Source organism: Hoplias malabaricus, chromosome 5 (genome assembly GCF_029633855.1).
Source record: "Hoplias malabaricus isolate fHopMal1 chromosome 5, fHopMal1.hap1, whole genome shotgun sequence".
Classification (NCBI taxonomy): domain Eukaryota; kingdom Metazoa; phylum Chordata; class Actinopteri; order Characiformes; family Erythrinidae; genus Hoplias; species Hoplias malabaricus.
In genome coordinates, this window is record NC_089804.1 from 41767747 (window position 1) to 41839835 (window position 72089).

General features: G+C 41.2%; 1 protein-coding gene across 1 annotated transcript; it reads right to left on the minus strand.

Moving 5' to 3' along the window:
- Positions 1-238: 238 nt before the first annotated feature.
- Positions 239-42220, minus strand: mapkapk2a (MAPK activated protein kinase 2a). The gene is made up of 10 exons (XM_066672573.1): positions 41518-42220; positions 15300-15439; positions 6069-6133; positions 5902-5981; positions 3815-3941; positions 3600-3675; positions 3372-3496; positions 3094-3179; positions 2920-3000; positions 239-2719 (listed from the first exon to the last, which is right to left on the minus strand). Exons 1-10 carry the CDS (start codon positions 41731-41733, stop codon positions 2573-2575), a joined length of 1143 nt encoding a protein of 380 aa, XP_066528670.1. The 5' UTR covers positions 41734-42220; the 3' UTR covers positions 239-2572.
- Between the last annotated feature and the right edge of the window lie 29869 nt (positions 42221-72089).

The following is a 72089-nucleotide window of genomic DNA, read 5'->3' on the forward strand; positions in this document are numbered from 1 at the left end:
CACAGGGCAAGTGTCGAGCACAGTTTGGTAAATCCCCCGTTTTAATACACCAGCTAAACCAGACTAGTTTTTGAATTTAGTAGTTTGAGTAGATACATATTGTACATATGGCGCTTTATGACGGCCATCACCTAGAGTATTCCCCTTAAAATCGGAGAGCGCCTATAAATAATGCAATAAAATCAACAAGTGGCTGTTTTATAAGTAGCCAAGGCTCCTACAAAATGAGTGTTTTAACCTGTAACGCCTTTCATGTGCATTTAACTACCTCATCAAATCAAAACCGTGACACACACTGACAAACTGCCAATGTCTCAGGTTGAGTTGCAAAAATGCCAAACCCAAAACCCTCGCCTCTGTTTACTCCTCAACCACAACACAAGCTGATTTTCTCTCGTCATTGCCAGACAGCGAGCAGCAGGATATATATGGAGAATGGCTCGCACCAACCTTCCGAAAACACAGAACATTTTCTTGTACGCTTGCGTTTGAAGGTACACTTCAAACAAAACAAGTCTCTCACATGAACACAGCACAAAAGACAAATTTGATTTCATGTTTGTTTTTTTTTTTTTGTTTTTTTTTTAATTCAAAGTTGAAGCAGACCAAGACTTACAGCAGCTGAACACTGAAAATGCGTTTCCAAGACACCCCTGCAGCTCACCCTGGGGCTCAGGCAACAATCTCTACATCCTACTTGCCATAACTGTGCCAGGAAATAAAAAAAAAAAAGGAAAATAAAAAGTAAAAGATTTTGTGCAGAATAAACCAAAAGATAAAAAAATGGCTTATAAATGAACAAGTGAATATCAAAGAACATTCTTTTAAATTTATAGACAGAGGAAAACGTAAGTAACATCCTTAGTATAATCTCGGTTTAACAACGCGCTGCTCGCGCTCAAATTGAATTCTTTACAAATGTGGATGCATGGATTTAGCGAATACCACCACATTTACCAATGCTACGGACTGCAGCAGCGTTAGTCTGCCGGACTTCCTGTACACACCTTTCATAAAAGCAAGCTGTGACTTCCATCAAACCAGCTGACATTCTGCAGTGTGGGTTTTTTTTTATTTTTTTTAATTTTTTTTTTTTAATATTCAAACCTGACCTCAACCACATAAAACACAACTAAAATAACATGGGGGCCTGAGTTCAATGGATGCGCTTCTCTGATTATCTTCTGACTGTTTTTACACAATCATTCTCCTTGTGTTCGTTCAGACACGGATACTGCATGTAATTCTTGACATAAAAACTGTTTTACCACAGTAAATAAAATTATACTCCAACAGAAGATGCCCAACCATCAGAATCCACGCACACTCAGACATTCAGTCACACCGATCCTGTGGCAGGTCAACTCCCGTTCTTATAAAATGGCTTCGCAATTCAGTATTAAGGAGGAGGGAGTCAAAAAATCTGCAGCCCATGTACTGCATCCTCTTTTTAAACAAACACTGACCGACATTCTTTAAAATACTTTAAGGAGGGGGTGTATTAGGGAAGCGATATGCATAGCGTTTTATAATGGACAAAGCAAATCAACGAACACCCAAAAAGGGTGTGTATAAAGCAGAGAAACAACTTTGATGAAACAGAGAACAACAAAAACGTTGCAGCGGGGTTTCCTTTTAAAACCAGACTGGGCAAGATTCTGTGTGATATTCTAAAAGACAACAAACAAGTTTTTACCGCAGTCAGATCAGGAAAAAGACCCCAACACAGGCCACTAATAATGAAATTAGAAGCTCTGAATTATCCAAACACCGTGTGACTGGACAGCGAGCGTCAGTGTGAGACGTTCAAAGGGCTTCACAGTAAGTAGCAGTTTGTCTACATTCGACAAGTCATTTGAGAAATAAGTTGCTCTATCTGCATGGTGGTGACGACATGGTGGTTACGTTTTTGGAACTAGCCTTTTAAACAAACGTACAAGTGCAGGGGTGTTTCTGAGAAGTAGGGGGGAGGGTGCATTTTATGTGAAAACTTGCATAAGTCTAAGGTTCCTCTTGTTTTTCCATTACAAGAACCTAAGACATACCTATGCAAGTTGGATAACCCACGTCAATACAGTGCAAATCTGTATGCAAGTCCATCCAATAACAAAAACGAGTAGCTTGAAATTAAACTGCAGTGATTAGGTGTCTGTGACCAATGAATTTGATTGGGGGGGGGGGATACTCCTTCTCTTTAACGTTCAAATAAAACAAAAAAGTGAGAAAAGTAATTTCCATGACATCACAAATAAGCCACTACAGATTTGTGCCTTAGAATTCATAATCTCTTTGCTCTCCAAATTTCTTCCACATTTAAGGATACAGAGTGGTGATTAGTAAAAAAAAAATAATAATTTCTTTAAAAACAAAGAGTAAAACAGATAAAATTTAGAATCAAAGCAAACTGTTTTAAGAAAACTCCATTCACACTCACTTTCCCATATTCACAAATTATTGCTTCCTTTTAACCTTCTGAATGTGTGCATTCGTCTTTTTGGGTGTGGGGGAATTGTGTGTGTGTGTGAGAGAGAGAGAGAGAGAGAGAGAAGGAAAGGTGGGAGAAACACTGTCCTCAGCAGGCAGGTGTTTGATTTCCAGCAGCCACATTAGCCTTCTTCCTCCTCTTTATCAGCAATGGATTGGAGGAGTCCTCAATGGTCTTGATCTTGATCTGCTCGTAGTCTACTCTCATTGTGGCCAAGGCACTAGTCATTTCCTCCTGATGTGCACAGAAATGTGGATAGGAACTTATCAGTAGTCAAGCAACCAGACGTAGACATGCAAATGACATGGTGGTGACAGAAAAGGTAAAACACCCAGCGCATACGTTTCAAAGCCTTGTTTCTCACAGTTAATACAGCCCTTACACACCTGACATACATAGTTCAAAACAGTACATTTTAGACAAAAGAAGCTCACCTTGACATCCTCCCACACATCCTTCTCCTCTTTGAGTACACGACTTGTGTGTAGAGGGGTCTGTGGCACTTCCATTGACTGCTGCGTGACCACAGGCATATATCATGAGTTAGAAACACTCGTTTATTTAGAACAACCTTTACACAACACTAATATGCAAGTGTAGTCTCTTACATTTATCCACGGATGATTCATGAACTCTGTGATGGTCATCCTCTGTGTTGGTTCTGTCTTAAGCAATGTTCTAATAAGCTGCTTTGCTGCAAAATAAAACAAATATTAGCTGTGTTTCTTCATCCATTCATTCATCCAGATTAAAGAGAGAAACAAGGGCAAAGGTTTTCACAGTCTTAAAAATAAGTAATTAATAAAATTAATTAAATAAGTAACACAGAAAATAAGTAATAATAAAACTAACTCATACAGATACGACCACCTATACACACACCCACCTTCTTCAGAAACTTCAGACCATTCAGGATTGGGAAACTCATACTGTCCCATCCGGATCCTTGACTTCATCCCTGGAGATATGGCCAGCCCATGGTTGGAATAGAAAGGTGGGTAACCGCAGAGCCTGGTATAAACCATTAAATGAAGTTAGAAAATGGCCGCTGCAAACTAAAGAAATAATCCTCTGGAAAAAAACTAGAGACAGATCATGAGAGAGATTAACTTACAGAATATACATGATGACACCCAAAGACCACATGTCACAGGATTTATCATACTTTTCTGGACCGAGAACTTCAGGGGCTAAACATGGAGGGGGGTGGAGAATAGCAATGAGGCTTAAAACATGAGAGAATCAAAGAAGAAAACTCACAAATACCAACATCAATGCAAAAAAAAAAAAAAAAAAAAAACCAGAGCTCTTAGAGACAATGACCCTTACCGACATAATAAGGAGTGTAGCATGGAGTGGCCAGTGAGTTGTGTGTAGTTGTCTCTTTGGCAAAACCAAAATCTGTGAGTTTGAGAGTGGCATTGGGCCTTTTTGAGGTAAATAAAAGGTTCTCTGGCTGAAAAACAATCAAACGAGACAAGAACATTAAATCTCTATCAGTGCACATAGAACGATATCCCTTCGTTAGATAGACCCTTATCTAATTGCTAATAAAGATATTTAAATGATATTTTAACAGATTACATTTCAATATATCATGCATTAAACATTCATTTATTTTTTTATTTTATTTGTTTTAGGACTGGGACGGTGGTGCAGCAGGTAGGTGTCGCAGTCACACAGCTCCAGGGACCTGGAGGTTGTGGGTTCGATTCCTGCTCCGGGTGACTGTCTGTGAGGAGTGTGGTGTGTTCTCCCTGTGTCTGCATGGGTTTCCTCCGGATGACTGTCTGTGAGGAGTGTGGTGTGTTCTCCCTGTGTCTGCGTGGGTTTCCTCTGGGTGCTCCGGTTTCCTCCCACAGTCCAAAAACACACATTGGTAGGTGGATTGGTGGCTCAAAAGTGTCTGTAGGTGTGAGTGTGTGAGTGAACGTGTGTGTGTGTCTGTGTTGCCCTGTGAAGGATTGGCGCCCCCTCCAGGGTGTATTCCCGCCTTGTGCCCAATGATTCCAGGTAGGCTCTGGACCCACCGCGACCCTGAACTGGATAAGGGTTACAGATAATGAATGAATGAATGTTTTTTTGGACTGTTACTTGTTTATTCATCTCACTATTTCACAGCGCACTAGACAACGTAGTACACGCATACAGCGCGTAGAAGGGGTGTACATAGCTGGAGCAGGAGTGGGGTTTTTAGCTTGAGATCCAGTAGGAAACTAGACATTTTACAACTGATATGGACCACTGAAATCCAGACAAAAACCTGACAAACCAGAATACAGACACAGACACAGACACACACACACACACACACAGAGACAGACAGTGCCATGTGCCGCATGAGATTAACGAGTGTTAATCAAAAATTGGGAAAGAGCACACTGCCCTGTATAGACTTTACTCCATTTTGGATTTTGATCTGTCTTTGATCTGTGCCACCCATCATCGTTTATATATTGGTCAACATGCCTCCACGTCAGAGTCCGTTGCCGCAGAAGTTGATATGAATTTAACTGTTTTGCCGCTTGACGGAGCACTGTTAACTACATACAGGCACATTTGTAGTCCGTCAGAGTCCTCACTGAAACATACGCTCTGTTAACCTCTTAGCTCACAGTCTCTTCCACTGTGAATTAGTAGTTGACTGGACTGGTTTACTGATACATTCAGTTGGCTGTTCATTCATTATATACCTGTGGTCCTCAGGATCTGGAGACTGTTTGCACCATACCTTCTTTTTTTGTATATCCTTTGTCTCAAACTCAAAATATTCTTATATCACGGACGTGTGTCTTTTCTTGAGGGCTAAATTTCTCTGTGTTACTCCGGCTCAGCTGAGGACATTGGTCACAATGCTTTCCTTCTGTCTAGCATGCATCTTGTTGATGGGTGCATACACAGAGGCCTTGAGGCCACTTCTAATTGGTGGACGTGTCCGGAGCATGGCACTTCTGATTGGTCTGCATGTTTATTCTTGGCAGGTCACGTTTGTTACTAAACTTAATGCTTCGTCTCTCCTGTCCAAAGGCATTGTGCGAGTGTATGCATGTATATTCCACTTATCATAAGTTAGTTAAGTTCATGGCTGTCCATTTGGTCTTTTCAAACAGGGGAGTTCAAGCCAAGGTTAGCCTCAGAGTTTTGTCGCTGAGGTTCCTGCCGACACTACGGCTCCACTATTGAAGCTGAACTGTTTACACTGCCGTGGAAATCTCACTGTCAATCAGTTATTCGGCAATTTAAGTGCAGAGTGAACTGCAGCAGGGGATTTTGGGAGTTTAAGGTAAGTACTATTAAACTGCATTAATGTTTTAATAAATTATGAATACATATAGTTTACAGAAATAAAAACGTGTGGACAGTGGCTTTAAATCATAACGTGTTCCCTGCCGTTCAATCAAGGTTAGGCCTCTCACCTTTACATCTCTGTGTGCAATGTTTATGCCATGAAGGAACTGGATGGCTTCGCCTATGCTCTTCATTATATCTGAGGCCTCTAGAGTGGTCAGGGAGAGAGAATGAGGGATTAGCAACAACATTTTTTGACAGTAGCTGAGGTATTTTATAACAGATTAATGCTTACCTCTTTCAGTGAATGCCTGGTCCCCTCTGTCCTGAATTCGACTAAACAGCTCCCCTCCGGCCATGCTGCAACAAACCAACACACAAGTCAGCATACACTTAGTACACACACACACACAATAAATGTATTAATAAAGGATATTTAAATGTGGTATAAAATAATCAATCTAAGATCAACACAGTGGATTTATATAAATCAATAGTCAATAGATTTAATCAATTATTTTGGTTAGCTACAACAATATTCTGTGATTAATCATGATTAGTTGAGTAAAAGTGCTAGTAGTAGGGGTTGCAGTGTTTTTTTTCAGTTTATTTTTTTTAATTATAATTGTTTCCTGTTGCGATATTGTTGCTTGCTTTCTAACAGAACTGGCTCTACACAGTCTGCTTTACGTTATCGTACCTGAGCAACATGGCTGTTTAAGTTCATCTTTGTCTCCCACTGCTCCACTGGTGAAAACCGAGTGAGGCTGGGGTTGAGCAGATGACCTCTTAAGGTCCGAAAGCAATGTAGATTGTGTGAAAAAAATCTGATGTTTTTGACTTCTCCATTTTCTACACACCACTGCTCAGTGCTAATGCTTAGCTACTGCTTTGGTTTTCGGTCAAAATCCTGCGAGCATTCAGGCGTTTTCTGACAGCCGGACATGTCCGTATTATTGGATGCTTCACGTCAGGGTTTGTCATTTACCTTCTAAGGTAAAAATGATAACAAAAACTAACAATCCAAAAGTTGCCACCTGACACCACTTAATTTACTCGCAAATTAATATTCGTGGTCACAACTGTGACCATTTTAGTCGCAGTCTAGAGCCCTAAATATGAATAATATTAATAACAGTAATCATTACTATTATTAAAAACATTTTATAAAAATGTGTGTAATTTTCTTGATTTCTGAATTTAAATCTCTGGGAAAACTCAGCAATGATCATGAAGAAGCTTTGACACAGAGGCTTTAATGGACAAAAATAACCATTTCTGCAGTGGAGTACATAAGAAACGTTAGAAATAATAATAATAACAACAACAATAATGCAAAGGTTCCTACGAAAAGTCTCCTCTTCTTCGGTGGAGTAATCTAAAATCTAAAGCTACCGTGGGTCATTTCTGCACTTGTCAGCATATCGTCTTTAAACTACAAGGAACACTCACTCTTCAGAGAAAAAGACACTCTTAACTTCTGAGAGTGTTTATAAGAATTTAAAGGGATGTGCGCTACATGTAAAGACAGTAATTCTGGCATCCACAACTTAGTCTACATATTACCACAATAGGCCTGCCTATTACTGTTAAAGGGTAAAGAAAAAATGTTGCTGAACTCTAACCTTATCCTATGTTTAAAGGGCTGCTTACAAAACATGAGAATATTTCACTCAGCTACAACAGATAAAATGCTAACCACATGAAGGAGGAGGAGGAGGGGGGGTGTCTTCATAAGTAATACAACCACCCACTGACACTGTGGTTCATCTTCATAAAACCACCCCTATGTGTGAACCAAGGATTGCCTGGGTGGGCTGTCCTTCTTGGAAGCCTGCCAGTTGAGAAGAATTCAACTGGGTCATCAAGATCTATATTATATTATAATAAAACATTTGAGTCATTTATTGATTTCATTTTCTTTGACTGTGAAACAACATCTGTGTTTAATCTCTGATTTACAGAGCAGTTTAATCTAAGTGCTGAATTCAACCTATTAACAATTAGATACTGGGACATCTCTAATGACTTTTATTTGTTTAGAAATAATATGTATTAAAGTGTTATTAAAATACAACTGGGAACTAACAGAACAACAGCTTAGATCCTTTTAATTATTTAAATACTTTAAAAGACTAGTCTTAAATTACCCATCATGGTTTATGGCCTCAAACCTGAAATAAAGAACAACGTGTCTTTCTTTGCCTAATTTTCTCGAGACACATTATCTTCACTGTTTTTACTTGAACTGCTGCTGTCTTCCCGTGAAATCAGGCAGCTGACACAAAGAGAAAATGTAACAGGTAAGTGAATACAGAAATGCTCTGACACGAGTAAGAGTCTTATTTTAAAAAACCACAACACGTTTTGGCACTTTCAGTATCACTCAAAAGCATGGTCTCGTTAGTCAGCTTCTCAAGCCAGACAAGAAAAGGAAACCTTTGTTTCAGCGAACATTTAAATGGCTATGGTTCCATTACCTGTGCATCACACCTGGGGATATTACCCTGCTACACCCTGAGAGTATATTGCACTATAATTGCACTCTGATCAAAGCTCTTCAGGTGTTACTCTGTTGTAAGTCACCTAACAAAAGTTCCCCTTCATGCACCTGATTTTATAAAACAGTTTGGTACATTTCCACAAACATTACCCAACGTGTTCATTCCCAGCTGGAACCAAAGACTAGTGTGAACCTAAACAGACAAACTCTGTATAAATTACCCAAATGTATCATATCATTATGATCTAAACCCACTGAAAATACTTGGTTAAAACTAGAATGTACCAAAGAAATGGTATTATTTTAAACTGCTTGATCCACAAAATATGGCAAACAAAAACTTTAATGACTACTGAATCTGTACGTACCAATAAAAAAAAAAAAAAAAAAAAAAATGGTCAAAAGGTTTGGCCCAACCCCACCTTGAAGGCTTTTCCTTCACCGGTTTGCTGCAGTTTGGGCACCATCCAAAAATTTAACCCTGCACTTCATGCTACAGCATCTCGACAGTCAAGGAGCCTAGCCGCAGACTTTGGCTCAGCTCTTAAAAGCAAAGTGCTGCTGCAGGTCCAGCTTTTAATAGCAGATCTTATCCTCCACCATGAACAGACTATGATTTCCTGCAAACAGGAGACAGCCAAATGCATCTAGTGCCCCATTTCACACATATGCTCTAATCCAGTGTGGATTGAAATAGGACATTTCAGACACTGGGACACTACAAGATTTCCACAAGTGTGTGTGTGCTCTTGGCCCTTTGCTTTATCCTCTATTGCAGAGCTGACATACCTGTGCCTGTACTTCAAAAGCATTAGATGCAGTGCTTCAATACATGAAAGTGCAATGATATCAATCTTTAAATCTAGATTAAAAACCTACCCTTTCAAACAAGCTTTTGGTTAATCACTCACTTTCAGGTTACTCCTACTCTATTAGTGTTTTCGAGCTGGTTTTCATATTATCACTGTTCTGTATTAACCCTGTCATATGACCATAGCTACAGCTCTCTAATAACTGCCAACACGCTGTCTGTCGCTGGGTTCTCTTGCCTGACCTATGAAGCTTTTCTCGCAGAACAATTTTGCCCGTTCTTTACAAACACCCTGTTCCCTTTGTCTGGTTTTCTTTCTCCTGTCTCTCTCATGCTTTGAGATGTCCTGCTGCTCTCCTGGTGTCGCCCTGATCCAGCCCCTGACCCAGTGTGTCCTGTACAAGATCCTGGCCTTGTCTCATCTACACTCTCATGCTTGGCCATTCTGTTTTATCTCAAATTAACTCTGCACCTACATTTAACTCACACAGAATCCCTGATCACCTCCTCCTTCCTCAGACTCATACATCACTAATATACTACACTCACATTACTATAACCCCTTCATCTGTCATCAGTTCACTTTTACTTCTGTTCTGTTCTCTTATGTGTCTCCGGTGTCGACCCGAGGAGGATGGGTTCACCGCATGAGTCTTGGTTCCTTCCAAGGTTTCTTCCTCGTGTGCTGAGGGAGTTTTTCCTTGCCACTGTTGCCCCTGGCTCGCTCATAGGAGGCTTGGACCCGGATCTCTGCTTTGTGACAACTTTTTGTTTTGAAAAGCTCTATATAAATAAAAATTTATTTGATTTGATATAGCAGATTTTTCTTAACCTGGTCCAAGGGTCACTTCGACTCTCCACTTCCCTCTAAAAGAAGCTTCAGAATCATAAAAACTAACACAATCAGAACTTTAAGAAGAATTGTAAACACAACCCACTCTTGCTAGGGCCCACAACTCCAACAAAACGAAAACACTGACAGCGTAAATGTCCATAACGTTCAAATGTGTTGTACTATACCTTACAGTCAACAGTTTACCTTCTGTTCTACAATGGTACAAATTCTAGTTCTATACACTCAGACCTTACCCAGTAATTAACCTCGTTGGGCCCCTGTCGAGACCTTTTGTGCATCATTGTTCAAACTTGTTCCAGTTTGTTTTTCTATTTTTCTTTAGGTGATAACTTACATTTACTTTACTGTCACATTAAGGTAAAATGTTGGAAGACACTTTTAAAACAGCATCTTATATCTATAATAATCATATTTTTAAGCAGTGATGATAATTTCACTTTAAGGTGCTTTCATTAAGCAGTGATTCACACAGAACAGAGTGACATTCTACAGGGAAAAAAAGCACTTAAACAAATGTAAAAATTCAAATGTTTGCAGTTTCCACATTTACCTGCACTGTGTTCAGTTCGTATGGCCTCCACATTCTGTTTCCTGTCACAACTCATGTGCTGAATACTTGATCTGATTTCTTGTAATCCCTTTGAACCTATAGCAGAAGGCCTCATGGAAGCCTGTGAGGCATTAACCGTTAACCACTGATAAACTGTTAAATTACTCAAGCTCTAATTTATATTTTGCCATGACAGCTGAAACTGAGGAATTTTAAACACTTTATGATTATTTTGTAACGGGTGCCTACAAGCCACAAGCACCACTTCCGCCACATATACGTTGTTAGACAAGAAAAAAAAAGAAAGAAAAAAAAAAAAAAGAAAAAAAAAATTATTTTTCCTCATTGCACTTGGTTCAATGGTTGCTGAAAACCACAGGGGCTTTGATATCACACTTCCTTTTATCTTAAAGCTATATTAGCAATCTAATCTCCCATAACTCAAGATACCCAGGAGAAATCACTGATAAATCAAGTGTTACTTAAAAGAATAAGCCATATATATTTTAAGTTAATTTCCCTGATCTAATGCCTACCTTCTGATAATAATAATAATAATAACCCACTAATAGAGTCACACTGAATATTAAACCAAGATATCCATAAGCTTTTGATCAATTTTAAGTTACATAATTTTATTTAAAACATTCTCCCGTTTTACCCACCAGTCTAACGCAAGACTGCAATTCACTATGAGTTCAAATGTTGGCTGCCTGTGCAGAGGAGGACTCAAGTAGATTAATGCATTTCTAATTTGCAAGATAATCACAATGTCCGAAGGGGAAGTTAATTTGCATATTTTCAGTTTAGGGCTTTTCCGATTTGCCCTGTTCTCGTTTATCAGCAAACTTAAGATGACTCAGATTATAGCATGCGCTTCTAATGCAGGCAGTGCTCCAATCCCACATGGGGGAGGACCTCCGCTGTTCTCCTAGTATCGATTCACTGTCATTTCCCGCCCTCCCCCCCCACCTCACGCGAGTATGTCAGATGTGCAAATGAGGATGTGTCATCTGCTATGGGATTCCTCAAAGAAACTGCACTGCAATTAAAGTTGTGAAAGGAAAAGATTATTCTTGTGTACTTTCTCCAAAAGTAAACATGACTGACCAAACAAATAAATCACACTGCATTCATTGTGAAGGGTTATATGTAAGGACTGAGAATTTACGACCAGAAACATCTACTTTTGCTTCAGATGCTCATTAATGGGGTCATTTATATTTGCTTTTCATTAATCTATGAATCTTGCTGTACTCTAGATTAAATGTCTGAAGTATGCAACATTTAAACATACAGTTGAAATGAAAATGATTCTACCCCCAGAGCAAATCAGCACAATTCAGAGTCCTGAGGAATCTTGGTCCATGGAAAATGGCCTCCAGTTTACTCATATTCTTGGGTTTCCGTGCTGCAACTGCTTTCTTCAAACCTCACCAAGATTTTCTAAAGGGGTTCAAATCAGCTGACTGTGACGGCCCCTTCTGAATCATTCAGGATTTTTTTCTAATTCGGTGTACTTTAAGAGGCATGTTTGGTATTACTGTCCTATGGGAAAATCCAATGACAGCCAAGCTTCAGCTTCCTCACAGAAGGCATTTTATTTACGTGGCGGCACGGCGGCTTAGTGGTTAGCGCTGTGGTTCAGCCCTTTAATGTGTGCAATTATTTGTCATTGTGCAACATACAATGAAATGTGTCTTCTACATGTAACCCATCATCAGTGACCAAACACACACACACACACACTAATGCACTAGTGGTTGTCATCCCCGGTGCCCGTTGTGGGTTGAACAGCCGTGGATTGAGGGAGGAGGATAGTGCCGTCCCCAACCTTTCAGTCCTAAGCCCTCTTCTCTAACCATTAGAGGCCATGCTTCCCCACTTTTAAATGGTTCTTGTTTGACTGCTTTATTGGAAACAGCAGAAAGCTTGTCAATTAATAAACCTTATTTGCAATGGGTGTTGAAATGTATTTATTCCAAGCGTATTGTTATTGAAATTATTGTCCGTGTGTCTCTGTAAACTGTGTAATAGAAGGCACCGCAGCCACATTTTAAACCTGCAACCTCCAGGTCCGTAAGCTCCAGACAAGCACCAGCAAGGACGGTAAAACACGTTCAAACAAGTGCCAAAAATTCAACTTCTCCACAAGAAGCTGCGCTCTGTCAGTGCTTGGTCATAGAACCAAGTTACATGTACGTTTAAAACAAACCAGTAGCAAATGCTAGAAGCAGACAGAGTCAGAATACTTGGTCTGACCTTTGAGGTCTTGGTCCACATCATGATTTATTTGCAAGGCACTGTCCGCACTTACTGTAATGAAATGTATTAACCGAACTAACACATCAGAGATCATTTTAAAATGTCACCAGACCTGGACGATACGGCCAAAATTTATATCACAGTATAATTTCGATATCAATATGAACAAATTAAAATCCACTGAAAAACTTCCAGAAGAAACTAGAAACATGACATCACCATCAAACATAAACCTAGTGGCTTTGTCAATATTAATTTTAAAGTAAATTTTTACACTGAGTGCTGAACTGATGGCAGTGACAGATGATGTAATAAATAATGTTGCTAATGCTGTAAATGGTGTCTATTGAAATACTGAAAATGTGTTTAAAAATCATTGTTATTGAAAAACTTTATATTGTGATATATATTGATATTTAATTATTGTCCAGCCCTAAAATTCACCTTAAACCTCTCTCTTTGTGCTAAAAGAGAGATGAACTTTGACATTCTTCAAATACATGTGTGTACAACAAGCAAAGGTGTGTGTCATGGGTCCTCAAACTACTTCATTTGCCACTTTCATCGGCCACTTCAACTACAGCAACAAAGCATTTTTTGGCCCTTTTTATACATGTGGTCTGGAAACTGTACATGTTCTCTTTGTACAGGTTCATAGAGGAAATAAAAAACAGGAAAAACAAACATTGGACACTGGGTATGAGAGCGTTTTAAGAGCCACTCGAATCTAACGCTGTTGGAAATTAAATATCAGCGCCTTCCTCCAGCGACTCCTGCTGTAAAACAATGGAACAAGATGCTATCAGGTATCATACAGGAAATTATTAATAACGAATTACATCATATCCGCATTATCACCAAACCGCGTACACATTCACTTTAATTTCCATGACAGCAAGAGCCGGTCCATCTTTGTGTTAACTTCTGATGAGGCAGTAGAGCCTTTGATATTGATAACATCCAGAGTGATACTGAACACAAAGTTTTCTTTGAACTTCAGCGAGTGCTAAAAGTTCAAAGAGTGCAGCAGTGATGTGTTTGGGGGAGTAAATGTCTCCATTTCAGACGGAGAGAAAACCCAGGAGTCCCTGCTGTTTTCACCGATGGAGGTACTGCAAAATTAGCTCATTACTCGCTTCATCTGAATTTTCACCTTAACACTAGAAACACTTTCTTGATCCGCTGGGACCGGAGCACAGAGAGCCCTTGACTACTGTGACTTCCCTCCCACACCAAAACCAACAAGGTGCTGGGAGTAAAGTCGGTCACAGCGCTCAGATACACACACAGCTCTCTGCGCTTCTAGTGTTAGATGTGACACTAGTCAAAGGCTGATGTAACACCAATGATGACACAGTACACAGTCTATTTCTATATAGTTTATTTTTCAGCTGACCTCCTGCCCCTTGAAAGACTGAAAAACAATGAGCCGGCTCTTAGGTTACAAAGTCTGAGGACCCCTTGTGTATGTGTGATGGGGCTAGTTTATTTAATATTGAGCAAGGTTTGAATAAACTGCCGTGCCAGACCCTGAACTTAACTACGTTTGCTTTCAGCGGCATCGCAATTTCATCTTCAACTTTAAACGTTTGCAGTACTGACATTGTGCCATTGACACTCTGAAAACGGCAGCAAATGCCTCCTTCAGACAAACAGTTTGCTCTTTCAGAAAAAAGATGTTATCATTACTAGAGATCAGTAGTCGTGAGGATACACCTGCTTTACAGAAATGAATGGAGGTGTGACATTTTCACCTCCCTTCACTGTGTTGATAAGAATATGTGTGAAGACACGTCAGGTAAATACTGAAAAAGTAAAACAGGCCCGTGAATAAGAGAGTGTGAAACACCTGAAGCCACCAGAGCCGTGGTGTAAATATAATGTCAAAAATATGTAGGAGACGAGGTGTTGGGGCTCGTGTGCGATTTTTACGCTGTTGGATCAATGAATAAGGCCTGTCTTAACATATTCATCAATATTATGCATCCTGCGCATTAAAGACAGAGAAATAAAGACAGGGGCGCCAACATGTGAAAAAGACACACATGACTAAGAAAAAACTTGCTCATTATGTGTATTATATAAGGAAGAGGTCACAGTCTCAGTGCTTTTATACGTGTTTTTTTCCGATCACTCAAGCTATAGACTAGCTGTCCAATAACCATGATGTAAAATGTTCCAGACACCTGCTAGTTTTTGTTTTACACACAAGGCAGAATGAAACCTCCTGACTGCATCACAATACCGAAAATGACTCGGATTGGGAATGACAATAAGGTACGTAAATGATTCAGTATTTCAACAATTATATTGTGTGTTTTTATTATTAGGGACACAACAAGCTATAATTTTACACAGACACTAAAAGTAGAAGTGCACCGACAGGTCACACTCAGTGAAAATCAGAGATTAAGCCAGTCAGGACTCTATGTGGTTCAAGGGTCATCATCTGGGGATGCACGCTTAGTACATTCACTCATTGCGATAAATGCGCAGCCATACGGTGACTAGATCAAGCAGAAGGGTACATAAGTGACTCACCACTCCATGACGATGAGTAAGCATTTGCGGCTCTGATAGAGGTTCTCGTACACATCAATGATTCGGACAATGTGAGTACAGGGGGAAGCTCGCCAGTGGAGCTCTACCTCTCGTCTGGCTTTGGGACAGTCTTGTAACATCTGTGGAAGGAGGACATCAAATTATTTTAAATTAAACACTGTGTAAAATAACAATTAATCTAAAGAAATGCAGATACAAACATGTAAACAATTAAGGAAATCACAGTAGGTTTCTCAAGACACTTGTCGAAGCTACATTTAAGAATGTTGTCGGTCTGTAGTGCAACTAACAATGTGCTGAGCTTTGGCAACAGGAGCACGTAGAATACTCATTTATTATTAAATTGGGGTGGGGGGGTGTTAGTTTACAATGCATCATTAAACCATGTTTTTTAAATGTATAAAACGTAAACAAACAGATACATAAAGTGGATCTCAGTCAGCTGTGGAAGTGATGAACATCTGGTAAAAATCCCCATAAATACATCACTGAATGTCTTTACAGCACTGTTTTAGTTTTGTGACAACCCTGTCATCAGCTTTAATGAAGTGTTTTGGTTATAAAGTTGACTCATGAACAATGTTGACTTTCACACAGAAAAAGCACCCGCTGCTTCAAAGCTCACAAGCTGAAGCTTTGGCTCCCTCTGTGGGAAGTTTAGCTTCTTTACACTTCCCCTCAATAACAGTCTTGGTAACAAAATGCTCACCCCTCTACAAGTGCCATTTTCCTATAAAGTGCTGCATTGTAATTAAAGCAGGCATGAGAGGTAAGCCCATGAAGAGAGGGTTTATTTTCAAAGGCTACCCACAGCAAACAAATACGACGTCCATTTGCAAAGAATACCCTGTAAAATATGCTTTAAATAAAATAATAACAACAACAAAATAGACTCCATCTGTAGTACAGACAGTCCTTAAACATGTTAAATATCAAGTCTATTTAATTTAATGAGCTATTTCTCAGCAATTCATTGGTCTTTGGTCAAGTACTTTCCAGGAGTTTCATTACAAAAGGTAATAGCATGAGGAACTCATCCCAGACATCTGCCTTAACTTACTAAAATAAAAGTGCAAGGGAAATCAATATATTCAGCACAAAATCTACTTTTTTACTTGGTCTAATGCTAATCAGTGTCTCTAGAGAAAATGGGAATGTAATGCAGTAATACACACAGTCAAATCTCTGCAATAAAAGACATGGATGAAACTATGCAATTAAGAAAATCTGCTAAAAACAGAACCATGTTTCAATTTTGGACATAAACTGCATAATATTTTGAAAAAACTAAGTGTAGAGGTCAGTGTGGGACAGATTTTTTAATACCACTCCCTTCAAACTGTGCCCTGCAGGTGTCAGAAGTATTTGTGCCGCTCTCACCCACAACATAGACTTTTAAGCCTGAAGTCCAGCATACTTTATAATACAGTACAGCTGCCTTAAATAGACTGTGGGGGGAAAAAAAACATTAACACTACATAAATAAATAAATACATATATAAAACTTTGTATTCCCCTGCAAAGGGAGCATAGGTACACACTTTATTTCCGCTTATTTCTTGATCATTTAGCTATTTTTGTATATTGATTGCGCATGGCAATTACTGGTTCATTGTCTTTTTGATCATTGTCATTTTATTTATTGATCTTTCTACATGTTTATGCGGTTTCTCTCCCACGATGACTGGATTAGTTAACTGCACGCACCCATGCATACGTAGTGATACGTAGTCTCCCTGCAAGATATGGTGAAGGGACCCAGACCCTTGGTGCCAAAACATATATTTGTGCTTTACGCATACATTAATTATCCCAGGGTGCGCATGGCTGAAGTGAGAGGCTACACTGATTACCAAAGCATGCTGCAACCCGCCACGAGGCACGATTGTTGTCTCTGGTGTGAAACAGACTTTAGAGGGCAGATAAGAATAGCAGGTGGCATTTGCGGGGATACCAGGCTAGAGATAAAGTGATGGCAGTGGAATCGTGGAAATCAAACAGCCATTATTGTGTTATTATGATTATCAGGTCTGGCCTATTATTAATGTCGTGCTCCTTCCATCTCGTGCTCTCGTTCTCGCACGTGTACATCATTTTCTTTAACGCCTAACTATTTCATAGGTTGCTCTTTTGGCAGGGTACACACCAATCAGCCGTAACATAACTAATACCTCCTTGTTCTGACAGACACTGTCCACCGACTGTATACATGCACTTTGTAATTTTACAGATAAAAACTGTAGACCATCTATTGCTCCAGACCCTGTTCTTCAATGGTCAGGACCCCCACAGGGCCACCAATATACCAGTCGATATCTTTGGTTGGTCGACTATTCTCGGTCCAGTAGTGACCATGAGGGTTTAAAACCTCCTGCAGCACTTGTGTATGATTTACTCGTACCACCACCACCAGCACCACAGTGGTGTCACTGCAGCGCTGAGAATGATCAACCACTCAAATCATACCTGCTCTGTGGGGGTTCTGGCCACTGAAGGAACTGAAGACCGTCAACAACCAGTGGATAAATTATGTCATAGCAGTGCCTTTATCAAATCTGCCCAAATTTGATGAAAATACAAGTAGAAAACCGGTCCGGGAGGTTGTAGAGTTGTGTTTAATCGTCTGAGGAGGCCAAGCTTGAACAACACTGCATATCACTACAAGAACACCACCACACCCACACTGAAGCATGGTAGTGGCAGTATTGTAGATTGTGGCCGTCTTTCTTGGTGCTTTAGTCAAGGTGAAGGGGGTTATGGACAGCTCCTTATATCAGTCAATTTCAGCACAACATTTTCAGACCTCAGCTAAAAGAAAAAGCTGAAGCTGAAGACGTATTTCACATTTCAGCACGACATCGGCCCATATTTTCACATCAACAAAAAGTCTGGCTTCACCAAAAGTAGTTTTGGAATGGCCCAGACAGAGCCCCGACCTGAGGCGTGAGGATGGCTGTACGCAGAGAACATCACGACGACTCAAATGAAAAAGGTAAACCTGCGGTGAAGAAAAAGAAGCACAGGTACAACGTCTGGGCCAGTTAGACCTTTACAACACTGAAGGCACAAACGAAAAAGGACAAAGACTAAGTTATTTACATCAACTGTCTTAAAATAATGTGAACAGGCCACAGAACTTATTTGCTTCCTGGCAGTTTATAGCCATTTTACACTGGAATGAAGACCCACTCAGACACGGAGAAGTTGCAGTCACGGTGTGTGTTAGAGGTATGAACCAAGCTATGCACTTGTCTCCGTTGTATGTTGTCTCAGACTGGTCGACAGATTCTGTGAAACGGACACTTATAAACACATACATATCCTGTTATTTGCCTATTTAGGAATATTTTACCTTCAGTTACACAGATATCGCCATGTATGAAAGAGGATTGTCTTGCAATACACTGAGTATGACTAAAATCGCAGTAAACGTCGTCTTGGGCAATATATTGTGATAGTATTGTTTCGTGAGATTCTTCTAGATTCCCAACTTAGAGGAGAAGCCCTCACAATTGAACAGATACAGAGCGCTTTTGCAAGGAAGCGTGGGCAAAGACTGCTGCATCAGGATGTGTCACGTACTGACAGACTCCTACCCAAAATCTGAATGCTGTCATGAAACAAAAAGGTGCTTCAACAGAATATTAGTTTAAGGGTGTACATATTTCCATCACGTTATGGTACATTTGTCAGTTTTTATCCCTCGCCCCAACAATTATTTTCCAGCTGAATCGAACAGATAATGTTATATTAAAGGAACACTAGGTAATAGTTGCTTTTTCTGCTCCTGGGGCTCCCCCTAGTGTATTTGATTTTTTACAGCACTCTACTGAAATCAATGTGGAGGGGATGTGCTTCCCTGCCCCGTTACCAGTGCTACAGGTTCTGCAGTGCTGAGCCCAGATTAGCAATGACAGAGCCTCTGTTCTCTTTATTACAGGTCAGTGAAACATCACAATGATTTTGAAGCTGTAATATTATAGTAAAAATATAACATTGTTCCTTTAAAAAGGCGGGAAAATTATTAATCTTTACAAAATCCTGACATTTTAACAGGAGTAAGCAGAGTGTTTAAATGCACAGTTCACCAACCAGCCATAACTTTACTACCACCTAGGACTGGACGATACATACAAAATTTATATCACAACATATTTCTAAATTACAGTCGATACGATATAATTCATAAAAATATATTATCGATATAAACAACATAAAAGTCAAAGAACAAACCAAGAAAGAACCATGAAATCATCATCAATCATAAACCTCTTGGTTTTGTCAACATTGTAATTTTTAAAATAACTTTAAAATTGAGTATCGACAGCGCCCTCTAATGACCGTCAGTCAGATGCTACAAATAATTTATATTATTTATATTATTTAAAAACCATATTAATGGTATTGAAATATTTTATATATTGTGATATATATTAATACTGAAGTATTGTCCAGCCCTACTACCACCACCTTATTTACACACACTCACTGTCCACTGACTGCATTCATTCACTTCACAGTTCTAGTTACAGACGGCAGTCCATCTGTTCTTCAACTCCCTGTTCTTCAAAAGGTCAGGACCTCCACAGGACAACCACAGAGGAGGTAATATTTGGGTAATGGATATTTTTAGTTGGGGGACTCCTCTCTGTGCAGCAGGTACCCTGAGGTCGTAATGAAAGAAAATACATGAAAGTTGTAAAAATAAATAAAGCACTTTGGGGGGTGCTATATGTATAAATCCAGCTCTGTAATAATAGTTATTATTTGAATATTTACAGTGATGCTTGTGGATGAGTATACATACAGCCTCAGAGAATAAAACCATTCTCCAGCACAAAGATCAAAATTCATAAGGTTCAAAATATAAAACGGATTGTTTTCTACAGTAAAACTCAAGTATAAACATAAACCTCAGTGCAGTACGATTTGGAGGCATGTCCTCACCCACTGACGCACACAAACACACACAAAGGCATGGTATACTGCACCACACAGTTATGCATGACACCGTGTGGAAAGAATCTTATGACGGTGGCCTTTGCAAAGATTCTCTCTCTCTCTCGCGGCCTCGGAGTTCCTCTCCCAGTTAGAAGCCCCTAGGCTCCCCCTCTAATTGTGATTCACTTTTACAGCACTGTGGTGAAACCAAGTCTCTACACTCAACAAAACACTTGGCTCACTCTAAAGAGTAAAAGCCAGTCCAATATTTATTAATAATAACAATAATTAGGGGTGCGCTGATTGTTAACACTTGGCTCACTCTAAAGAGTAAAAGCCAGTCCAATATTTATTAATAATAACAATAATTAGGGGCGCGCTGATCGTTAATTTCTTGGGCCGATAAAATAACCGATTATTAGTACCTTGGAGTAGCCGATAACTGATAATTTTATCGTTTTGTTTTTAAAGCAGTTTCACATTGGACTAATCAAGTAATCACAGGTCTTTTCTTCTGTATTTGTACATTTCTGTATTTTTATATTTTAGGTTTATTTGTTTTTCATTTATATTTTTATAAAATTTAACTGTTGGTTCCATATGAATGGTTTCTGGAGGGGCGCTAATTAGTGCAGCACCAGGTTTGTTTTGGAGAGTGAGGGAGAGAAGGAGAGAGAGAGAGATAGAGAGAGAGAGAGAGAGAGAGAGAGAACCAAGTGGAACCAAGTGCGGAAGAGTGATTTTTTTCATCGTGTTTCAGTAATAAATTCAGACGCCAAATGACTATATATCTATTTTTCATGTGTTTTATATGAGGGCTTCTGCACTGTGGTGGTTGTGGGTATCTGTCAATTAACCTGCTGTGTGTGTGCGTGTGTGCTTTACACCTGTGTGTGTGTGTGTATACTGAGCGCTGCTGATATTTAAAATTAGTTTTCAACCGTAAAAACGATATAATATATAAACCGATATAAACCGAATAAAATGGAAATTCCTCATAGTGATGGTGAAATTTAATCCCAGAGACAGTTCTCTGCTGAAACTGTGAAAAATGTCTATGCAGCAGACGTAGTTGTGCATTTACAGGTGTCAGTGCATCACAAAAAAGGCACAGAGTTATTGGTATAATATTGACTAAAACTGCAATATTGGACCGAAAACAATAACTAAAAAAAATCTATAAGTACAGTGGATCCTCTACCCACGAAAATGATCCGTTCCGTGACCCGGTTCCTAAGTGGAAAAGTTCGTTTCTCGAGTCAGTTTTCCCCATTTAAAATAATGGAAAAGCAATTAATGCGTTCCAGCCCCCACCCCGAAAGTCACCCTTTTGCACTGATATATGTTTACAACACTCTCAAATTAGTAAAAAAAATACAGTGGAAACAGTAATAAAAAAGAAATAATAAAGTTGTAAGTGGTTACACATCACTACCTTGAAGACGTGACGACTGGCTGGAGGAGTAACACAGGCACTGGCTCTATGACGGGAGGTGGGGGGTGGGGGGAATAACGGAGAGTAGGCGGTGAATGTGGGGAGACGAAGCGTAGATACGGTTTAACTTAGCACGAATTTCGATGTCTGCTATTTACACTAATGCTAAATTGCTAAAGCTACAATGCTACTCTTAAAAGCTCACTCCAGTCTGGGCACTGGGAGACTCGCCTATTGGGGTCAGTGGCCATTTCCAGCCGCCGGCTCGGGGGAGGCTCGGGTTCGTTTCTAGAGTCATGGTTCGTTGGTGGAGGAAAAATATATTCAAATGCCCGGTTCGTATCTTGGAAAGTTCGTTAGTAGAGGTTCCACTGTATATTGGTTGCTGATAATATCGTGCGTCAATAATAATGCATTACATCGGCCTTTACTTTACTTCCTCATTGTCCTCTTTCATCATGAATTCCAACATTTCTGCATTTATTTTTGTTATGGGCACAATATGGATTGGACTAATACACTATAACAATATACACTCATATTGATTATCCTCACGGAGTCTAATAAAATCATTCAATAATATCAACAGCTACGTAAAACAAGTCTTGACAAGGCATGTTAATAGAAAGGAATGAAATAAAGAGCAAGACAGCAAAGGCTGTGTGCTGTTCCAACAATAGGATCTGAGGAAAATCTTACACCATTGTTTAACATGTTAAAAGGTTGCAAGACGTCCAGTAAGGTTATATGCCCTATTGTTTAAGCCGGTCACATAATTACATGATTCGTCTACAAATGAAAAGCAGGTTGCCAAGCCAACAAAGCTCTGTGAGACACCAGATCCTGTGGACACCTGTCCTGTACCTGCATTTTCTAAAGAGTACAAAGGGACTAAGCCCCTTGTAGCAGTTCTGCTTGGAAATAAGCTACAGCCTTTTTCTTGTTTTGTTTTGACAAAAGGGGAGACATTTTGTCATGTGTCATGTTTGCATTTCCCTACTGTAAAACCACAAAGACGATGTTAAACTGTGGCACTAACCTAAAGCTTAAAACACTTCACTGGAAGATAAACTGGACAACCAAGCTGTACAAACAACTATGTAAAAAAGATGCTATGCCTTTGTTAAAGCACAAAAGGAAATATTGTCTGTTAAAGTGTTAGGATTTGCACTTTCACTGAATTATTTTGGCTTTATCTGTAAAAACGTAACTGGTGTAGTGGATTATTAATTGACCTGTATTCGTATATTTGTGAATAAGGAGGTTTGCTGCCAATGTTTGCCAACACCACAGTTGAGCCATTCCAATAAAAAACTGTAAGTACTTCAGAAAGAAAGCAGTGCCCCAGATGTATAATAATGCTCAAGATGAAGCTGAGTGGTTAATCAAGGGAGTGAGTTTCCCTCGTCTACAACTGACATGTGATCATGTACTAACATGACTATGTCATTGAGGGCAACCTTTATTTTGCCTCAGTGGAAGCTTGAACACAAATGTTTGTGAAGAGTGTACTCTCCAGACTGCTGTTTGCAATTATACAGCAGAAGGTCTTCGATCGGCACTCCTGGACTGCAAACTGAATGAGGAAAAAAAATAACCTGAATTACAATGGACATGGCTGCAAATATAAAGTCAGCCACAAGAGACCAACTGGAATGACATTGATTAAATTGCTTTGTACATTAGGTCCAACTGGGTACGGCGAATTCAGTTAAAAGGAATGGCACTGCACAGAATGTGCTCTCTGTGAAATCATAAAAAGTGAAACTGCCCTCTGTTCCGGTTCACGAACCTAATTTTGAACCGTTCTGTGCATTTCCAGCAATACGAAACCGTGAGGACGTCTGTGGGCGTGGCTAGTTACAGGAGCAAGGTGCACTGGCGACACCCACGACGAGCGCAGAGTGTAGTCTTCTACGTCTTATCGCCAAAAGTTAATCCATGTTTAATTCTGGAGAAAAACTAACATCTCTAACAGCAGCACAAACGCTCGCAGGTCGTCTACACGCTCCGCCGTCTTCTCACTTCTGTTTACTGCCGCTGTGCAGCGCCCCCTGCTGATGACGTATTATGTGATGTATCCTCAGTTCCACTAAAACTGGTGGAAACCTGTCTGGTTCGCAAAAAAAGGACCAAAGTTCTTATAAACCCGAACTGAACCAGATCACAAACCAGAACTTTTGGTCGAAAGGCGCCATCAGTCACTTGGTGTTTTGCAGGATAAATATACAGTGGAACCTTGGTTAACGACCACAATCCGTTCCAGAAAGTTGGTTGTAATCCGAAATGTTCGCTATCTGAAATTATTTTTCCCATAAGAATTAAAGAATATAGAAATAATTGGTTCCCAGCCCCTGTAGACCCGCTAATATATAAGTGTTATAAGGTTATATAGGTATGTTTTATTTTAATGAGAACAGTTATAATACACTTCATAAAGAGTTAAATAAACATACTAACATTAAAGAAAGCATTTAAACATAAGAAAATTTACCTTTTTGACTGCAATGTGGTGGTGACAGTAGATGGAGGTGTGGGGAGGAAGGGTGGAATTACTGCTGGGAAGGGGAATCCCCCTCCATGAGAACAACTGGCATTGCGAATTCCAGGGTCACTTCCCTTTTCTGCCGAAATTTTGTTCGCTAATCGGTACAAATTTTTGGTCGTGACCCGATTTGTTCACTAACCTAGGCATTCGCTAACCGTGGTTCCACTGTATTGCACATCTGATTTAATAGATTTTCTAAAATGACAATAAAAACTACATGAAAAGGGGCCTCAGCCCCTTGCTGTTTTTGGTGTCCTCTCAGAGTAGGGCTCTTCTATTGGCTATATGAGCCGCCAGTCCCAACCTCTGCAACTAAAGTCCTGTTAAAAATCACCTACCAGACACTATATTAGCACTGAGCAAGCAACGGAAGCAGAGGAAATTTGGAAAATAATTCATAAGTCTCGTTTTCAACATAATTTTTTCAGTTCACATTGCCCCATGCTCCATATTTGTTCAAATTAAACTTCTGTGAACACACGTGTATTTCAATAGTACGCAGGGTTCTTTATTCTGTCCCCCTCACTCTGTATAAAACATGTAAAAAAAATTACACAACCGATGTAAACAAAAACAACGCAAAACATCTGTGAGTCTATGAAGGTGAAAACAGTTTACAAAAAAAAAAAAAAATCTATTAACTACTCCTTGCCTTAAATGGCAGCAGATCTGCAGGCAATCACTGCCCCATCTGCCCAAGTCTTTCAGGCAGGGCCGTCATCCACTCAGTGGGAGGATGGCAGATGTGGCCCATGCACTCTCCAGAGGCCCAACACAAAGGAAGCCCTCAGGACAGCACAAAGGAATAGGGTGAGGGGCAGCAGTAGGAAGGAGAGGAGGGAAAGGCAGCATCTCCCACCTGCTTCTGTTTAGAGAGCCTGGAGACAACAGGCTGGGATGGGTGAGCAAAGCCTCAGATTCTATAGAGCCAAGTGTTTGAAAACAACCCTCCCTTACAGGATGTATGTGTGTATACAAATGTATGCATACTTTACTGTTTGAGACTTCTGTTCAGAATGTTGTGCATCGGACTGGTTGAGATTATATTAGGCCAGCGTCTGCTAACCCTTGCTTAACCCACACCTGGCTACAACAGGGGGTCATTACCCATGAAGCCTAATCACAACGAGTGACATGCATTCGTTTCTTCCTCTCAATGGAGACAAAAAATAAAAGTGTGATGAAAAAGCATTTTTCTGGCTACTGAAATAAACTGTAAAACCGACCAGAAGCACAAACCCACCACAAGCAACACCAGGGCCATAAAACATAATCAGGAACATTCCTCTAACTTCCTCCTCTTTGCAGTAGGCTTATTTGGTATGATGACTCAGCCTTTCACATCCCACTTCATTAACAGAAAGAACGAACAGATTCACTGAACAGTGTCGGACTGTACTGTACCAGAGAGCTCTAGACAGAATGTATTATCCTCCATAGGAGTGCAGACAGCACTGATCCTCACTGGGAATGTATTAGTCTTACTCTTGTTGCAACCCACAGTCACCTCAGGAGGTAAGGACATAGGGGAAGAGAAGTGTTAAAGGCTAAGGAACTGATCAGAAAGTGGTTTGACCATTTAAAACGTAGGGTTTTTAAAACAAGGGATTGCCATGGCTCCTTTGTGTCATTAGAAAATTTGCTTGACAATACACATTCAGTCTGAACTTCCTCCATTTGTGTTTAAATCAAATTACACGGTAAAGCAATAAAGGAGGTACTTATTTTACGCTAAAAAGAAACACATAGGAAAGACATGAGAAAAGGCTACATTCATAGTACAAGCCTTGTTAAGAAGGTACACATACGGTCTGTCCCTAAACCTAGTGAGTTGTCTAACCAGAGAGCATTTTACATCATAGTGTGCGCGCTCCCTACACGTAAGCTGTCCCAGTTCTCAGACACCTCATTATGCTGCCTGCTAAGATTTCTTAATTTGACTGAATTTTAAGGCAGCATTTACCCCTCAGCCACGAAGCAATCCAAAAACTGGTTAAAAAACACAGGTTGCGTGCAGTGGGCGGGAAAAAGCCATGACACACTCGCTCTCCTAATACATCGCCTCAATAACCTGCCTCATGTGGACAGTGCCTACCGAGGCAGCTCACTAGGATTTGGGACAGACCCATACATAATGCAAGAGACCAATATCTGAACAAATCTGCCCCTGATGTGGCACGCATTGATGCATGTTGCTGCCGTAACAAAACAAAAAAAACAAATAAACTACTCAATTACTACTCAATTTTTTTGTTGCTGTTTAATAGAGCTGCCCTAGGTGCAGCTCTATTAGGAATAAAATCTCATATGACCATTCACATTCATGTCGCATCTCCACGAATCAGATACGTATCTAGGACCACATATGTAAGTGACACACATCTGATTTGTTTAAAAAAAAAATAATAATAAAAAAAGTGAGGAACCCTTGTAATGTCTGTCTGATGTTTGTCAAACTAAAGCAAAACAAATCAGATTTGAGCCACTTCTGCCTGGTAATGTGAATACAGCCAAAGACACACAGAACAGTTTTAATGTTCTGTAATCAGCCTTTCTTTAAACAAAACTGATGTCTAACAGAACAATTTCAGAACTTAACAAGTGCACCATTTATAGTGGGTTGTTAAATTCAAAATGGTTTAAAAAAAAACAACAACACTTGAGTGCATTAGCACAGTAATTTGGGGATCTGGAAATCCCATTAACTCTCAAACAGTGGAACACTGCCTGGTGCATCTTACTGAAGCTGTGGCTCTCCAATCACAGCCCTGGACCAGCAATAAGATCTGTCACAATAGCCATTTCTTTATGCCATTGTTATAAAGTTAACAGCATAATGATGCAATTACATTAAAGAGCAGTTAATTTAAGCAAAAATAAGAACATTCAGATATTAGAAAATAAAATAGTCTAAATATCCGAAATAAAAATAAATAAAATAAATTCGGTTTTTCAGTTCACTATTCAAACAAAAACACAAAACTGCTCCAGAAAGGAGTGTTTCGCAGAGTGGACAGAGAGTGGACACAGGGTTTAAAAACTCCAGCAGCACTGCTGTGTCTGATCCACTCTACACCAGCACAACACACACTAACACACCACCACCACCACGTCAGTGTCGCTGCAGCGCTGAGAATGATCCACCACCACGTCACACCTGCTCTGTGGGGGTCCTGAGCGCTAAGGAACAGGGGGAAATGAAGTATACAGAGCAAGAGACTGATTACAGTCTGTAATCGCAGAACTACAAAGTGCTCCTATCTAGTCAGTGGAGCTGAGAAAATGGACAGTCAGTGTAGAGAAAAAGGTGGTGGTCATAATTTTATGGTTGATTGGTGCATACATTAAATATAATATGCTTAATAAATATAAATGCTTATCCTGTGGTATATGCCCAAGATTAACATGTTTAAATACTTAAAAATGAATGGACGCCTTTTTTTTAAAACTGCAGTTTCCTTGTCAATGCATAAAATATTTAAATTACATTTGTGCGTATTCACATTTAAAGTTTACGTTTGCATATCTGAGCCAGTGTAAACACAACTCTTAATTATTAAAGCACTAACTTATTTGCAGGCCATATAAGGAAATATAAAGCCAACCACCAGATGTCCTTCTGTACAGAGGGAATATAAGCACAGAAGTTAAAGATAGTTCATCAAAGGTTTCACTTTGACTAATTAACCACAAATAGTACTCCACAAAGACAGGGCTGCACCCATTTTTTTTTTTACTTTTTCCATAACTCTTTAACAACCAAAACGACACTTTGCTTAATGCATGCTGAATATCAAATGCTGTATTTCCCCAAAGATGCCACTACACTGCAGAACAGAACTGAGTCACAGATGACCATTACTACCATTGCTCATTGGCTGAGTCATATCATTTCCCTAGGGTACTTCCACCTGCCTTCGTGGTCAAGAAATGGAAATTCCTCAAAAGATAGAGACAAAGAGCCAAAAGGTGGATGAGCTACACACAATCGCTACGCATGCGATTTTATTGATCTTATTTTAATATTTAATACAATGTGCACTGGAAGAGTAATCTAGACTGATATGAATCAGAAAACACAAAGGTAGACAAAGAGATGAAGTAGATTTGTTTGAGAGAGACTTCGCTTTCTCAAAATTGGACAAAGTTGTTCTAAGGCACTTTCGACACTGAACAAAAACTTCACCTTTCGTGCTCAACGTCAGCTTTGAGGATCCCATTTTAACAACGGGGGCGTTAAGGATTTGCATTTAACAGCAAACTGAGTCATTGAATGACAGAAACATCCAAACATGTTGTGGACTGAAAAGCAGAACTCATTACCTCACTGGTTACCCTTCTTTTGTTGTTGTTGTTCAAATACAAATCTATAGTTTTAACGAAGCTAATCAAATTACAGCGGAACTGTGACTTACTGCTGTTACGTACAAATTCTGTTCAATTCTATATTTAAATAAGTAAACCTCAATCTCTTTTTGGGGCGATTTCTTGTGTTCGTCATAGTAACTGGAATTCACCAATGATTTGGATTAATTTGTTCCTAGTTTCAGAATGACGGTTACTGATCCATGAGTAGAATCTTTCATTATCATCATTGTTTAGGTTTTTACAAAATTATTTAAAGGGGGACCAGATTTTTATTATTATTATTCCCCATTCCTACAACATACACAAATAAACAGCCACGCTACTATAGAGAGTCATGCATTCTTCATTTTATCAATACATCAACCAAATACACCGACTAACTGCTTGTAACATAGCTACATATCTGTCAAAACAAAAAACACTGTATAATACAAGGCTGCAACAAAGCACTATTTTTATGATCAATAAATCTGACTATTAACTTAGAAAATGTGTATCAAGACAATAGTTAAACCTAATATTTTTTGCAGCATTTCAGTGAAATGTAATGAAGAATGCCCTATTTTTAAATAATAAATCAAAATGACAAAAAGCCCACTGCGAGGTGTGTTGCTGCCTTGCGCCCAGTGATTCCAGGTGGGCTCCGGACCCACCGCGCCCCTGAACTAGATATGGGTTACAGACAATGAATGAAATGGAAAATGACAGAGATAAAAATAAAATACAAAATGTCTCTCACCCACCCCTTCCTCTTTCTAAAAGAGATTTTCATTACAAATGTTACATGTCACATGCTCCGAGCTAAGGCTGACTCTCTTTGGAAGCTATATTACCTGCTGTAGAAACGAAGTGCTCAAACGGTGTTGAGGCATCAAGGGGATGGAGCAGGATGTAGGCGTACACATTATGTCAAAGAATATATAATATAAAAGATATAATATTAAAAAAATATAAAAGCGCTAGTAGGGCAAGGCCTAAGATTCACTCAGATCCAGCTGCTTTACAGTATCACTGTTACACATGTAAACCACACCAAGCTTCATTTCTCTATTTGATAGTCGTTCGTGGTTAAAACAAGTACAGAAACTCTGTGTATACTTTTCTGTTAATTCAAGTAATAACTGCCATTTTTACTAACTCTTTTTACTCTTCAGAATATAAAGCAGCAGCTCGTTTGAAAGTTGAGTGAAGCATTAGTAGTGCAATCAGATTGTTGACTGTTAGCACTACTCTGCAGCTCTCTCATGATCTGGAGACAAATCAATATAAAAAAATAATAAAATAAAGTGAGTAGACTATAATTGTTAAGGGCGGATGCCTGTCTTTCCCCCACCCCACAAATGTTGCTGGGAGCCCACAGTGTTATTGTTAATACCAGCCATAACCGCTGTCTGTTCAGACCCAAACGGATTGTTAATTTATTTGGGTTACAACAAATCAAATAATTGGCCAAATAGCCGACATGAAATTTGAAGAAAAATATTTTTATAATCAATTATTAGTGATCAGATGTTGCACCAAAAGCATAATATTTAAAAGCAACATTTATGATTGTGGGGAACTACAGTTCTATTTCGTTTTTTTTTTTACGTTCAGAAGCTCCACATCTTTTAAGGTGGAACAGCATGTTTGTGAGAAAAAAATGTATAAATAAGCCTTATTTTAGCTTAACGTTTTTATTCATTGTTTGTTTTACCACGGAAACTTGTTTTAACTCAAGTTGTTTAATTTTGTATCCCTTTCTGTCTGTGTTTACTTTAATGCAGTTACCAGCCTCCCAAAGTTAGAGTGGGTTCTACCCTAAATAATCTGAAACAGCCAAAACCAATATTATCCACCTATTGAGCGAGAATAAAAACATTCTCATCTCTTTTCATGATTTTCAACATTTGGGAGTCTCTTTGCCATTTCTCTGCTGTGAGCAGAGCGAGGAAAGCCTAGCCTGTCTGACCAAGCCACTTTGATTTTTATTTAGTTGTTTACTTATTGCATGCAAACGGACTGGAGCTAGAAATGGTGAGGAAACAACATGTGAATTTTGTAAAAAGTGTTTGTTGATTCACAATTGTGAACGTTGATTTTCAGAAAGCCACCAATTCACAAAAGTGTCTGTGACAAAAAGTTTGGTCAAAGCAAGGAGGAAATAAACCCATGCGTTTAAATTCAAATTTAAACCATGAGTAAGAGGAAGTTTTGTCTGGGCACATTTGCCCCAAAGACAAGAATAACTAAAAAGGTATTTGGTTTCTATTTCCAGTGGAATGTATAGTGCAGCACAGTCAAAAAGAACAAAAAAATAAATTTGACAGTTACATTAGCGCTTAATAACATTGTGTTTATGGCACTGAATGTTTTGTTTCTTTTTACTGCAATTGATGCACTATGATAAATAAACAAAAACTCTAGCAGGACGACCATTCTCTGGAAGGAGCTATCTGCACTAGCAGCTTTTGTGTGCATAATCCAAAGAGAAGACACCATGTAGAATTCACAAATTTCCTAATACAGTGTCTTATAGATAATTATGTTTTGACATCTGTATATGTATGGTGATATGAAACACCTGTACTGGCCCCCTATTAGTGCATTCCCACACACTTTAAAAACCCTGCTTTGTAAAATGTTACCGTTTTGGGGTGGTCATTCTGGATAGTACAATGTATGTAAACAGATGAAAGACCAAAGCATTAACAGCACAGTGCATATTAATTCTGAGGTTATAAATCAGATGAACGTAATGCTGCTGTCTGGGTTACATGAACATAGCCTAGTTAGTGATAGAAAAAGGAGGGCATTTTCTAATCTGCAGTCACAAACACATCCTGGACACTGCCCTAAATAGGGACTTTCCACCCAGACCCTCTAAAGAGGAAGAATGGTTGAGGAGCAAAAATGTCAAAGATAGGAGAGCAATATTTTGTGGGGAGTAGAGGGACCTCTTTTTTAATTATTATTATTATTATTAGGAAGGGGTAAAGTATGATGTTGTGCTTCTTTTATTAGTGTATACGGTTCCCTCAACTAAGAATGTCATATTATGCAAAAACATGGGTTTTGTTTACACCGCTTGAGCCTGTCTCAGAGCCTGTTATTGGCATGTAATAAAAATAAATCCTGATTATTTTTATTTTATAGAATGAAACTAGAAATGCACGGGCTGCAAATGTATTGGCCGATTCTGATTTCCAATTTTTTATTAGCATATGTCTGGCCGATCCCAGTTCTTTCTAAGATACTTTCTAAGAATTATTAATGACAACATACAGACACATTTTGTCCAACATTGTCAAAATAATGATTATATGCACTAGTTTACAGGGCTAAGGCTTTCTTTTCACAAGACTCCAGATACAATAAAAAGCAATATTTAAATAAAGTGCAGCCCCACTGATTACATTCACTTTGCATGTGTTCACTTCATTCCATAAAGACCACTTTTTTGAGAGTTTGTTTCTTCTGCCTTTAAGTTAAGCGTTATCTGTTACTTGGTAAAGGACAGACACACGTGAGGTTTAAAAGGTGTAGACCAAATGTTAAAAGGTGTAGGCCCCCATTGTGTGTGGTTTTATTTGTGCTGCTGTCGCCCTTGTGCCGTGAACAAGTGTAAATTTGACCGGCACATGATCAAATATATGAAATTAATCAGCTGGTCATTGGTGCATTTCTAATTAAAATAGGTTAATGCATTACAGCGGCACCTGCTGAGGGCTGGGATATGTTAGACATCGAGTGCACCGTTAGTTAATGAATTTGATGTAATGGAACCAGTCAAATCTACTAACTGTACTTAACACAGGACAAATTTTTAGGTAGGTTGTTTTAATTTTACAGCTGATCTGGGTAAATTTTAATTGTTCAGAGTGAACAAACATACTGTACCCTCTCCTTCTGATGCAGGTCTAAACAAGAACTTGGGATGGCCTCAGAGTACGATCCAGTCAAGCTGGAATCAGGATCATTAAACGCACATTAATCTGAGAATCTTCCTTCTTCATTAATATGGGAACTGACTAATTACAAATGAAAATCAAGATGAATTTGGGTTAAGTAAATAAACAAATCCACACAACCGAGTAGTCTCGAATAGCTTACCACACAATGTATCTTTCCATTTTAATTGACTGATCAGAGTCTGTCAATAAAAGCATCTACATACAATTACAAAGTGTTTAAAGGAAAACTGCAGTATTTCTACCTTAAAATAACAGCTTTTAAACGATTGTGATGTTGTAAAAGGGAGAATAGAGCCTCTGTGGCTGGGTCCACTGCAAGTTTACTGGAATAAGCAACTTCTGAATCATGGGGTGGGCAACTCGTGAGAAATGTGTAACGCTTTACGGCACAAATCTCACAGGTGTTTACCTTGCTACATGAAGAATCTAGCTCTGTATTCCCAGTATGGACATTATAAGAGGGAGGGAGGGACGGGGAGGGAGAGGGAGAGAGATGCGTTTACTGTAAACATGCATTACACTCAGCAGCATGTAGGGGGAGCTCAAGAGACAAAAAAGCCTATTCTTACATTGTATTCGTTTAAGTAACACATCAGTTTATATTTATCCCAGCTGGTACAAAGACGCAGCCTTCTGACGACTCTGACTGACAGTAAATAACAACCTGAACACCACATGTCAAGCATTCTAGTAATTAATCCTAGACAGGTGAGATGTGCCTGGCTGCTAATTACTTTAAACTGTTATAACACATTTAATCAGCCTCAGATTTAACAGATTAATGAAATGAACGTTTACAGACAGTACTTAGAGTACCACCACAGAGAAAAACCTTAAGGCATTAGTGTACTGTGCTTATTAATTTATCAACATGTCTTATGAGCACTCTTTAGTATAAACTGCTAAAAGGTATTGCTCTAAAAATGACTTCTGAATAAAAAGCCCAGGCTTACGTGCGTCAAACAACCTATTTCACCACCCTGCTATAAAACCAAAACACACACCTGTGTACAGAACAGCTGTTTGAGTGAGTGAGTGTGTGAGAGAGTAACTACAAAAGGCTGTTCACTGAATGCTGACTCCAAGTTATCTGAGAACGTTTTAGAGTAATGTATGCTATAGACCACACAGTGAGATAATTAACTTGAATCCAAACCATTAAGAGATAGACATACACTGGGCCTACTGGAAAATTAACGGTACTTAACTTTCTTTTTTTCTTCTTGTAGTTAATAAAGTAAGCAGCTAGTTATTTAACAGAGTCTTGAGAGTCTTTGCAGAAAAATAGACAGTAGGGCTGATCAAATCTAGGGAAATATTTAATTGTGATGAGTCATGATCTCAATAAGAAACCTGTCTGCCCTTCTGCTAGCTCATACATATCTCAGTACAAAAGAAGTGCCTATGCCACAGACACTCAACAACAAGTTGATGAAGTCTGATACGTTCAGTGCATTAAGCTGGCCTCACTATCAGGAATCCGCCAGTTGCTTTCTGATTGGCTATCTGCCTCCTTCTTTAAAGGCCTATTCACACACAGAGTAAGATGTTTTCACACGATAAAAACTGATGCGATTTTTAACGCAGTGGAACCTTCACACCAAGTCCCACACGTTTTCTGTCTCAGCGCTCTGAAATCACAGGAAGACACTGGACGAGAGAGAAATTGGTTCATTGAGTAGAAGCAATGATGAATTTATAATTTTTCCTTTAAACACTGAAACTAAACGCCACACTGAATCCTCCCCAGTCTCCAGAACCACACGGGAGTTCAGCGGTGTTTCTGAAGCTCACTGAGGGAGTTTGAGGCTCTGCTTCTGCGTGTTGCTCCTCCCATTAAAGAGATTATATTTTCTTTAACCTCGGCCATTTTATAGTCAGCGTGTCGCTTGTTCTTTAAGCTTTTGAGTTCCACTAGGAAAAATGAGCTGCTCCTTCACTGTCTCCCTGTTCATTTATTTGATCTGTAACCATGACAATGGTGTTCTGATTGGTGCAGAAAACAGAACAGCCTCTAATTCAAAATCGGACGCAGTGTCAGAGTCCATCAGTCTCGCACTCGGTGTGAAGGACACCGTTAACATAAGTGTGTTTGTTTTCAAAACTTCATGTGCATATTTTTTTGTTGCGAACATAATCATAAAGGCCAAAGTTGCAGACTTGTTATTGGTCCTATTGAATGCCATGTTAAGTGGCAAAAGGTACCAGACTCTCCTATCATGCTTTTCGACCAAAAGAACTCTTGGACTTGTTCCGTTCTGGCTCATAAGAACCTTGGTGCTTTAACAACTAGACACACCCACAAATGTCATCACAGTTTGTGCTGAAAAACATAATATTCTTTGGTTCCTGCTGCGAACGAACTGTTTTTTTGTTGGTGGAATTGTGATGAACTGTTCAAAATTAAGTTCACAAACCAGAACGGATCCCATTCCACGTTGGTGGAAAAGTGCTAGAGTTTATGCCAACGAGAAACTAGACGCAGCCCAACCTCTCTGACCATGGAAATGAATACTCCATTAAGATAAAGTCACCTCACCAAGCTGTTACTTGCATGGCTCCTTTTCTAACATTCAGTTCATTACTTTGGTGCAGAAGCCCTGGTTTCATCCCACACACACTGCACCTAAAGAGAGGTCTAAAAAGCTCTGAGCCATTTGTGACACTGCCTACGTGTCACTGTCAGTCCAGGCTGATGGCGACAGCATAAGCACGTGTGTACAGGCAAAAAAACACACATTAAATCCAATCTGAGAGTTCACATTCATGTCACATTTCCCACAAATTGGATACATATTCTCTATAGGACCAGTTAAATTAAAATTTCTTATTTGACATGTCCACACTGCCTTAAAAACATCAGATCTGTGTGGTGTTAAGCTGCCACTTTCAACAGACTTTCAGTTAATATTCTTTAGGATCTTTTACAGGACAAGCTATCACAAGGCACCTTCGCAGATGCTGTACTTACAGGATACATCACACATCAGGAACCTATTAGGAAGTATTTCACAATTTCAGGACATTATACAGGTGGGTACTCTTATTTTAGGCAAAACATATACCATAATAAACAACAGTGCTAATGAAAAAAGCAGTCCATCTGAAGCAGACTAGATAAACCACCCTGAGCTGCAGAAATCAGTAAAACCAAGACTACAACTGTTTGAATAGAAGTATAGCAAGGAGCCAACAGACACTATGGGGCAATTAAAATTAGATTTCCCTGACCTGCAAGCTACCATGGGCTGATTAAAACTGCGGGGCTTGCTCCAGAAGCGGTTAAAACCCAGGTTCATGACCTGTCCTGGCACGATTAAACCTCATTTACTATGTAAACCTGTTACCTCCCCCCAAGACCAACCATGGCCTATATCCATCTGCACATTCTAAAAAACAGCAATACACATTGATTTTAAACATATCAGTTTTTTTTATATAATAACTACTTACATAAAAGAGCCATAAAAAGGTGAACAGTTGTCCTCCCTGTCATGGGAATGTCTCAAGCAAGGACAAATAAACAAGCACGATTAACAAGAGCCGAACAAAAATAGCCTCCCATCTCAGTGCAATGCATGTGAAATGCAGAGCAATGACACAGATCCACTGCACCTTTTTAGAAGATGCTGTGCACATCCAAAGCAACAAAAAAAATTCACAAAAGCAGGACATGACTTATCACAATTTAGCCAACTAGTGTATAGTGGATTTTATGTGGAAAGCTATTACACAGGGGGCATGTTCTTAAAATTAAACATACAACTGGAGCTGCAATGATTCCCACACCGGCACTAAAGCCAATTTCACACCTGAAACGGCACGGCGTGCATGATGCCTCAGAGCCATTCCACAAGGCTTGTTATTTCACACTGGACACCACACAAACACATTGCAAGGCGATGTTTCTTTACTCCCACTGCCGCTCGTGGGAATGGAACCAATAACCTTTCAGTCCTAAGCCCTAGCTTGTTTATATGGTGTGTGGCCTAGATCGTACATACAGCAAGTCTACATGATTCTGTAATGTTTCTGAATACAAAATGCTTTAGTGCCATGCGCATCATCAAAAACAAACACAAAACACACTTTTACATTTCATGTGCATGTTCCTACCACGGTGTCACATGACGCACACCATCAATGTGAAAAGTTACACTGATTTATATAGGAACTTATTGCATATATCAGTGAGTCGTGTTGTGCAGCACAATTTCCACATCTGGTGTGAAATCGGCTCAAGACAGCTTGGAATTTGTGGTAGCTGCCACATCACTGTTCCAACTGCATATATTTATGCCAACTATTTATTCATTTTTTTCAGTTTCAGTTTTATTCAGTTTTGGGGTTCCATGAGAGTACAACAAATTAAATTGCATTTTTTAAACATACATAGGTATAACCTTAAATATACTGATGCATAGATATTGAATTTTTGGGCTGAAACAGTAAAAATATTTAGCATACAACAGTCTTAAAGTTTAGTACAAATAAGCAGGCTGACAATCAGCATAACCACTATCAAACAGCCATATAGAATTCAAACCAAAATTCCCACTGTATCAATGAAGCCATTTACCCAAGCTGCGAGTGTTAATGCACTGATTTGAATGGACACATCCAGTTTCACATCAAATTCTGTACTTAACACAATGCCTTTCATTAAAACACCCTTAATCTAGCTGAAAATGAATTAGAGGAAAACTGATTTATGGTACTTGGCTCACTGTACAGAACTTCCCTTATACATTGTGTAGCTAATGCTCACTACCAAATTCAAAATGATCTTTGGAATTTACATCAACATGACATTTGTCTGTCGAGAGATATAAGAATTGGTTTCCTGTGGCCAGTGGCCAAGGCAGCTGCACCTAAGATCACAATGTGTCTTGGCAGGCATTAGCTGGGATTGATGTAAAGCAGCAGTAAAATGTGCTATCTAGGGTGATGAATCATGTCCCACCATCTGGCAGGTCTGAGGGACCAGTCTGGGCTTGGATGCCAGTTTTCAGGTATCTGAGGAATACATTTATTTGTCAATATTTAACTTAAGTTTTCCTATAAACTATTCTATGCAAAACATGGGAAAATGTATTTTAGAACAAGTACTTATTCAACCTTATGACTGTCTCTGCACCAGATCGTCTTCGTTTATAGGTTTTAAAAACACACCTCATTATTTTCATGAGTGTATGAACTCCAATTTGGCAAGTCTGGAAACCAATTAATATCAATATGGGTCGCAATCAATAATTTTTACTCCTCTATTACCATCTCATTAAACCAGAGAAAGCATCAAGGCTGAGATCGTAGAAAAAAGCCAAGCAACAGCACACATCCCCTTATAACAGATAACTACTAATTGTTCTGACGCTTACACAGAGGCAGACGGTGTTGTTAAACAGACACCACATGGCTTTTAATCCCTTGCTTAATCAGCTCAATAGATCACAGGCTGGAGTCACACTTTAGTTCTGAGGAGTAAACAGAAGCTTAGATGACACGATCCCTACAACACGAGGGGTGGTGCTATATATGTTTTCACATATGAACTCCGGAAAACGTCTGGTGAAATCAGGTCAGAAAGAGCTGCCGGAGATTTTCCGTGTCAGACATGTTCTTACTAAAGGAGGAGTCTCACTTGGCTTGCATGCAGGAGGCATGGCATGAACTCATGAACTGCTCTGTTTTAATTAATTAATTTTAATTCAATTTGATGTTACATAAATGACCCAAATTTGATTTCTCCAGAACACATGTAGCAATGCAACCAGTCCATCTGGTTTCCCAGATTACTGAATAACAACAAATAAAAGCATTCAGCTTGGTGTAAAATCTTCAGGATGGGTGTGTACAAGTCAGGGCAAAGCTTGCCAACTGAAGGGCACAAGCCCTGACACTGTACACCCTAACAACAGGGATGTCCAAGTACAGGGGCTTAATGCGTCCCTTCTGCTTTGTGGTTTCCTGTAAGGCAGGTCCTGGTTTCCGTGTAAGAGGCTTTCATCTATGTACATAACTGTCTACACAAGTCTAAACAAGGCAGCATATGGATACACAACTAAATGCACGACAGTTCCACTGTAAAGTCTCCTGAGCAAAAGCAATGTCCCGCTAAACCTCCACAATTCAAGAACAAGGAAATCTGCCCACGGCTGGAATATTACACTGAGTTCCCATAAATGTCCCATAAATAACATTTTATTATTTTATGTTGTCAAAGAAGGGAGGTGGGGGGGGTATTTTTGGATACTAAACATTGGGAACTGATCTTAAAAGGAACCTCTATGATTGTAATCTTAAAAACTCTCTGGTCAGTTCGCATTCTGGAAACTGGTGTAAACAGAGCCTGAGTGTCAATAAACGACTTAAAAAAACATTGAAAATCATGTAAAAAGATGAGGATGTTGCTCTATTCCTGCTCCATAGGTGGGTAATATAAACATATTTTTGGCTGTTTCAGATTACTTAGGTAGGAACCCATTCTAAATTCGGCAGAGTGCCAACTTGCATGAAAGTAAACACAGACTGAACGTGCTACACAACTGAACAACTCGAGTTACAAATGAGTTTCCGTGGGAATTCAAACAGTGAATAAACTTAGACAAGTTACACTTCAACGAAAAGTATTTTTTTCTTCAAACACACCGTTGCACAGGAGCTTCTGAACTTAAACAAACCAGAGAGGACTGCAGTTCCCCACAATCATAGACATACCCTGTAAATCATTATTTCTACAAAAGACACCAAAGAGCAAGAAGAAGCTACTCAACATTAATGTTTTGGCCCACATTTCTACTCAGTGTTTTTTAAGAGTGCAAAATAACTCAACCCCCTAAAGAAAGAAAAGTTCTGGTTATCCCCAGAAAAAGGACAAAGGCCCTTTGCCTTTTCTTTAAAGGTCTAAAGGGAAGTAATCTGATCTATTTCCAGTAAAATATTAAGTAACATTAAGCTGATTAAAACATAATTAAAATTGAAAAATATAGTATATAAACTGCACAAACTCACCAACTCATTTTACTCTGAACTGGCTTAAACACTTATCTCAAAAACACAGATAGCACTGTATTTCAAAGTACATTTTCTTAATGTATTATGGTACACGCTGTAATTTATATCACCCCTAACACGGTTTGGCTGAACCTTCCTTCTCCACTCAGTGATCATTCATGTGGTCGCTAAGAGCTTCACTATCTACATCTCTCTCTCTTTCCATTATCCGTCTAATCTCTCCCTCTCTCAGACACACACAGAGTGGTATGTGGTGCTCCTCTGCAGCTAAAAACAGCCAAGCTGGGAGGAGGTGATGAATGTGGTGAGGAGCCAGATCTGACATCGGAGAGCAGTGAGCTCCCACACCATGACAGATACGGAGCCAGGGCACTGACATCATCACTGTCACCGTTAAAGCAACAGGGTTTCCCTTTAGAGGCGACTCAAGGTACCCAGTCAAACAACAGCAAAGGCAGGCTTCCTTTTATTTCCAGTCAATTTGCGGATGATTGCTGTTGGCTTCTTTGTTTAACATAAAACTGAATTCATTAATCCGCCATCTGCTGTTGACGCACACTTTCCTCCAGTCCCGTCCTAGGCGTCATGTTATAAAGACAAGGTACCCATAAATGTCATCATCTTGGCTCTAATAAACCAGTGCCTCGACTGAAACACCAGACATCAGCTGGCTGCCAACACCATGTTTCGTTTAAAAGCGAAAGGAGTGAATGAACGCCTCTGCTTTTCTCACTCTGCGTCTGGGAGCAGGCAGCCAGTGGGAGGAGGCTGGCCACAGGAGTGCAAGTGCTTTGACCTTTGAGACAAATAAACAAATTGTGTCCTCAATCCTGCTGACTGACCTTTGATTACTCTAAAACACCCACCGGTGGAGGCACCTGACTCATATTTCAATGGAGTGTTATTATATTAATAGGAGAAGAGATTAGAGCAGCTCTACTCCGTAAATGGCTGAAAGACAAACATAATCCACGATGCAAATGCTGACTCCATGCAAAGGAACCCAGCTGCATTTGTTCATGTCATTCATGTAAAGTGCAAATCTGCAGTGTTCTGTAGGTTTCCCTCGGTTAGTGTTCTAAGAAACAGGATTATTTTCCAAGTTGCGCAACTACGAACAGACCTGCGTCATGTTAAAACAAATAAACGTCTATTCCAGGGCTGCAATCTGTTACGTTCTCTGACTGCCTGTCAAACCTATGCAGCGTTAGCCGCACGTAGGGTCTGGAGGTAGAACTGAACTGCGATCCTGAACTGAATGATTAAAAGTGGATAAGTCAACTTCAGAGGTTGAGCATCATGAAGACCACCAGTGCTCTAGCGCAAGGAAACAACGCAAAACCACCGTGTCACTGGACAGTTTTTCTAAACAGGTGTTCTCAGACCTAGAAAAACGTGCGCTGATGACACTAATATAACCATATCATGTTTTCCCCCTCAGAGATAGAAGGGGGTAAACAACCTAGTGCACCTATGGGTTACTTCCCTCCACTGCCTAAACAAAAGAAAAACAAAAGATGAAGGCAGTCTAACAGCATTCTTCCCCAAGAGAACAAACTTTCACTTGGCAAACGATATTAATGAGGGGAAAGACAAGTCCTCTAGTATTTCCTTTTCAACAGTAAGACTAGCATCTGACAAGTGCTTCCTCTAAAGGCAGATGTAGGAGGATGTAGAGGTTGAAAGCTCTTATAATACGGAATACTCACGATAAAAAAAAACATATCACAAAGAGCTAGAACAGATTGAACACTGTCCTGTAGTTTTACACTTTATTGCTTTCCTAATCTTGCACATATACGTTCGGAGAAGGAAAACAATAAAGATTCAGCAAATCTCATGTCTGCTTTTTCGAAGACAACCCAGAACTGTAAAACTGCATGTGTTTGTCAAAATTTCCAGCTTCTCTTTGTACAGAAGTGAAGTTCCTCATCTCACCTTCAGCGCGTACTTGGCGAGGGTCTTCTTTTGAAGGACTTCCAGAACCTTGCCGTTGATTCCCAGACCGAGAACCTGGCTGGTGACCTTGTAGTCGTCCGTTATGGCGTTTTTCTTTATCTGCATGGGCTTGCCGTGAAACTGTAGAAACTGAGTGGGGTTTTGCTGCTGCTGCTGCTGGATGGGGAAAGGCGGCTGGTTCTGGGAGTTGGACATTGTGGCCGGCGAGAGTGGAGGAGGAGGCGCTCCTTCCCCACTTCACTCTACACTTTCGGCACAGAGCTGAGGAGCTCGGCTAGACTGACTTTACCCGGCTTTATAAAGTTTAACTCCAACGAGGAGTGTGAGGGGAAACAAAGCCGGACAAAAAACGACTCAAAGAGCGAGTATTTCTCCTCACACAAAAAGTACACTGCGATTCCTTCGACCAACTTGTTTCTGTGTGTCGTTAGCTAGCCGGTTAGCTAAAGCCCATTTCGAGAGTCAAAGCGCCAATTCCCGCCCAGGGAGAAACTAAAACAACAAACGGCGGTAAAATGTGTACACTTCAACGCCTCCCGACACCCGTTGAGTACTCCTAACCCAACATAAACGCCATTAACCTCTTCAGTGTGGTTAAAAAAGACGACAATGGCGATCCTCCGCTAACAGCGCTGCCCTTTCGTTACTTTCCTCCGAAGTGACTCTTCTCCGCCTCGGCCGTTTTTTTCAGCCTCTGACGTCACGCCGCTGACTGGAATGCGTTGCATCTTAAAGGTGCACTAAGAGATTTTATTTTTATATTTTAATACAAATAAACTGTACAATCTAAAGAGGATAATTGAAAAAAAATATATATATCAGTCATGACGTCATAACAAGTGCATTCTGTAGCTGTGAAAATAAACTCTGGCTCGGACTCTGTCTGTGTTGTGTTGTTTCTGCAGCTATTCACAGGAGGTTGCATTGACCAATGCATTAGTACATCATTCAGGGAAGGAATAACCTATTGCAGCTGGGTAGGTCAACTACAAACAAAAGACAGGTACACTGGTAAAATCTAATGAACCTTTAAAAGAAGGAGCCAGAAAGAGTAAACTGAAATGAAAAAAAAACAGTGAAATCTAAAAACAAAAGTAGAAATATTGAGAGAACTGTAAAAGGAGCCCAAATGAGAGAGAGAGACAGAGAGCGAGAGAGAGAGAGAACACACAGAGAGAGAGAGAGAGAACACAGAGAGTGAGAGAGAGAGAGAACACACACACACAGAGAGACAGAACACAGAGAGTGAGAGAGAGAGAGAGAGAGACAGAGAGAGAGAGGGGGGGGGGTGCCTTCCCTAATTCCGTTTTGTTTTTTTGTTTTTTTTGGAGACTTTAGGCCCATTTTCCTCCAACATTATAATCCCTTTTATGTGTTTAATATAATTCTCTGCCATAAATTAAACCGTATGTAATTACTGTTAATTACTGATGTTATTCCAAGCTGTTTATTTTGTATTCTAAGGTTTCCAGAAAATTCAATTTAGAAACAAACACAAACTTAACATAATCTATTAATTCTTTAAAGACACTTATAGTGGAATATAAAGTGTTTACCTTGTTAATATGCCTGTGTGGTGGTGTTTATATTCTAGAAGACAAATCATTAAAAATAAAAATAAACAACAACGTGGCTGGGCCTTTCTATTTCAAAATGGAGAATTCAGACAGTCAGGGTTTCTTACATCATAAACCTAAGGAATCTGTGTGAACTGATTAAATACTAGGTGTAGAGTTGCTTCTGAGCCACTTTTAAGGCATTGGGTGTTTGTCTTGGAAATAAATTTTATATCTGTAATCCCAAGGGACAGTTCAGAAAGAGAAAAACAGTGCAAGAGTGTGTGTGTGTGTGTGTGTGTGAGAGAGAGAGAGAGAGAGAGAGAGAGAGAGAGAGACGCACGCTAATTTTAGTCAGTCTAATAAAATAGAAAATGAAACATTAATGTGTGCAACAGGCTAATGTTTATTCAACAGAGTTCATAAGGAAGGGTGTTTTACACTGGATTTCCCATAGTCCAGCCTTATCCAGTCATATATATACAACTGCACAAACACGTTTGGTGATTTACCACAAAGATTCCACAAAGAAATGTATGAAAAACACCCTGTCATAATAAACGACAACAATAAGGGAAAGATGAGTTAAATCCAAGTATATATTTTTAAAAAATAGATTAAAGAAAATTAATTTATATTCATCCATTCATTGTCTGTAGCCCTTATCCAGGGGACCCTCCCTGGAGGGGGCGGCAGTCCTTCACAGGGCAACACACCACACTCCTCACAGACAGTCACCCGGAGGAAACCCACGCAGACACAGGGAGAACACACCACGCTCCTCACAGACAGTCACCCGGAGGAAACCCTCGCAGACACAGGGAGAACACACAACACTCCTCACAGACAGTCACCAGGAGGAAACCCACGCAGACACAGAGAGAACACACCACACTCCTCACAGACAGTCACCCGGAGGAAACCCACGCAGACACAGGAAGAACACACCACACTCCTCACAGACAGTCACCCGGAGGAAACCCACGCAGACACAGGGAGAACACACCACGCTCCTCACAGACAGTCACCCGGAGGAAACCCTCGCAGACACAGGGAGAACACACAACACTCCTCACAGACAGTCACCAGGAGGAAACCCACGCAGACACAGAGAGAACACACCACACTCCTCACAGACAGTCACCCGGAGGAAACCCACGCAGACACAGGAAGAACACACCACACTCCTCACAGACAGTCACCCGGAGGAAACCCACGCAGACACAGGGAGAACACACCACGCTCCTCACAGACAGTCACCCGGAGGAAACCCTCGCAGACACAGGGAGAACACACAACACTCCTCACAGACAGTCACCAGGAGGAAACCCACGCAGACACAGAGAGAACACACCACACTCCTCACAGACAGTCACCCGGAGGAAACCCACGCAGACACAGGAAGAACACACCACACTCCTCACAGACAGTCACCCGGAGGAAACCCACGCAGACACAGGGAGAACACACCACACTCCTCACAGACAGTCACCCGGAGGAAACCCACGCAGACACAGGGAGAACACACCACACTCCTCACAGACAGTCACCCGGAGGAAACCCACGCAGACACAGGGAGAACACACCACACTCCTCACAGACAGTCACCCAGAGGAAACCCATGCAGACACAGGGAGAACACACCACGCTCCTCACAGACAGTCACCCGGAGGAAACCCTCGCAGACACAGGGAGAACACACAACACTCCTCACAGACAGTCACCAGGAGGAAACCCACGCAGACACAGAGAGAACACACCACACTCCTCACACACAGTCACCCGGAGGAAACCCACGCAGACACAGGAAGAACACACCACACTCCTCACACACAGTCACCCGGAGGAAACCCACGCAGACACAGGGAGAACACACCACACTCTTCACAGACTGTCACCTGGAGCAGGACTCGAACCCACGACCTCCAGGACCCTGGAGCTGTGACAGAGACACTACCCGCTGCTCCACCGTGCCGCCCCCCTTTATTTACATATCAGAGTAAAATAAAAACAAAATAAATATAATGAAAGAAAAGAAAAAAAATTAATAACAGTATAAATCCCCATTCTGTCTCATCTCTATTCACTAAAATGTCACGATTAAAAGTTAGCATCAAGAAGAAAGTTCATTAATACCATACAAGAGTATGTGTGAATATCAACGAGCATTCAGACCGTCTCTATCTCCACTCACATGATGCTCACCTGCAGCTCAGGAGCCCTACCTCGCAAGGTGAATGGGATTGTTTCTTTGGGATTATGACATAAGAAACCATTTCTACCTTCATTTGTAGATCTGGGACTATCTATGGAAAACTGCAGTTTCAAAGCTGAAATTCTCAGCCATGTTACTGACCATTTATTTAGTGCATGATGCGTATTTTAGCATATTAATAACACCACACCGTACTGTTGGTAAAAACTTGATTTTCAATGGAGAAGCAGTGTAAACCTCACAGCTATAAAAAGGACAGTGAAATCAGAACTGCAGCAGACCATTAAAATCAGATAACAGCTGCAGACTGCCTGGTTCCTCTTTCTCTTCTACCCAGTGTTTATAATGTCAGGCAAATCTATTATGAATCAAAATGTTCAAATACATGGCTTCTTATTCATTATCATTTATTAAATAAAAATCAGACATAGCCCTACATCTATGATTGGGTTTTAGAGTTATTTAGATAATGAATATTATTCATTTATTGTCTGTAATTGTTTATCCAGTTCAGAGGGTCTGGACACAACCTGGAGGGGGCGCCAGTCACAGGTTCACAGGGCGACACACACTCACACATTCACTCACACACTCACACCTATGGACACTTTTGAGTCGCCAGTCCACCTACAGACGTGTGTTTTTGGAGCGTGGGAGGAAACACCCAGATTTTAATTTTTAATTTTTTTTATTGATAAGCTATTAATTAATATTAATGACATGATAAAAACCACAGAATGGCGTCTATAATCATGGCTGTATAAGCATTGTCTAACTGTGATAACCATGAAGGAATCACTCTGGCAGCTCCAGCAGCTTGAGCATGAGGCAAAACAAGTTCTTATCTCATGTCATCACATCCCTCTCTGGGAACAATCAGATTCTGTGTGTGAGAGAGTTGTAGTGTTTGTAAATTCTTTAAAAGAGAAACTTAGGAGGAATGAGCGGCCGGTGAAGTATTCTGGCCTTTATGCAAATTTACAGAGAACTTACTAGCAGCTAACTCAGATAGATTGTTGTCTACCAGAAATGCACCAAGAAATCAGCTTACAACAGAACACAGAAGGTTTTCTGTAAAACAGACAATGATATACAGCACCATCTCCAAGGCATAGACATGCTCATAGCGACAAAGACAAAGCTACAGAAAACTCAGCTCAGTTCACATTTACTGCAGCGGTTTGATCGCAGCTTAGACAGAAAAACCCCAACACACCCTTCAAAAACCCTGCACACGACACAAGGCCACACTGGCGTAGATCTGTGACTTCATTAATAGTGTGATCTAACGACCTGGACACGAGCATTTGCCAAATGCCAATTCTATAAGTAAATATTTAATAATTTTCACTGGGGACACACATTACTTGTGAACCAGTGGCGATTGCTCTAAGACTGAAAGGGAAGCTCAGCTTCCCCTAAAATGTCAAAAAATAAGTGATCAAATATATACTGTTGTGTGTACATGTCATTGAATAAATATGCACTACAACGCGCTCAACTTTTGTTCAGAATCAGCTTCTTATCACTGGTAAAGACACGGCTTTCCTCTCAATCATTCCCGCAGCTTCACAGTGCTTTTAACAGTGAGGACGCTGAGCGTCCACAGAGTTCAATAGCGAAGCAGCAAAGTGCAGCGAAACGAGACGAGACATTGGATAAACGCTGGGCTTTGTCCCGCCCATCGGACGCTCAGCGTCTCTGGGGGTCTATGGGGCAGTGGGCTGGCCTCGGCTGACCCGGACGCTCAGCTTCTGCATGATGATTGGATGATCTGTCTGAGGCTGGATCCCTTTTTGATTGACAGCGAAATGAGCGAATCAGCGATCCTTTGGTGTAAAGATCCGTGGGAGCATTACATTTTCATTCTGTTCTGAGTTGAACCGGAGACTTTCTAAGTTCTCTTAGTGGCATTTTCTTTGTTAAAAACGACTAGCGAAAAATCGAGCTTCTATTTCTGGTAGGTTTTTTGTAGCTGCTTGTGTTTGGAGACTGACTTCTATCACTCTTTCTGACTCCTATCGCAGTTTCTGTCCAGCGGGTGCTGCTGAGCCCCTCCACCGTCACAAAGCACTCACAGGCCGACACACTTCACATGGGCCAAGGCCGTTTAAGCAGCCTAGCTCTGCTGGCCATTGAGAGGACACTAGTCAAGTCCCTGGAAAAGACGCCTTGTTGGTACGACAGGGTCACAGATCATTTTCTTAAAAAGGAACGGAGGGTAGAATTTACGTATAAATAAACTGACACATTTTATGATGTAGGCCAAAATTGAGCTTCCCCTCCTTGAAAGACCAGCATCCGCCACTGATGTGAACGTATAACCTTATGTTTCTTAGAAGTGAAGGGCCTATTGTAAATTACTTGTAACTCTCTCCCTCATTCACATATACACCACTTCAAAGGGTGCTGTCTCTAAAATGCTAATATTTAGTGACTCCTCCACGTGGGGGTGCTATTGTGCTTTGCATCAGTGACACTTTGTGTCGTTGATTGTCTCACTTTTTAATATTCTTTATTGGTGAATATTTCTCTGGAGAGTCTGTACCTGAGACTACTTTAAAGGGGCACTATGTACAGTTCTTGGATAAATTTGAAATAAGGAAGAATACCCGGTCAGACTTTGCAAAGCCCCAAATAGTCAAGAGTTCAAAAGTCAGAGGTGTCAGGTCACATTTGTTGGGAGATTTATTTAAGACCATGTCATGTGTCTTTACATGTTAAAGTCACACCCACAGCTCTAAAGGACCTGGCTCAATGGGCTGAGTATATCTGAGTTTGGGAGTGTCTTTCAGTGTTTTTTCACAGTCTTTCAGCTACAAACATACAGCCTTTACAAAGTCTTTATGGAAAAACTATTGAAAGGGTCGCCAAGCCCATACCAAGCATCAGTTAGAGGTATAAAGCTCCAGCCTTGGGCTGTGGTGTGGTAGCAGTGGAACTCCTTCCAGAAACTTTCAGATGGACCGCTGCTTGACTTCTCTAATGCGCTGTGGTTCAGTGTCATCAACTCATCACAGCAGTACTCCAACATCTAGTGTAAATGCATGCTTTCAAGTGCAAGTGGTTGGGTTCATGTGGTTTGTGTGGGAAAGTAAAAAAAAAAGATGCTCCCAAGATTTTATTTCATGTTGTTCGTTCATCTACGAGTGTTTTTGAACATAAATATAGCACCAACATATGTTTTTATTGTGGGTTTTTAAAAATGCGGTCACTATTAGATTTAAATGCAAATTTATATTACTTTTTTTTTAATATTTTTTCTGTTATTTTAACTTTCATAAATTTGACAAAAACCACATATTAACAATAAAAATATAATTCAATATAATATAATTAGTAACATTCATATTTTATTAACCCACAAAAACCATTAATGTGAGTAGTGCTGCTTTAAATAAATAAATACATAAATAAAAGTTTTTAAGATTTTTTCATTCTTTGGGGTTTTAATCGATCTAACCCAGTAAACATTTAGCCGTTGATTCAACGTTGAAATAACGCAATGACTGCCGTCTAATCAACGTTCTCTTAAGGTTGAAAATGAAAGTTGAAAAGATGTCCAAACACAGACATTGAAAAGACGACTATTAGACGTATTTTGGACGTCCATTGACGTTATTAATTTGTCCCGAAATAAATTACATGTATAAAATGCGTTTTGGACGTCCACTGACGTTATCGATTGGTCACCACTTAACTAACTTATTAAGATGGAATTTGGACGTCCATTGACGTTTAAAATATGTCCTTGACGGACAGACTTCTTGTAGAGCTATTTCGAACGTCCAGGGACGTTCCTTGTTTACTGGGAAGACCACAAAAGTTATTCCAATTTTACTAAAATCACCTCAAACGTTTTAAAAACATTTTTCTTTATTAATACAGAATTTACCAAAGATATTTTACCAAAGGTATAGTAAGAGTCCATGCGAGAAAAACAATAAAAACATAGTTTCTTCCAAACACAGGAGATCACCTCAACTGTAAAAAAGGTGAATAAGGTTTAAGTGGTCCGACATGTTGATGATTGAGTTACACCTCGCCCAGCTCCTGTTGCTTTAAAATTTCGAGGGGTCTGACTCCAGCGGGTGTTCATGTGGTGCCCCCTGGTGGGGAACTCGTTTGTCCGTTAAATCACCACTTAAATGCCGAGAAGTCCATTAGAAAAGTAGAGGCGAGGAGGGTCTGTCTGCGCCACTGACTGCAGTAAAAGTCTCTATTTTAATGCCATTGATTTTCAGATGAAGAAACTTTGCATTTATTGTAGTTCACTGTTTAGAACAGTTATATTCTTTTGAGAAGAATCTTTCGCCTCAGGGAGTTTACCGCGAGATGGCGCTGTAGGCATTCAAACGTTTCGTTGGCGAATCATAATGGAACATGGTCCTTAAATCTATGCTTAAATCTATAAGTACGTGATAGTTAATTGACTTTAATGATCTCTGCAGTAAAACCGAAACACCTTAAATCTACTTGGGGATACGTTCTAAAGCAGCAGCTCGAAAACTGATTAAATACCGAGTGCACTGTCAGAAAAAGAGTGCTACTGTACAGGAACAGAGTGTAAATGTGGCCCGGCTGTGTTCCGAATGGCCCCCTACTCACTATTCCCTACTCACCATTTAGAGGCCAATATGATTGGAAAATAATAAGTGGATTAATTAATTATTGTATTTAAATAAAGACAGTTGTGTACATTTAAATCATTACTAAGCTCAGCTACTGCAAATCTATGATACAGTTTTGTGAAGTTTCCTTTTTATTTCAGTTTCCATGGGTTTCAGAAGTTTGCAACAGAACCAAATAATGAATGTTCCAATGTCACACATCCTTTCCTATATTTTACAAAACATTTGCTGATTTGAATGCTTAGAGAACTGAAAATAAACTACACTGAGCTTCAGGGGAGGTTTCCTGGACATGAAGTAAACATCATTCTGAACAGAAAATCTGTAGTAAATGTGCAAAGCTACTCAGGCAAAGCAGCCCTTAGAGGACGTTAAAAGGGTTGTGCGCTCCAAAACTAGCGGTTACTCAGACTGGGAATTAGGGAAATGACTGAAATGTAAAAACCAATAACTGTGAGCTGTCGTATTGTTTTTACACGTCCTTGTGTTTCTTCTGAGATCCACGTCCAAGTTTAAATTTTGTATTTAAAAAGAAGAAACACATTTATTGATCCCCTTGGGGAAACTGCTTCTCTATTTTAGTGGGCAATTCTTCTCACACACAACTGGAGCAGGGAGCGGCGACCCCCTCAGGGCCTAGGGAGCAGTTTGGGGCCTAGGGCACTTTTTCCTGTGCGTTACAGAAGTCTGAACGCAGAATGAAGTAACAGACAAGACATTGGTAACTGTTTGGCAGAAGTTTACAAAATTAATTTGGGATTATTGTGGTGAGATTTTCTTTTTCCACATTTAACTAGCAACACTTTTTGACACTTGTTTAAACCTTTCCAAACCTTTTTTCCCCTGGTGTGATTCGCCTTTACAGCACTGTACTGAAATCAATGCGGAGGTGGAGGGAGTGGAGGTGGTTTCCTGCACCGCCCCCCAAAACGTATAGTGCAGTTTCTGCAGTGCTGAGCCCAGAGTGACAATGACAGAGGCCCTATACTCCCCATTACAGCTCAGTAGAGCATCACAGTAATTATGAAGCTGTAATGTTAAGCTAAAAAAAAATAACGTAGAGTTCCTTTAAGCCATTGTTCCCTTTGTAAGATTTTACAGTGGATCATTAATCATAAGGCTTCATGCAACCGACATAAGCCTTTCCTGACAAACCACATGGACCTACCTCTACGTACAGAGGCTTGTCCCAGCAAGAACTTTCTAGCGTGGAAATGACTAAAGCAGATTATTTAAACGAGCAAAGCTCAGATGTTTCTGAACGTTTTTGTCAGTTGTTATAACAGGTGTCACATCGTGTGCCACATGTTTTAACAAAGCTATTGGGTTGAACACGCAGCCCTTTACTGAGTATCACTGACATTGAAGCTGCATTCAGAGAGAGTGCTAGAAGTAAAGGAAAAAAATATAAATAAGCATTGACTGTAACCCCGTGAGACTGTGCAAAATCCCAAGCACAAGCTGGTGTTGTCACAGTGTGCTTTCCACTGGGCTCCCCCCCCGTTGAGCAGATTTGAGTGTTATGAAGGCAATTACGTAACTCAGCCTCACATGCTCAAGTAAGTGATCAGCTCATTCTTAATAAACACACACACACACACACACATAAACATTATGCACTCTCTGTTTCGTTTTTAATTAACCCCTACTGGTATTAAACTCTGAAATGCCAACTACTTTCCACAAATCAAAGCTCATATTTTAGCTGTAATCAAAGGATGAAATTAAATGTCTGTATGTTTTTGTGAAGCAGTGGGCGTTACCTGTAAGGACATCGTGTACTGGTCAAAGTCCCTATGTTTGCAGCAGGAATTCCAGAGTGGACAGAAAATATATTCAATCATTATTTTTTATCTGACCATTATATTTTTGATATTTTAAAGTCACAATAAGTCATTTTAAATCATTTTTTGCATAGTAAATAAATATTCATTCATTGTCTGTAACCCTTATCCTTAACCTGCATGGCCCTAAGCACCCACCTTTTCCTCTAAGGCCCTCTATACCTGTGCCATTTGGGTGTGTCCCAAAAGCATAAACAACTTCTCAAACCATAATCGAGCTCAAGTATGTTTCCCCCTTTCTGTTTTGTTAAGTGTGATCGTTTGGCACGTGGGGAAACTCCCCTGGCCAAGTCTGCAGCATCTATTTACGGCAAGTTCCGTCCGGGCTCGCTAGCTTCCCAAAAGCTTAAAGAGCGCTCAGCTGGGCTCTGGCCTATATCGAGGAGAGGATCTGGTTTCATGTGTTGTCTGTGCAGGGCCTGCTTGTGTGGTCAGACCATTGTGAACCCACTGCACCCGGTCACCCAGCCACATCATATTCTGCCCTGTTTAGCAGCCCTTTAACCCCACTGTACTTTATCAGAGAAGACGTGTCTGTTGCTGAAGGTTTCTTTAGTTTTGTACTGGAACTATCCACATTTCATTAATAATAATAGCACATTAAGCTCATAACCACCAGTTATCATAATGAAACCCTGCCTGTCTGAATCAACACATTCTTGAGTGGTGTTGTTAAAGGAACACCATGAAATATTTGTTTCTCTCTCTCTTTTTTTTTTTTTTTTTGCTCCTGGGGCTCCCCCTGGTGTGATTGGTCTTTACTGTACTGAAATCAATGGGGAGGTGGAGGGAGTGGAGGGAGTGGAGGTGGTTTCCTGCCCTCCTCCAAAACCTACAAGCTCCAAAACATGCTGAGTCTAGAGAGGCAATGACAGAGTCTCCCTGTTACAGCTCAGTAGAGCATCGCAATAATTTTGAAGCTGTAATTTTAAGGTCAAAGAATTGCATAGTGTTCATTTCATTCACAGGGAATCTATTTTACATTAAACCCTATGGCTAGTCTGGATATTTGCAGGGATATCTGGTGACAGCGAATGATTTCTTTGGAATTCTTTATCATTCTTTGGCAATTTGGCCAAAGTTAATTCCAAATGGAGCAGCAGGTAGTGTCTCTGTCACAGCTCCAGGGTCCTGGAGGTTGTGGGTTCGATTCCCACTCCGGGTGACTGTCTGTGAGGAGTGTGGTGTGTTCTTTCTGTGTCTGCGTGGGTTTCCTCCGGGTGACTGTCTGTGAGGAGTGTGGTGTGTTCTCCCTGTGTCTGTGTGGGTTTCCTCCGGGTGACTGTCTGTGAGGAGTGTGGTGTGTTCTCTCTGTGTCTGTGTGGGTTTCCTCCGGGTGACTGTCTGTGAGGAGTGTGGTGTGTTCTCCCTGTGTCTGTGTGGGTTTCCTCCGGGTGACTGTCTGTGAGGAGTGTGGTGTGTTCTCCCTGTGTCTTCGTGGGTTTCCTCCGGGTGTCTGTCTGTGAGGAGTGTGGTGTGTTCTCCTTGTGTCTATGAATGACACAAAAGTGTGTCCAAACTTTTGACGGGTACTGTAGATGACTTCACAAAACGTGAGCATGTGCTACTGCAGGCTCGATGTTACAGTACGGGATCAGTTTCATTCTTTTATGCATCATCCATTCAAGGATTTTCTGCTGATAAAAGCCTGGTATTAGCACCCATCAAAAGTGATATGAAATCTCTAAGTAATATATTATTATTGAATAAAGATTAAGCTCTGCCTGCTAACAACCAGCAAATATTCTTTAAATCTCAGGCTTAATTCACCCTGGGCCCCTGAGTTAATGACATCATTAAGCAGTTTTCCATTCATCTCCTTTTTACGAGCCTGTTAGTGTTTTATCACAGATGCAAAGCATCTGTAAAGAGGAGATCTCTGTGTTTACAAGGCACTTCTACGGCATGTGGCCCGTTGCTCAGTGTGGGAGCAGAGCAGCTTCAGAGCAGGATGCGTATGTGTGCAAGATGTGCAATTGTAATAGTGAGAAAGGCAGGCGTCTCCTGTGACCCGCAGGTCCTAATCCATTTCATGTGGATTTAGTTTGGTCTGTGCTGTTTTCAATGGCTCTATTTATAGGAGCCAGCTGCCTTCACTTTCTGCTCTTTCTGCTACACACAACTACTTGTAAACATGTCACCTCTGAGCTAGGTAGCAAAGAAGGTAGAATGCATTTTTTTAGCTCACAAGTTTCCAAGTATTTTGGGAAGACCACCCAATCCAAACATTCTTAAAGGTCAGAACTCAAGCTTTTTAAAATTGTTTTATGTTCTAGACAATCATTTGAATTTCTCTTTTCACCGTAGCTTCCTAGTGGCCGTCATTTCTAGCTTTTCATCTACTCTTCTCTGGGTACAATATGATGTGTCATTGATGTTTTGCATATATTTGATATTTAATGAATAGTTCCTGACACAGCTGAGACTTTCAGTAAGTCAGGGAGATTTTTGAATTAAACAAATAAGAATATTCATTCATTCATTCATTATCTGTAACCCCTATCCAGTTCAGGGTCACGGTGGGTCCAGAGCCTACCTGGAATCATTGGGCACAAGGCGGGAATACACCCTGGAGGGGGCGCCAATACTTCACAGGGCAACACACACACACACACACACACTCACACCTACAGACACTTTTGAGTCGCCAATCCACCTACCAACGTGTGTTTTTGGACTGTGGGAGGAAACCGGAGCCCCCGGAGGAAACCCACGCAGACACAGGGAGAACACACCACACTCCTCACAGACAGTCACCCGGAGGAAACCCACGCAGACACAAGGAGAACACACCACACTCACAGTCACCTGGAGGAAACCCACACAGACACAGAGAGAACACACCACCCTCCTCACAGACAGTCACACGGAGGAAACCCACACAGACACAGGGAGAACACACCACACTCCTCACAGACAGTCACCCGGAGCGGGAATCGAACCCACAACCTCCAGGCCCCTGGAGCTGTGTGACTGCAACACTTCCTGCTACACCACCGTGCCGCCCCAAATAAGAATATGAATTTAATTAATATATGGATGGTGTTTATTGTTACTCTGATCAAACAAAACAGAGATAAGCACTTAGCAATTAAACCTACATTCTGTATAATCTCTTACTCTCAGAAAAAGTGCACAGAGCAGTGTTTTGTATAAAGTGATACACAAAACCTTATATCACACAGAAAAAATTAATTGTGCTTACTTCAGTCTGCAGTGTGAATGTGCATGCACGGTGACTCCTCTATCAGCAGATTAATCAATAATAACATTTTCATCCACCTGTGGCATTGCTTTGGCATTGGTTTGCACATTCACACTGTATGTGGGAACTGGCATTAATTACATTAATATGAAAAACAGAAAAATATAAGCAATTATCTCTGTGACTTACAACTCATATAGAAAACAGTCAGAACCTGGATGACATCATCATGCTGTTGATGTGTTCTTGTCTGACGGCTGCTGTCACTGACGGAGAGTTTCATCGAAAAACCCACGTAGAAGGCGAACCGGTTTGTTGAGATGTCAGCTCTGAGATATATCACAACAAATAGAACTTAGCACGTGGAACCTGCTTCAGCCTCAGATCAGTTTGAGTTTCGCAGGGCAGCATTTTATTTATTTATTTTTTTAAGTGGTGAGATTTCTAAAGCAATGTATTCTGGTCACATTTTATAAACGAGAAACAATTACAGTGTGTGGCTTTTACACTTCTCTCCATTTTATTTTTAAGGGATGTTTAAGGCCAGAGTGTCAAATAAAAAGAAGTATGACCATAGTTCATTCAAATGATAGAAGGGAGCAAACTTTTGTAGATGTTCATTTGGGGAGGTCTCTGAAATATATTCCTCTCTGTTACTTTACAGAAGGTGTTGGTCAGAGACTTTTTAAGGTGGAGCTTGAGTCCTTACCTTGTTAGTCTAAATCCAGTTAAATATTTGCTGTTCGTTGCCACAACGTCAATGTTTGATCCCTGAGGAGCACGGCATGAGGACGGCTACTGACAGAAACAGGACCAGGCAAACCTAGTTCTGCCAGATTTCCACCAACTTCAAAGAATTTGTCACACAAGCATCACTGATTTTACAGTCATTGAGGACTACAGGCTTAAACATAAATGTGCTACAAAAGGTTCTTGGAGCGATGCCATAGAAGAACGCAATTTCTTCGTCTTGCTGTGTGTATTGGTGCATTGTCGTCCTGATACACGGCACCGCCTTCAGGACACAATGTTTGAACCATTGGATGCACATGGTCTTACTGGTGCAATGTGCAGTTAATGAAGATTGTCCACCAGGCTGCTACAATTTAGCCGTGAAACCTCCCACACTACAATGACAGGTGTTTCACTTTCAATGTCTAACCCCTGTATTTGACCCTTTCCATGTTTTTGACTCCATTCTGCCATGCCCTATTTGTTTGGATTCTCTGGTTTTGGACTGGGCAAGGTTTTGTTATGTTCCCTTAAGATTGTTTTGCTCTTCTGTTACTGATCTGGACTCTCATTGACTTTGCCTCTTTGCCTAAGCCCTACATTAAAGCCTCGATACATTTATCTCTGTGTGTCTCTCTCTTCAGTTGAGTCCTGACAACAATACACCAGTGTCAGTGTCTCTCGTTATAGCACAAACCTCGAGTGTATTATTGTTACTAAAAAAAGAGGTCAGTTTTCCAAGCACCAGCTTCGATAGATGCATCAGTTTTGTGTACAGTTCTAAATATCAACACTCTGACACTTGGCACTGGAAATGTTGACCTTAAGCTCATGTGCAGCTTCTCCAGAGAATGGGACAATGGGTGCATCTAGACGTAGATGAATTCACTAGTTCTACGAAGAATCTACAAACTTATTTTATGACGTGCAGTGGGATCCCAGATAACACAGCTACCACCTCACCATCCACTGAACTACGCTTGGAAAAGGTGTGTAGCCGGTTGAGATGCTTTCCCATCCCCTCTGCCCTTAATTAACTCTGCACGATGTGACAGTATAGTCATAAAATCGCCCTCACAGAGGAGACAAGATTAAGGCAATCCCATTATGGGTCCAACACACTGAACGCAACACCCATATGGGCCCCTGGATGCACAGACACAGAGTGGACAGTCTGGCCTGGCCCCATCATCCCATCCCCCCGCCCTCTCACAGTATCAGGGGCAAGCTCTGCAAGCTGAGGGTTTTACAAAGACTAAGTCCTCTGGCCATATGGAGCCTTCAGATGGGATTGTGGGCCGCCTGCCGTGGTCTGTGTGTGTGTGTGTGTGCGTGTGTGTGGTTGGACTGACTGCTTATTAGTGCTCATCATGCACATCCAAACAACACAAAATGAAACTCCCAGACGAGATACTGATCAAGTGTGACTTCTTTTGTAACAACGTAAGAGCGTTCATGTTTTGTTCAGTGGCTCAGAAACTCTTAGGTAGAACATGTCTCCTCTGGTGGTCTTACAGCTTATAGATCAATAGCACTGTACAGAGACCACCCACCAGCAGGTGCAGTGGGTACAGTCACAGCCTTAGGCCACTGTCCACTGTCTCTGACAAGTTTCTTCTGTTTTCCCTGAGTCTGCATGGGTATCCACCCTCAATAAAGACTTGCACTGCAACGGACTAGTGCCTTGTCCAGGTGTGTTCCTGGCATTCGGTCAGTCGCACACACTCAAGGGGATGCCAGTCCTTCACAGGGCGACACACACTCACATTCCCTCACTAATGTGAAGGGGAAACCAGAGCATATGGAGGAAACCCATGCAAACTCCTCACAGACAGTCATCCACAACCTGTGACTTTTTTTTATAATTGTATTTGTACATATGCATTTTCTGAGACACACTAAAGCAAGTGTGTTCTCCTTTATCTTATCTTCTCTTCTTGGAAATGAATAGCTTGCGGTTATTAACCATAAATTAGGAAGAATTTCAGACTTGTTCACATTACCGTATGTCGTCGTGTGTGACCTTTATATAAGTCAAAGTCTACGGATCCTTCTGGCAGTTTTTTGTCCTGTGAGTGACAATGTGGGCACCCTTGCACAGCAAGGAACATGATCTGTGGTGTTCTCCAAGACATAATTATCTGAAAATAAGGGTCTGCTATGAACATGGAGAAAGGAAAGAAGGTAGGCCAGGGGCAAAACAGCATGTGGGAGTTGTTTTCTGACAGTGACGTTCACCTAACACACCGTGTTCTAAGTAAAGCACGTCTTACTTGAAACGTTGCTCACATCACGTGCTTCAGGTTGTTGATCCTCCCTGTGTCTCCTCTGTTTCAGAGTGTATTCTGGTCGGTTTATGGAATGCATTTATGATGTTAATAGCTTTGCAAAGGCATCTTTAGAGTCAGCACACTCATCCTGTCTGCCGTATATTTACTCACACACAAAAAAGAATCAGTAATGTTCCAGTTGCTTGTTGATGGACGTTGCATGACATGATTGATGCCTAGGGGACGATTTAAGCCCACTGTTGCTTGGCAGGGGGGCATCTGCACTCTGGCTTTGCCCAGACAGCACCACCTCCCCAGTGGGACACGTGCAGGGTTTTCAGGTCAAAGAAACTTCCAGGAATTAGTTTGATGATTTTGAAGTTCAGTCTTAGAGGTTGTTTGCATTTTCTGCAAATCTCAGACCAAGTCAGTGATGCTGAGGACAGTGCTCTTAAGGAATGTTTAAAATGTTTCAAACGCTCCTTGGGTCGGTGGATGCCGAAAATCTCTAGCGAAAACCGAATGTGCGACAAGGAAATTAACAACAACAACAACAACACGGCAATACACAACGAGTAAATAGCGCCTGACTTTACCGCTGGCGGTGTTGTGACATCACTGACGCCATTTTACAGAGTAGTTGTGCTAGTGGAAAAATGCCCAGATAAAGCCGATCCGAGCCGAACCCACGCAGTGGAAACGCACCATAACAGTCCAAGCACTCCCAATCGCATAATCAGTGATGTTAAGGTCCGTGTTCTCACCAGAGGATTTCAACTCCACAGCTCAAAATATACAGGGTGTCTGTGTAAAGAAATGTGCAGGAATCATTTCAACCTTGTTTCTTTCTCACAAACACATTCAGGGCTTCTGATGTCTGTGCTCTGACCAGACGACATCAACTTCACAGACTGTGATTTACAGGTTTTTCTGGGTAAAGAAACTGAAAACGTGCTATAATTATATCAGTGATACAAACAAACAGCTCCCATTTCGATGCACACCTGGTTGGGAGCTGCAGTCACACAGCTCATGCCTGTGTTGAACACTCATATGCGTCATTGCTGTGGGCTACTCGTCTCAATAGGACATGAGTAATCATCTTGTTGATGTCACTTCTGCAAAGTTGTCTGCTCCAGAAACTTCCTCATAAGGGAACCCTGTCATTAGGGCCCAGTTGCAAAAGAGTTTAAGTTTATTTCATGCTTCACGTTTCATACATGCTATGTTCAGCCTCATGACAAGCCTTTTGACATTGTCTGAGCAATGAAAGAAGGAGAAATGTGTTAGAGGTAGAACCAACCGTTATGCAAACAGAGAATTTTACAGATACAAATGTTACAGATAGGGCAGCATGGTGGCGCAGCAGGTAGTGTCGCAGTCACACAGCTCCAGGGGCCTGGAGGTTGTGGGTTTGAGTCCTGCTCCAGGTGACAGTCTGTGAAGAGTGTGGTGTGTTCTCTCTGTGTCTGCATGGGTTTCCTCCGGGTGACTGTCTGTGAGAAATGTGGTGTGTTCTCCCTGTGTCTGCGTGGGTTTCCTCCGGGTGACTGTCTGTGAGGAGTGTGGTGTGTTCTCCCTGTGTCTGCGTGGGTTTCTTCCGGGTGACTGTCTGTGAGGAGTGTGGTGTGTTCTCCCTTTGTCTGCATGGGTTTCCTCCGGGTGACTGTCTGTGAGGAGTGTGGTGTGTTCTCCCTGTGTCTGCATGGGTTTCCTCCGGGTGACTGTCTGTGAGGAGTGTGGTGTGTTCTCCCTGTGTCTGTGTGGGTTTCCTCTGGGTGCTTCGGCTTCCTCCCACAGTCCAAAAACACACATTGGTAGGTGGATTGGCGACTCAAAAAATGTCCGTAGGTGTGTGTGTGTGAATGTGTGTGTGTGTCTGTGTTGCCCTGTGAAGGACTGACGCCCCCTCCAGGGTGTATTCCTGCCTTGCGCCCAATGATTCCAGGTAGGCTCTGGACCCACCGCGACCCTGAATTGGATAAGCGGTTACAGATAATGGATGAATGAATGAATGAATGAATGGTTACAGATAGGTGATGTCCTCTGGCCTAGCTGGTCATGGTCAGTAAAGCGGCTCAATATAAGGGTCCTGAGGCCTAGTGTACTAAATGTTTTTACACACATGTGATCTCAGAAGGATCATAAATGAACTCCAAAACTCTGACAAGAAGCCACTCGTCAACTTGCGAAATTTCACTTTGAAAAGCAAGTGATATCTGGCCTGAGATAACTGACAAGCCTGGCATCTAAGTCTCCATTCTAGCAATGTTATAAGGTTTTGCAGAGGGTTGGGGCATTCTTTCCTAACCCCACACCCCAGTCCAAATCATAACAATTATTTCTGAAGCACACACGTTCACTCGTGCACTCGGAGATGCACACAGCTGTGTTGCCAAATGTCTTCGAAGGTGGAGCTGGCTTTTCAGCAGCATTTGTCCCACCAGTCTCAGCATTCCACATTCCAGCACAAACCCCCAAGCTCACAGTAGCAGAAGAGGCTGTCATTCTGGAAGCTTACTAAGGCCTGGAGGCCTGCCATTGACAGCTCAGCAGACAAGACAAAGGCAACACTTCAGTGGCATCACAATCCCCACAACTCAGCAACAAGCATCTGAGCTCCTACAATTAGCAGAGGTGGAAAAAACATTGTAACTAGGGTAAAATAACTTTCCAAACAACAGCTTGAGTAGATGTGCCAAAGTGGCTCAATAAACCACTGAATAACTGTGTAACGAAAGCTTCTTTAAACATCCAGCATTTACACTTTTTCATTCATTCATTCGTTCATTAATTCATTCATTCATTCATTCATTCATTCATTCATTAATTCATTCATTCATTCATTCATTCATTCATTCACTCATTCATTCATTCATTGTCTGTACCCTCAGGGTGACTGTCTGTGAGGAGTGTGGTGTGTTCTCTCTGTGTCTGCGTGGGTTTCCTCCGGGTGACTGTCTGTGAGGAGTGTGGTGTGTTCTCCCTGTGTCTGTGTGGGTTTCCTCCAGGTGACTGTCTGTGAGGAGTGTGGTGTGTTCTCTCTGTGTCTGCGTGGGTTTCCTCTGGGTGACTGTCTGTGAGGAGTGTGGTGTGTTCTCTCTGTGTCTGCGTGGGTTTCCTCCAGGTGACTGTCTGTGAGGAGTGTGGTGTGTTCTCTCTGTGTCTGCGTGGGTTTCCTCCGGGTGACTGTCTGTGAGGAGTGTGGTGTGTTCTCCCTGTGTCTGCGTGGGTTTCCTCCGGGTGACTGTCTGTGAGGAGTGTGGTGTGTTCTCTCTGTGTCTGTGTGGGTTTCCTCTGGGTGACTGTCTGTGAGGAGTGTGGTGTGTTTTCCATGTGTCTGTGTGGGTTTCCTCCGGGTGATTGTCTGTGAGGAGTGTGTTCCCGCCTTGTGCCCAGTGATTCTGGGTAGGCTGCGTACCTGTTGGGTGTGGGATTTATTTAGTTGGATATTGTAAAAATCAGCTTACACTTAGTTCTTTCTATAACATTACCTGAGCTGAAGTACATATCTTTGCAGAAAGCAGCAAGTATAACTTAGTTTTGAAGATAGTAAGTTACTGGTTTTGCGTTGTGTTTACGTCTGAGAGTCACATGCTTTAGACGATTCTGAAATAGCACATGACTGCTCTGTTTCACCACAGAGCAAGGGGATGACCCATTAGCGGGACAGTCTGGGAACGCTCCAGGCGACAGTAACTTGGGGAAGAAGCCAAACTCTCCCTGTGTCTCTGGATTTTTCCTTTCCTTTAAGCCTTCCATTAGGATCTGCTCATAATTTTGCCTTGACCTGGTTTTTAAAAGCCTTGATTTCCTCTGTTCTGTGTTTTCTAATACATCACTTTTTGTCACAGCTGTAGTCCAGTTAGTGTCCTGTCAAACCCTAATCACAACTAAAAGCTCCAAGAAACCTCAGAGAGCACAGGGAAAGAGGAGTATAATAAGTGTATAACACATCCTTTTCTAAGAAATGACAAGAATGATAACAGCTGTTATCTGAGAGGTGGATATTATTGTGGTACAAGTGGATCAGACACAGCAGTGCTGCTAGAGTTATTAGATCCCTTATAGCACTTTTCCTCCAACGTGGAATGGGCTCCGCTCCATTTCACAAACATAATTTTGAACCGTTCTTTGCATTTCCATCAACAAAAGGTTCTTTTAAGCCAGAACGGAACCAGTTCTCTTTTGGTGGAAAAGGGTTATCCGTGTCTCTCTGGGACTGCGAATAGTCCACCAACCAAATGTATATAGCCAGCGTTGCCTGTGGGCTGCATGCAGTGAACACTGATGAAGGACTAGAGGACGAGCAACACACACTGTGCAGCGACAGAGGAGCTACTGTCTCTGACTTTACATCTACAAGGTGGAGCAACGAGGTACATCCTTAAAAAAGGGTACTTTAGTAAATAAATGGTTCTTTACAGAATCCTGAACATTCAAAGAACCATTTGCAAGGTTCATCGCATCGTGAAGGAGTCCTTAAGATTGATGGGGAATGTGTTATAGATTGTCCACAGTGAGTGGACACAGTGTTTAAAACTCCAGCAGCACTGCTGTGTCTGATCCTGTTAATAATTATTCTCCAAACAAATAAGACCTGCTCTGTGTTGGTCTTTTCAATAACGGGAATGTTTTTAACTGATTCAACTTCAGCGAGAAGAACTGTATGTATGAAAAAGTCAGACTGGATTCTCACTCCACTCCAGTGTGGCCTTCCAATGGGATCATGTCTAGAGCCGTGAAACAGCCCCGAGTTCTGGCACTGATATCTTCATCAAGCGTCTTCTGTCAGCACTTTCTCTGCTGACATTTAACAGGTTTTATTATGACACACATATACCCCAAACCGCAGTGTTTATAGGCAGGTGGAGAGGGTGTGTAAGGTCACAAATGCAGTGTGAGACTAGATGGTGACAGAGAACAGATCCTGATAGAGAATTAACACAGACGCAGTGAGAGAGTTATAACTGACCTCTCAGTGCTTTGAAAACAGCAAGTACACACTGGACGAGAGCCACGTTCTGAAGATCTTCCCTCAGGAGAGAACGCCTTTGTTCAGGCAAGTAGCAAGAGCACTGCCGACAGCGTCCACTCACTGTTTTTGTTTGTGCTCCTCGACAACCCATTTGAATAGAAGCAGCAGCACAGCGCAATGAATGCTGCATCTGCCCTATTCAGCTGCACTGGGACGGTTAGTTATAGGGCATACATTCTTCAGTATAAACATCATTCTGTGCCAGATATTCCATCTTTACATTTTTCTCTTGCCTTGCAGCGCTCTGCTGAGAGTCCAGTCCAAAGCTGGACAGACTAAAAGCATACACTCCACAGAAAATGATGAGAAAATGGAAGGTCCTCACTTCTGGCTTCCTTGAGAGTAGAGCTGTAAAAAGGCTTGAGCTTTTAGTCTGAGCCAAGAGCAGCTGATGTCTTAAAGTACACAGACAGGTGTTTAAAGCCTCCACAATTGAGTGTAAAGCAGTCGAAGTCTCCGGAGTTATGAAGCTGCATCCAAAGCTTTGGAAAGAGAGGGAGGAGATGGTGTTTGTGAGCAGAGCTCAAGAAAAAATCATCCAACTTCAGTACGTAACCTCACCAAAGTTTTTGTGAATGCGTTTAATCAGCTGGTGTCAGTTCCCTAACGAATGACAGCGTTGACTGATATGGGTCAGTGTGCATTTTATATGGGGGCTTTAATTCATTTGTTCATGTTTTTTTAATCACACATAATGTCACACAAAATCACATGTAAGTCCAGTGAGAGTCTGTGGTTTACCCAGAGGGGCATTGTCTCAGGGTACGGCAGCATCAAATGCTTGTTGCCCGGGCAGCGCTGTTGCTAGGTAAACAGTTTATATTTGGACTGTGTCAGGTTTCATTGGGGGAGCCATTGCAGGAAAAAGCGTCTTGGGACAGATTACAGGTGACATTCAGAGATACCAACCTCCACCAGGAAGAGTTTACTTCTCATACACACACACACACACACACACACACACAGGTGTGGCCTGTCCTTAGAGCTCTTCAAATTGAAAACATAACTACTATCAGTATGATCTTAAACAAAAACACAGACCTCTGGCTTTTCTGTTTCTGTCAACAACGCAGCAATGGTTGTGAGTTCAAAAAATAGACACTTTCCTACTGTAGTACTGACTAAAGGCCTAAAGCAGGTGTTCTATATGTTATCCGTGGAGGACGTAGGGAGACGCTAATTTACCTGAGGGACTGTGTGACTTAATTTTAGAAGACTGCTTAGGGCACCGACTACAATATTTAGGCAAAAATGTATAGACGTCCTAGATAAAATAACCACACTCCCAACGTCACCAAACCTGCTCAAACACAGGACTTTGAGAAGCAGAATTAATGAGTCTCTGAACAGCTGCAGCTGAGAATCAATGTCAAGGGGAGGAGCCTGGTGGGAACTGGAGCAGGGCTGAACCCTGCCCTGGGAGTAATGGGTCTGTCCAGGTTCCCAGGAAGGAGAAAACATGAGTGGCTCAGAACTGAGAAATAAAAGTTTATTATAATAATGATCTACTTAGTCATAATTCAGGAAAACATTCATACTATTCTAAGAGGCTACATCATTCATTCATTGTCTGTGACCCTTATCCAGTTCAGGGTGGTGGTGTGTCCGGAGCCTACCTGGAATCACTGGGTACAAAGAGGGAACACACCCTGGAGGCGGCGCCAGTCCTTCACAAGGCAACACACACTCACACATTCACTCACACCTACGGACACTTTTGAGTCTCCAATCCACCTACCAACGTGTGTTTTTGGAGCGTGGGAGGAAACTGGAGCACACAGCAAACACCACACTCCTCACAGACAGTCACCCGTAGGAAAACCATGCAAACACAGGGAGAACACACCACACTCCCCACACACAGTCACCTGGAGGAAACCCACGCAGACACAGAGAGAACACACCACACTCCTCACAGACAGTCACCCGGAGGAAACCCACGCAGACACAGAGAGAACACACCACACTCCTCACAGACAGTCACCCGGAGGAAACCCACGCAGACACAGGGAGAACACACCACACTCCTCACAGAGGGTCACCCGGAGGAAACCCACGCAGACACAGGGAGAACACACCACACTCCTCACAGACAGTCACCCGGAGGAAACCCACGCAGACACAGGGAGAACACACCACACTCCTCACAGACAGTCACCCGGAGGAAACCCACACAGACACAGAGAGAACACACCACACTCCCCACAGACAGTCACCCGGAGCGTGACTCGAACCCACAACCTCCAGGTCTCTGGAACTGTGACAGAGACACTACCTGCTGCTGTGTCCCCGTGACGCCCAGTAAGATATAAGATCATAATTATTAAGAACTGTTTATTTATAATAACACACCAAGTCTAAATTTAAGATATTTTATGTCAGAGTTATATAAACACGAATATAAATATAATATATAAATAGCACATTAAACTTCTCACTTGTGTAAGACAGTGAAGTTGTAGATTTCCCTAAGCCCTAATTATGACATATTACGTCAAAAATATGAAATCATTCCTCATTATCATTATATACTGTATATAGAGCTGCACAGGTTTAATCAAATGACCAAAACAGACCTCCATACAGTTGATATACCACTTAAGCAGATTATGTTCACACACAACAGTCACCTGCAGAAACCTCTGTACTGTCTGATGAGGGCAATGGAAGCAGTGTGTGTTTTGGCTGCGACCCAGTTACCTGGGAATACCTTTACTGTCCTCCGAGGGAGCAATTAACACGGACTTTGTCATGTAACAACTACAGTTATTAATATTCCCGCAATTACCTCAATAAACAAGTTATTTTTACACTTCTTTTGTGTACGTCATTTCAAATGATATTTTAATATATCGTTGAAAAAATAAAAATTTCAAAAAGGTGTTGAGTGCAAATGTTATGGAACATTTAATATCTGATGATTATCTTCAGTCTGCTAATATCAGCCTTTAAATATATACATTTATACGTTACTAACTCATAATTATGAAGCAGTAAGTCTTAATTATGATAAAACCTGTAATTGTGAGGTGCCAAGTCATAGGAGTTAAAAAGTTTAAAGGAAATCATAGATGAGATCGTATGTGATAATTAAGTCATAAATAATCAGAAATGATTAGAAATCAGGTCATAATCATATTTATGAGAAACACGCTTTTATAAGGCAGCAAGTCATATTCAGGAGATGTTATTATGAGATAATGATTCATAATTATGAGAAATGCTCATTATTCACTCTTAACATTGGTGATGAAATATTATTAGTTCATAACACATCCACACAGGAAAATTAAGGAACATTATGAGACCAATAAATAAAGTTGTCCCCTGCAGAGAATTTAGTTAAAAACTAAACCTTTAATATGAACAGAAACCTTTGAAATAAACTGAGAGTAAGAAAATAGACTGTGTTATTACTATAATTAACCCTTAAAAGGAAAAGAGGAAATATCCAAACTGTTTGGGTTAAAATTACACAAAGCACAAAAGTGTGTGTGTGTGTGTGTGTGTGTGTTACACAGGGAGACAGGTGGGCCAGAGAGAGAGAGAGAGACAGTCCTTCTCCCGAGCAGCTGCTGGCCTGCTGAGGGTCCAGTGCAGGCTTTGTTCTCCACATTCACTCACCACTGAGTAGTTTTCCATGTCAGTGGGAGAAGCCCAGGCCCATCTGCACATGACAGAGAGCCACAAGAAGTTTCCCCTTCCATAAATATCCCCATTATTGTAGGAGTATTTTAGGCTCACTGTTAAAATGAATGAGAATATTTAAAGAATAATATAACTGTCAATATTTCAAGAATAAAGTCAAAATTCTGTGAATAATATCATAACGTTACAAATAATTACTTAGAAAATTACATTGGAAATTTATACACCCTTTTTTTAAAAATATAATGTTAATTACTGCAATTTTATGCCTTTATTTTCAAATATATATTTTTAACAGTGTCCTTAAACTAATAGTTTTATTCTTTGATTTTATTCTTCAAATATTAACTTTATTCTTTATGACTTTAATCTTGAAATACTGACTTTATTCTTGATACATTCTTGAACTTTTGACTTTTATGTTTAAAAAATTACAGCTTTATCCTCAGTACAGTTCTTTTTTTGTTGTTCCTAAAAACAGTAATCGTTTTACAGCCGCTCTTACAGGTTTGTTTTATCTGAAACCAGTCCTGGTCCAGTGTAAAGGGGCAGTAGACTGGCGTGAGGGAAGGTGCCCTACTAAACTCTAAAAATGCCTGGTGCTTGTGGACACCTGATCAGGGATTAAACAGCCACTGGAAGAGGATTAGGGGAGAATCAAACACCACACAGCCTTGCTGCTCTGCTGTCACATCCAGAACTGGACACTTCCAGATTGGCAGCTTAGGAAAATCATAAAACACACTTGAGTCAGTGAGGGCAAATACAGAAGGCCACTTGCAAACTTCTAAGAAAACCTTGCCTTCTTTAATTAATGCTGCTGTGTCCTTCAAACTTTAGCTAAAAAACATAATTCCAGTTGAGAAATGAGCTGAGGAACACAGAGGTAGTGTTAATATTATGGCAAATCTGAACATACAGCTGTTATATTTCCAGAACCTCTACACCATGTTGAATTATATAAAATACAACAGGGAGAAAGGGTAGCTAAGAGCAAGTCTGACTCAAGAAAGTAGGACAGGAAGTGTGGTGGAGACCCATAAAATAGGCGTCTTTTAAATAATTCATCCTCGATAAATATGTCCATGGTAAATGTAGGCCTAGCTGGCAAACATCAAATGCAAAAGAGTGGAAACGGTGTTCTATTTTAAGACACGCGATGCGAGCGTAGAAAGGGAAAGCTATTATTCCCTTTGGATTTACATCTTTGATGATGATTTGAATAATGCAGCTGAGTTGTTTGTTGAGCTTGTGCTTTCAGATCCTCCCTGGTGTGAACATTTTCTTTATGTCCACTTCTATATCTACAGTGAGTATAATGGTGTAAACCCAGAGCAGCTGCTCATGTTGAGGTCACCGCGCTCAACGTCAAACAAGGACTAATGCTGCATAAAAACCCAAACCCATCTCCAGGCTTTGGGGCAGTGTTAAGTCTGTTCTCTGGAATGATGGAGCGCCATCATAGATTTGAGATGAGTTGGAGTGGCTTTTGTGATCCAGAACTAATCCAAAATCAATACCTGACTTGGCCAAAGTAAACATGGCTATAGGGAAGCAAAGGGAAATAAACTCTCTCAATACATTTCACAAGAATTTCTGGGTAAGAAGGTGTGCATAAACCTTTTCATATTAAGTAGACAGAGGTATTGTATCTCAATCTTCTGGAGGCCTGACCAACCCATGTGGACTCTGTTGCAAGCTCTATCCCTCTATCCGCTTGCTTACATTGTATTTACATTAGAGCTTAGCATTAGCTTTCCCACAACTAGCTAAAAAGAATTATTTGCTTTGGCTTCACAGACTGTATTGTATTCTGTGCGCAAGGTTAAACCGAACTGAGGGCAGTGTGCACAGATTCTTGCCATGATCGCATGCTTCCCTGCTGTGGAAAACCAGGGAGACATCTGCGTATGCTAAACTCTAATTGGCCAAGAGCCCTTGGGGGGGCGGGGGGAGAGGGGTAATTCGGCTAATCCCATTAGGCAGTGAAATTTACACTGGAAACGTGAGGCTGACATTCGTAGCGATATCGGACAGCGACTGAGACATGGATGTCGGCGATGCTTGTGGTTTATTTATACTTTCTCTTCTCTGGAAAGACATGAGGAGGGATTAGCCGTTTCCCTCCCTCCCAGTCCCCACCCACCCCTGGGGGGAATGGAAGGGGAATGGACCAGTTGGTCTTAGGGTCAGATGTCCCAACATGGTCATAGTCCAGGCACGAGCAGAGGCCTGAGGCTGCAGGAGTCTCGTGCAGTGTGTCTGGAAGGGACAGAGCCTGTGCCAACTGGAAAGGCTAAAAATAGTTTGAGAAGCAGAGCATGCAAAATGCAGCAACTTCAAAGAAATTATCCAGTTCGAAGCTGGCGTCTACGTGATTGATCTGCATATGGAGTGGTGATGATGTGGTCTGAAGGGAATGGGAGAAGTTAGTATGCGTTGTGCTAGCTCTGCTTTGATTCATAGAGATTTGCATTGAAGTCATAGAAACATGCAAATAATCCTAGGGTTCGGAAAAACGGACAGCGTTATCAGTCTGAAGAGGTGGGCGTACAGAAAAAGCGGCGCTATCTGGGGCAGTAGGCTGTGTTGTGGCAGTCTACAGCCAGAAGTGTTGAAACGTGACAGGGATCAGAGAAGCCAAGAGATTAGCGTGCTACTGCACTGACGTAGCCTTTCAATGTACAGGAGTACAGTAAGGGTAGGGAGGGGGAGAAGGGGACCACCAACATATTGGGTGATAAAGTTCAGGCTCTCTACTTACTTTCACTACTTACTTGCTGCCCTAAGACATTTGTCCACTATTTAACGCCTTAGCAAAACAATTACTAAACAAGATGCAATGACGATTTGCTGAATCCAACATGGCTTACAACATTGCACCATATGCAGGTGACTTATGTTTCATGGGTAATCTTGCTCACAAAGTGGCTCTTTCACCTCCAGTAATCTAAATGCAGGATCAGGAGGTTTAGGCGGATTTAGCGTCTGTGCCTAGATGACCAGGGGCCTTAGAGCGTGGACTGAGATGGGGCAAGTGGCTTGTGTTTCCTTTCTCTGCACCTGGCCAGGACTGTGGTGGGTGGACAGAGGGGAGGGAAAGACAACAGCAGGTGTGTGGGTCTGCAATGCGTCAACGATGAGATGTCACTGATCACGTAGACAAGAGACAGAGCCAGCAAGCTTGTACGTCAAACATATGAAGTTAATGGAGTTACTGCCGTTAGGAAAAACAGCACATATGACCGAACGGCTTTGTATGTTATGACCGCCTCGTTCGCATGACACGTCCATGCCACATCCAGAGACAGCGCTCATGAACCACCTCATAGAGGTCAAAGTGTTGTATGATTTGGACGTGATGACTGAAGGCCTTCTCTAATTGCTCGCTGACCAGACACAAGTCTGATCTTGCTCTGGTGGCCAGGTCTGTTTCGCCTTCGTTGGGCCTGTTGTTGGGGTCCAGCTAGGATATTGAGTTACAGTGTCATGGGGGAGGGATATCATGCTTGATGCCTTTTGGGAGCAGCTTCTTGGGCCCATTCCCAAAAAACCAAATCAGTTGTATGCGACAACTGGGGCATTTTAGCTATGCCGTCACAGTTCTTCTGTGTGACTGGGCAGACCGGGCTAAAGTGGGGCAGTTCTTCCACTCGAGTGGGACCCAAAGAGACCTGGCACAGAGAAGTAGGCTATACAAATGTTCAACATGAAGCCACTTGTTGTTTATGGGAATGGCAGAGGGAGAGGGCAACAGGAATTTCCATGTGACTCAAACGTGCAAGCAATGCTGCCCTAAGTGGTGTCCTACTAACCTCCTGTCTCTTTAGAAATTTGTCAGTATCTCTTCTGGCTCTAAGAGAAGAACTGTGGGACTGGCAAAGGCCGTGAGAACACAGCAGATATTGTTTCAGTCCATTCTCACTCAAAAATAGTTATTGGTGTCTACACAGATACAGCTAAATGAGCTCTTGCAAAGTTTAGGACTTTGAATATAGTGAATGTACTCTGTGAATGTATATTCTGAAAAAGTAATATTCATTCATTCATTCATTGTCTGTAATGCTTATACAGTTCAGGGCGGCAGTGGGTCCGGCGCCTACATGGAATCAAAGGGGCAAGGCAGGAACACACTCTGGAAGGGGGGCCAGTCCTTCACAGGGTGACACACACTCAATCACACCTACAGAAACTTTTGAGTCGCCAATCCTCCTACCAACGTGTGTTTTTGGGAGCATGGGAGGAAACCGGAGCACCCGGAGGAAACCCATGCAGACAAAGGGAGAACACACCACACTCCTCACAGACAGTCACCCGGAGGAAACCCCCACAGACAAAGGGAGAACACACCACACTCCTCACAGACAGTCACCCGGAGGAAACCCACGCAGACACAGGGAGAACACACCACACTCCTCACAGACAGTCACCCAGAGGAAACCCATGCAGACACAGGGAGAACACACCACACTCCTCACAGACAGTCACCCGGAGGAAAACCCACACAGACACAGGGAGAACACACCACACTCCTCACAGACATTCATCCGGAGGAAACCCACACAGACACAGAGAGAACACCGCAAACTCCTCCATGGAGCTGCGTGACAGAGACACTATCTGCAGCGCAACAGTGCGGCCCCCCAAAAATAACATGACCCCTTTAAACATTTTCTGTCCTACAAACAAATTAGTGATTGAATTCAAAGTGCTCTTCAAAGTTAAATGTTACTTAGGGTCCCAAAAGTTCAGAAATGACCCTGACCTCATAAACATCACATACTCTCAAAATGGTGTTATTTTCAATAGCCACAAATACACAGTGCTGATCACAATCCGATGCTGATTTGCAGCTGTCGTTTTCCTGTGTTTTGTGGATCGCTGAACATCCTACTTCTCTTATAGATGTACTTTGCAGTTCTACAATGACAGAATATACTCTAGCAGTTGCTCTGCTCTGTTTTTGCAGTGAAACAGAGTTTGTGGTGGGGGCTAGTGTGCATAGCACTGAGAGTGGATCAGACACAGCAGTGCTGCTGGAGTTTTAACACACTGTGCCTGCTCACTGGCCGCTGTATCAGACACACATATCTTGTTGGTGCACCTTGTTAATGTTAAGTTAGAGACAGTAGCTCATCTGTTACCAGCCCTACACACAATAACACACCACCGCCACCACGTCAGTGTCACTGCAGCTCTGAGAATGATCCACCACCACATCACACCTGCTCTGTGGGGGTCCTATGCAGAGGCGATTGCTCTAAGACTGCAAGGGAAGCTCAGCTTCCCCTAAAATGTCAAAAAATAAGTGATCAAATATATACTGTTGTGTGTACATGTCATTGAATAAATATACATTACAACGCACTCAACTTTTGTTCAGAATCAGCTTCTTATCACTGGTAAAGACGC

Bases quoted from the DNA above. Each gene is read 5' to 3' on its own strand.
- mapkapk2a (XM_066672573.1), bottom strand. From the start codon at position 41,733: ATGTCCAACTCCCAGAACCAGCCGCCTTTCCCCATCCAGCAGCAGCAG. The intron at 3,180-3,371 runs GTGGGTGTGTGT...TTTATTTTGCAG, and splicing joins GTCTGAAGTTTCTGAAGAAG to CAAAGCAGCTTATTAGAACA. The intron at 2,720-2,919 runs GTGAGCTTCTTT...TGTGCACATCAG, and splicing joins ATGTGTGGGAGGATGTCAAG to GAGGAAATGACTAGTGCCTT.